Genomic DNA, 70,866 nt, shown 5'->3' with positions numbered 1-70,866 from the left:
GGTGTACATGGTGGACAACCCCAAGCCATGCTGCTGTGGCTGCACGATCATCTAACAGGTGCCACTGTCCCCAGAGCCCGCCAAGGGGTCAACGGAGCTGTCTCGAGTCCACTCATGGCTGACCGTACCGTGTCATTACCCTTGGAGGTCCTTCCCGAAAAACGGGCTCATCATTTATCAAGATGCAACTCTTTACAGGGCTGGGTCCATCGAATCCATCTTTCTTCTGCCAGAATCCACTGGCACACATCCCTTTAGAACAGGCGAGAAACCATTTCAGTGGCAGGCCTGCCCTTTGTGTCTGAGCTCAGGCCTGGGGCTTGTGGGTGCTTCCATGTTGTGCGCCCTGCTGAGCTGTGACATCTTGCCGTGCGCCTCTCCTGTGGGGCAATGTGGAAATGCGGAAGATGGCCACAGATGGGCTGTCACACAGTAGTGTGGCTCCTCTCCCCTCCCACCACGGCCAGCTTTGCGCTGATGGAGAATGTGCCTTTCACACAAGCCTCACACGTTATCCCTTCACGCAGTGCGAATTCTCCTTTGATGTTGTCCCATTCTTTGGCTTCCCCAGTGCCTTGTTTGAAATGCCCTCCGACCTCCCTCTTCTTTTAATTCATGCGTGTACCTGCTGTGGGTTCAGTACAGCTTCTCTTGGGGTCACGGTTGAGCATTTACAGATTAAATCTTTGTACTGACCTCCAAAATGAGTTTTATTTTTTCCTAATTTCTCCTTTCTCTGGCAAAATTGTAAGGAAGCAGGCTCTCTCTGAAGCTTATTCTAGAAGGAGTTGTGTGTGTGAAGGTTGACGGCCAGTGGCCTGGGGGCATGGTTGGTTTGTGAACTCACAGGGAAATTCTAGCTAGAGGGAAGAGGTAACACAGGGGTGGCTGAGCCGCAGAGAGAGAGCCGCAGAGAGCATGCAGAGAGCACCCAGTGCCGGTGCCCAGCTCAGGTGGTTTTGGGCAAAATCCCAGGTGATCTGAGTCCTTCTGACAGTTGATAACTATCATAGGGTTTCTCTGTTGGGTCAGGATTGATGGCCTTTCCTGTAGCCAGGATCTGACTTTATTTTCTGCTGTTAGGTCTTCTTGCCTCTGGGCTGATGTGGCCATTGGCGTTTAGCCATAGGCTCACTGAAGTCTCTGGGGCAGAGAGAAGAGCATAAAACAGTCCCACCCCTAACTAGATTGTCTGCAAGGACTAAGTCCCCCAGCCTGGTTCAGCTATGCTTTAGAACAACATCACATCTAGTGCCTTCCTCCCCCTCTCCCTCCCTTCCTCTGTCCCCCACCCCACTCTCTTTCTTTTTATATGAGAGTACCATCCTGTTGGCTGGGGTCCCGATGAATTAAAGGGAGAAGGAAGCCTGCCAGCATGGACATGCTGCTCTCTGCTTCCTGGCTGCCATGAGGTAAGCAGCCCCAATCTGCCTTGAGTCTCTTGCTCTGATGTTCAGGCTCCCCTTGGGGCCTAGCCATGGACCCTGCCACTTATGGCCTGAACTTTCAGGAGCTGTGAGCCCAACCATTCCTCCTCACTCCTGTAAGTGGTTCTGCAGGCATTTGTCCTGGGAAGGAGAAGTCTGATGGACATAGGAAGAAAGGTTTAGTTGGATTCACAAGGTCCCAGAGTCCATGGTCAGCTGGCTGCTTTGTTCAGATCTGAGGTGAAATGGGGCAGACCAGCTCACCTCATAGTGGACACATGGTAGAGGTAAGACAGAAAGCAGCCAGGACAAGATAGACTCTTCAGAGCAGAGACCTAGGTGCTTTTATTTTTAGCAGTCCTAGGGCTTGAACTCAGGGCCTTATGCTTGCTACACCGGTGGTTTACAACTTCTCCCCTCCTTTCAGATAGAATTAAACTCTATTTAACATTTTCTCATTGTGTATTTTTTTCAGAATGGCATTTGTATAGAATTATAGAAAACTTAGCTGAGGGGTTTGCTGAGTAGTGACTGTTTTCCCCCTTCTCCCATTTCTCTTCTACTTCTTCCTCTCCCCTCCTCCTTCTTCCTCTCCCCTCCTCCTTCTTCCTCCTCCTCCTCTTCCTCCTCCTCCTCCTCCTCCTCCTCCTCCTCCTCCTCCTCCTCTTCCTCCTCTTTCTTCTCCTTTGTAGTGATGGAGTTGAACTTAGCCTGGCACTTGCCAGACAGGTGTGCTAATACTTGAGCCATTCTTCCAGTCCTTTGGCTTTAGTTGTTTGTCATATAGAGCCTTGTATTTATGCCTGGGCTGTCCTGAATCTCCCCACTGTTTATGCTGTCCATGGAGCTGGCATGACAGCTACACATCACCATACTCAGCAGAGGGGTTGAGATGGGATCTTTCAACCTTTTTGCCTGGTAGAACTGTGATTCTCCCAAGTTATGTCTCTGAAGTAGCTGGGATTAAGGGCATGAACCACTGTGGTGGCAGCTGACAGTTTTTCTGCCCTTTCTCTGTATCAGAAGGACTCCAGGGCATGTAGATTTGGGTCCCTTTCCCTCTCTTAGTTTCTACACAGAGTGTGCCTACTTATTTCTATCCTTGAGCCAGTGGCATTTCTTGGCATTTCCCTGCCAGCTGGGGGAGTTGAAATTTCCAGTTCAAACCAAGATGTAGTTTGGGAAGGAGGGTGTGTATGCGTGAATCCTGGAGGCCAAATGTAGTTGTTGGGTTTTCTGTGAGAGTTGCTGTGCTATGATCAGAAAGTGAGACAGAGCCAGGTACTAGTGACTCATGCCTGTCTGTAGTCTTAGCTACCAGGAAGCTGAGATCTGAGGATCATAGTTCAAAGCCAGCCCAGCAATTAACCACCAAAAAAAAAATCTAGAAGTGAAATGCTGGCTCAAAGTGGTAGAGCACTAGCCTTGAGCAAAAGAGCTTGGGGACAGTGCCTGAGCCCACAGTTCAAGCCTCATGACAAAACAGACAAATGAAACATGTAAGACAGAATCCTCAGGGCCTGGGACACGGGATGGGGCCTTTTATGGAGGATGCAGTATGGAGTCAGTCCGTGTGGCTCTGTGGGGACTTGCGCTGCAGTGAATGTTCAGGGCAAGCTGTGCCATCTCAGATGTCAGCTGCTGGTCACAGAGGGCTCAGGGAGGCCGTGTATGGGGAGATCCGAGCCTGGGTATTGAGGTGGGAAGGGTGTTTCTGCACAGGCTGCGAGGCTGCATCACCCAGGCGTGGGTTGTTGTACCTAGAGAGCCTTAGAATGTAGAGTCTGAGTCTCTGCCTCTAGGGTTTTGCAGTGATGGTGCCTGAGATGCTGTAGTGTTTGCGGGCATCCTCAGAGGACGGGTATGCACCATCGGAGCAGGAAATTACAATCAAGAGTTGGGCTATGGAATCTGTAGTCTCAGCTGGTATTCATTAGCTTTGTGTTATTACAGCATAACACCCAGGGTAATGGACTTTATGAAGAGACGAGGCTTATTTAGCTAGTAGCTTGGAGGTTCAAAGTCCGACCCTGGGCAAATGGGGGTGGGGGAAGTGTCACATTGGTTTGACAGTTCATAAGGACAATAGGTAGCACTAGCTTTAAATTAGACAGAGAGACAGAGACAAACAGAGACATAGAGACACACAGGCAGGGAGAGACACGCACAGAGTGAGAGAGACTCCCTCAATCTTTAAGGACAGGTAGACTTCTTCCCACTGGGCCCCACTCTGCAAATGTTTCTTCATCTCTCTGTAGTGCCACCCTGCGAAGCCCATCTTCCTCGATGGGCCTTCGGTGGACAGTAGCCCAGCCTGGAGTCTCATGTGTAACGGGTGTCCTACCAGCCTCAGTTCCTTTGTCTGGGAGATGGGCACCATTTCTACCCCCTCACAGGGCTGTGCACACATGATCACCAGACCTTCAGCTGGGAAGTCTGTTTGCCAACCAAAGCAATAGTGGCCAACCAAACTCCCGTTCTGGTTGGGAGTAGGCAAAGGTAACTGGTGGTTTCCAGGACTCCCTGTACTACTGCTTCAGTCCAGCAGGAGGCGGCAGAAGCTCGCACATGTGTCCAGCCAGAAGTTGGTCCTTCTTACTGAATAGCCTTGACTTTATTCATCCTTCCTCAGGACCTGGAACTGTTTCCTAAGAATCAGGCCCTAATTCTTCACAGCCACTGTATGCAGCAAGGATTGGTTTTGTTTCCATTTTACAGATGAGGAGATCGAGGCCCACCAGGGTCAATCACTTGTCAGGAGTCACAGGGCAAACGCATCTGGCACCTTGGGTAGAAATGCCTGCCATGCGTGTGTGTGTGTTGAGAAATGGTGACTCTAGGGTCTCAGGGGATAAATGTGCAGGTCACTGACAGGCAGCATGGAGCCCTGGGGCTTGCAGAGCAGGTCTCACATGGGACAGGGGTGTGTGCAGGGCCAGGCAGCTGAGGCATGGATGTGGGCCCATCTGATTGGACAGGAGTTCAGAGTCTGCCGTGCTCTGCCGTGGCCCTGCCTTGTCCACTGGGGCAGGTGGGCAGAGCCCAGGTAACCTTCTTCAGCCACTATCTTAGCATTGGAAGGGAACCCTCAAATCATACCTATGGCTTCCTGCTGATGTCCCTGACCAGAGCAAGGAGAGCTCTGTGTGGGTCTTTGGATAAGAACCACAATCCCTAGTTTTGTTCATCCATCTCCATGAGCTTAGTGCATCTGAAAACTGGGGATGTTTGCAGGCTGTGAGGACTGGAGGCATGAGAGTACTTGGAGGAGGGCTTACATGTACTGAGCATTCAGCACTCAGGACTACACACCCAGCGTCGCCTCGTGTTTTTGTCTTGGTGATTCACCGTGAGACTGATATGCTTAAACAAGATGACGCCTGCCATGGAGTAGCTGTTCACCAGCAGATTTCTCTTTTGTTTTATTTTGTGTTTAATAGAATTCTTTCTCCCTCATTTCTATTACCACCCTAGCTCTGAGGGAAAGTCTAGATTCCTTTTCTCATTTGAAAAATATTGAAACAGATGTTGAAAAAAAATGCCCAACAACTCTAAAATGCCTTCTTTTAGGTTTCCTAAAGAGTAAGCATAAAGACCATGATTGAAGTTTAAAATGTTTGGCTTCAAAACCCCACATCCTTCCTCCTAGCTACTATGAATTCCTTCTCAGGGAGAGGGCATGGAAGCTTTCTTCTAACTGCACTGTTATGTAAGAACACAGCCTCTTAAACCTCACCAGCAGCTGGTGAGGGTGCAGGAAGGTGGCTGACTTCTTCACTGCTGAAGTCTCCACTGGCTCATCCCCAGATTCTGGTCATGCTGGCACCCCAAATCTCCCAGTACTGTGAGAAAGCAATTTCCATAGAAACTCTCCATCTATGCTCTTTTGTTCCGGCTGCCAAAATGCCTTCTGAAGCTTGGCTATATTTTCCTTTTTCTCTGCTCATCTGACCAGCCCTCGGAGGCCTGTGTCAAAATGACAAAGCTGAGGTTCAGGGGTATAATTTCCTGCTCAAGTCACACAGTGACTGGGCCAGAGCTGGGTCCGCTAGCCCCTCTATTCTCCACTATGGGGTCGGAGAGCCCCATCGCAGGCCTCCTGGAGGCTTGGGGTGCCTTCCTTCCTTTCCTGGCCACCCTGAAGCTCCAAGAGTGCAAGAGATCCAGCCTCTGACGGTGGCCTTTGTTCCTTCCTGCTTGGTGTCTCCACTTGAGCCACTGTGCCTGGAGTCCAGCACTGACTTTTCACTGCTGGCGCTGGCCTGGGACCTCTTGCAAAACCCGGCCTGCCACATAGTCTCTGGTTTTCCAGAGTCCCATTTCTTCCTCATTTTCAGACCTGTTGGGTATAGTCATCTGTGTGCTAAGCAAGGGGTCCTTCCCACCACACCCGCCTGGGAGGTGTGCAGACATGCTGCTGATGCCACCAGCAGGATGAGGAGCCATGCCTTTTAGTCATGAGGTCTTTCATCTTCAGATCATAAGTAGCATGAATCGAGACACCCAGGTTGGCTGCAGGGCTGGTAAACCTAGGCTCAGTTCTGGTCTTCCCAGTGTTTCTTTTTATTTTATTGTCAGGGTAATGTATAGAGGGGTTACAGTTACATTAGTCAGGGAGTGGGTGTATTGATACCCCTTCTCAAGGTTTTGTCCCCCTTTTCCTCCCCTACCCCCTCCCAATCATCTTATTTACACCATTTACCTTCCCTATTTCAAATAAACAAATATCATATATGCAATAGACCAGGTAACAAAGTCAGATATAGTAACCACTTGAGCTTAACCACAAGGGGAAACAAAGAGAAAAGAAATAACATAATGGGCCGGGAGTTTGGCCTAGTGGTTAAAGTGCTTGCCTAGCATGCATGAAGACCAGGGTTCGATTCCTTGGTACCACATACATAGAAAAAAGTCAGAAGTGGTGCTGGGGCTCAAGTGGTAGAGCTCTAGCCTTGAGAAAGTCCAAGGACAGTGCTCAGGCCCTGAGCTCAAGCCCAGGACTGGCAAAAAAAAAAAAGAAATAACATAGTATATTAAGAACAATATTCACAAAGATAAACCTCTTATTTCCATATTTTATATGACCTCATATCCTATACAGTCTCATCCTATATGACCATATGTACATAGCTTTTGAGCTATTGTGATCCTCTGCTAGGAGAGTCCTAGATGTGTACTAATTATTACAAATCAGGGAAATCATGGAGCCTATGCTCCTTTGGGTCTGGCTTACTTCACTTAATAGGACTTTTTCCAAGTTTTTCCATTTCCTTATGAATGGGGTGATGTCATTCTTTCTGATGGCAGCACAGAATTCCATGGTGTATAAATACCACATCTTCTTGATCCATTCACCTACTGAGGCCTTCGCTGCAAACAACTCTTCTCTCCACCTTCTGCTGGAAACAACTTTTCTCTCCACTTTCTGCTGGGAACGAGTTGTCTAATCTATAGGGGACCTTTCGGTACCCCTGTAACCAAGCGCATGCAGCTCACAACACAGACTTGGGAGGCCCCACATCTAGGTTGGCTTAGGTCCGCCTGGAATGAATGTTGTGACCTTGCTATAGAATGAGCTGACTATCCAGATTGGGATCTGTGGACATTTCTGGGCTAAGGAACCCTACCAGCCAGTTCCCTTGGGGGAAATGCAGCTGCCACTTCTAGAAGGGGAGGGAGAAATAACGAACCACCAGGGCGGTAATCAAGCAGAGCTGGACCTGGGTTGTCCCCGCCGCTGACCACTGGCTGAGAGGCAGTGAGTAGGGATCTATCTGCTCAAGGTCACACCGAATGTGGTGGGAAACCAAGGTGGGGTGTGGGCTGCAGACTTGGGTTACACCAATCAGGGCCCAGCTTTTTTTCCCATAGGGCCCCCAGCCCCCTCTCACTGCACTCAGTCGTGGACAGGTGGCCTCGTGTCTGTGGTTGGCGGTGGGCATGAGGGAATCCAACTCTGGCTGGGGACAAATTGGATCCAATTATAGAAACATGAAAATCCTCCTGGCTCACAGCATCTGTTTTTCTTTTTTTCCTTCTTTTTTTCCTTCTCTCAGCTTGGCTCTGAGAATGTTTTCTCAGAGAAAGATCCATGCAGTGGCTCTCCTCCAGCCACATCAGGCCTCCCCAGTTTCGCCCCAGCGCCTGTCTCTGTAGATGCAGCAATTGGCCAGTGAAGGGATGGAATCTGTACCGACAGACACAGGCTTATCCAGATCAGTCAGGGAGAATGATTATTATTATTTTAGCAGTGCTCCCCAAACAGGGTTTTGCAGCTAATAAGGGTTTTGAGCTGTGCAGCACGAAAGACAGAACTGTGAAAAGAGCCGAGAAAGCTGTTTGCCAGATTGTCTCTTGGGAAGAGTGCTGCCTGGTTAGGAAGAAATGCTGGGATGGCCCTGAGGAAGCGGGGTGGGTGTGGGGGGCAGGATGCTCTCTAGACAGCTTGGCATAATTAAGGAAGGGGAGGGAGCTGCTGTGGACTTTTGTGGAGTGAAGGCCTCCATGGCAGAAGGGCAGCAGGGAGGGAAATAAATGGCTTTGCAGAGAATGCTCCAATGTCAGCAGGGAAATTAATGGGCGGGGGGCAGAATCTAGAATCCTGGCCATGCAAGCTTCAGATCCCCAAGTGTGTGTGTGTGTGTGTGTGTGTGTGTGTGTGTGTGTGTGTGTGTGTGTGTGTGTTGATCTGTTCCACTCACAATTTCAGATCTGCTCTTTGGTCTATACTTTTGGCCATCTTCACATACTTTCTGGCTTCCTTTGGCTTTGACCAATCAGAAGTTTCCTTTAGTTCTGACCAGAGAAGCTTCCTTTGGCTTTGGCCAATGAGAGGCTTCAGTTGGGTTTGGCTGACCTGGTCCTGGGTGTGGCCAATGGAGAGGGCTAGACACTGCCATGTGCGTGCTCCTGTTCCCAAATTTCTACGGTGAAATCCTCAATCCTGGTGGTTTGGCATTAGCAAATGGAGACTTTAGGAAATAATTTGGTTAGGGGGGTGGGGACTAGTGCCCTAGATGGAGTTTGGTAAGGCCTCTTTTCAAGGCCTTGACTCTACCCCCAACATCCTGTTTCCGTTGATCTTAAAGATGAGTGGAGTCTTTAATCTGGGTATAAGTAATATGGGAGACTTCCTGTGGTTTACGTGTGTCTGTCGGCGGTGTCCATTTTATCATGACCTGGAAAGGGGCACGGGGTGATTAAGTGAGCCCATGTAAAAAAGAAACAAAATTCCCATAGGGTCAGATGCTAGAGGAGCCTGCTGTACCAATTCCAGCACGTGTGGTTGTCTCCTCTCTCCACCCTGACTTGCTCCCTCATGCTTTCTCTTGTTCTGGGACAGCTGCAAGCATGGCCTCGCAAATGTTAGGAGGTTTGTATTAATCCGGTCTGTTTCTTCACCATGTGCACAGTAGCTGAGCTGTGCATACCTAACATTGTCCCGTGGGTATAGGGGCACACTGGCACCCTTCACACAGCAAGTGATGGGATGACTAGAAAGGTGGACCCATCAATCAAGCCAGCAGCAATAGAGGCTGTTGCTAGAGACACCCCACACCTGAGATCTCATGTCTCTCTTGTTAAAATAAAAGTAAAAGGAAAAAGAACACGAGCCGGCTTTAGAGGCACTAGGCATTGAAGATATACTGACAGCAAGGCTATGTCTTGTTGACAGAACTGTCCACTTGGAGGAGAATGATGCTGGAATACAGAAAATGTAGCTAATTCTGGTTCCTATAGGACTGAAGGCCAGGCCCCAAATGGCCCATGGTTCCCTCAGGGTGCGGTGGGAAGTCCTGCCTCAGTGACAGGCTGTCATGTCACCTGCCACGTGTCTCTGATCCAGGATCTGTGGAAATGGACATTAACAGGTGGAGGCAGGTAAAAATTAGCTCCTCGCTCATCCGCTTGGCGTCTCTGGGTGGCTTTGCAGGCAGCCACAGCAAACAGGGCCGCTATTTTGGGATGCGTCTGAGCAGCTGGGCGGGGGCAGAGCCGGACTTCGCTCAGGAGCGGCTTGAATCTCACCCAGGCAGATGTGCTGGGGGCATTTCTGTGGCCCAGGTGCAGTGGCCCAGCCTGGGGGGCCACCATGCAGGAAGTGAGGGCAGCGGGAGCCCCTCTATCTCTAGGAGAGGGACCCCTTCCCTGGGAAGGAGGCAGAACCAGCCCACTGCTCTGGAAGGTTCCTGGGAAGACAGCTTGCCTGTGAACTGGTGAACACATCCTTCCCCTCCCCGGAAGACTCAGCACCATGACTGGAGTGCAGGATCCCATAGCTGGCCTCGGTTGAACCTCTCTGTCCTTCAGAAGTTCTCTTCCGAGGTTTGACATCGCAGCCAGGCTCAACATATCGCTTAGATATCCATTTCTCCCCAATCTTCAATCATCAACCATTGTAAAGGCATGCTAGAATAGAGCCCAGGGCCATGACCATGCAACCCCGGACCCCCATTCCCCCCCACCCCCTGGTTCAACCAAGACTAAGAGCGTGAGAGGTGGTATTTGCTTGGTATCTGTGATCACCAGTTGTGTTAAAGTGGGTTGGTTTGTCCAGGGATTCACAAGTTCATTCATTCGTCTCCTATGCCTTCATCTTTACTGCTGTGTCCCTTCATTTGTAGAAACCCCCAACAGGGGACTTTTGGAGTGAGGTGTTAGGAACCCTTGAGCTCTAGGTGCTATGTGCTCAGTGTACCCTGTTCAGGTGCTCAGAGACTGTGTGTTGCCTTTGTCTTTAGGGGAATTTCTGTTCTGCGCAAATTGGGATCCACAGAGGGGAAACTGGGGTTCACGGGTCTCCTGGGTGCTTCTCCACCCATGGGGCTGCTGTGTTCAAGAGCGTTGACATGGGGTAGGAGGAGACCTGGGTGTTAGCCTCAGTTTTTCACTGTTCTGTGAACCTGACCAAGTCACTTAACCTCTACGGTCTCCAGAGTCCTCCCAACAAAACATGTCTACCTTCATTCACCATTGCCTGCCTGTCCTACCTCCTCTCCTCCCCTGCCCCCCTGCCCTCCCCTGCCCTCCCCTGCTCTGCCCTCCCCTCCCTCCCCTTCTCCTCCCCTTCCTGCTCCTCCTCTTCCTGCTCCTCCCCTTTCCTCTCCTTCCTTCCTCCCTCCCTCCCTCCCTCCCCTCTGGCATTGGGTTTGAATTCAAGGCCTTGAGATCTCCCTTTCCACCCATGACTCCACCTCTGGAGTCATGCCTACACTTTTTTTTTTTGCTAGTTTATTAAAAGGAAGAGGCTCATGGATTTCTCTGCCTGGGCTGGTTTTGGCCCCAGTCTTCAGATCTAAGTCTTTCCATGGCTAGGATTACAGGCATTATCTTGGTGCTTATTATTAATGTTCTTTCTCTCCATTTGAGGAGAGGCCACTGCCTCACTTACGGCAAACACCTGTTGCTGGACAGAAAGTCCTTGTGTGGGAGGCCCCACAGTTAGACCTTGCCCAGTCCAGCCTGCCACCTCCTCCTCAGGGTTGGGCATAGTCTCAGACTTTGAGTGTGAAGCAGCTCCAGCCACTTTAGGGGAGGGAGAGGTGGGCAGGGAGGGTGGAGGCCACGGTGCCATGCCCTTGACCAGTGTCTCCTTTCTGGGTGCCAGCCTAGATCTCAGCTCTATTTTGGTCACTGGTTGGCATGAATGGCTTTGCAAAGGCCCAGGCCCTCAGGGACAAAAGTTCAGAATCTGCTGGAAGAATAGTAATCTGAGGAACCTTGGCTTCGATGTTCTCTGGGACGGGCCCAGCACAGATACCATGGACTCGATTACTCTCTGGGCTGTGTAGGGCCCTTGTCCCTGGGCTCCAGCTGTAAGAGGCCCACAGTCTAATTTAGGAAAAGGAACCAGGGAGTGGGAGCTACTGAGCACTCTGAGCTTCTGTCTCTAGCCAGAGAATTAGATCAAAAGGTACCTTGAAACCCCTCCATCCTGTGTAGACCCCTGCTTCCTGAGCTCCCCTGGATTTACTGTGCGGTTCCCCAGAGCTGGTCATCTGCTCTGTGGGCTTAAAGACGGTGTCCACTCTCTTGGGAGGACCACACTTTATAGACAATGACAGCTTCCTCCGTTGATTTCCACACGTGCAAGAGTGAAGCTGGACTGTCACGATGGATGACTTTCAGGTTACCTTGAGACTCAAGTGTCTGTTGAATGGGGGACAGAATCTTTCGGGGACCAATCAAGCACCTGGCAGGGTGTGGAGGGCGGGCAGTGGGCTGTGAGCTGGGGTTAACTGGGAGCTGCAGAGTATTGTAGTGGGAGTGCAGGCTCCAACACCAGGCTTTCTAGGCTCCAGCAGTGACAGCTCCTTCCTCTAGCTGAGTAGCCTCCAGCTTCTTCGCTTCCCTGGGCCTCAGTCCTCCACATCTATGAAAGGGTGTGTGCATGCGTGCCATTATAGACAGAAGGTATAGGTGGGACCCATGGCTCAGGTCTCCCGGCTGCTGTCCAGGGCTGGAGGCAGAGAAGAGCCATGGTGGGGTGGTGTGGGGGAAGAGTCCTGTCCCTCCCACTTGACCACTTGGCTGGAGCGCTGTGATCTCCATGCTGGCCCTGCCCCACCACTCTCCTGGGTCCCTGTCTAACCATCGATTCTCTTCTCTTGCTCCCGCGTGCATGCCAGATGGTATTTCCTCCCCACCCCAGCGTAGCCTTCCTGCCCCGCACTGCTGGCACAGGCCACTCAGCCACCTTGAAGTAAGTCAGCAGATTTCATCTATTTACAGACCTGTGGGGCGCCATGCTGGCTGGCCACGGGAGACTTTCTTTTCCTGCTTCCCTGAAAAGAAATTATTCTCATAAGCACCAAGCAAAGCCAGTCTGATTGCAGAAGACGTTAGGAGGCTGAGAGATACAAAAGAACGCACAGAGTGAAATACTTGGGTTCTTCTTTATTCAATTCTGTTTCATTTCAGTCTGGAATGTACATGTATGTACAATTTACATTATCTGTGTGCATGCAAATATAATGAATCTGTGTGTGTGTGCGCGCGATGAAGAGTTTAACCTCCCACAAAGGGAAGTTTTGTCTTTGCTCTTGACTCTTGGACATATTCTCAGCCTGGTTTGTTGGTTTAACAATGTGAATTTGGATGAGTCTAGACACATCAGAAACACCGGCAGAGTGATTTAGAGTGTTTTTGGGTCCTCCTGTCTCAGTGGCTTAGAGACTAGATCAGTTATGTGGGTAAACCATCTTATCTGTCCATGTGTCCTCCATCTGTCCATCCATCCATCCTTCCTTCTTGTGCACAGAACAGGAGCCCAGTAAACAGTGTGAACAGTGAGCCTCAGGTGAATGCCCTGTGGGCGGCACCCTGCATATTTTCATGTAAGGTTGAGAGGTGAGTAAAATCCATGAGTTTTTACAGAGAGAATGAGAGGAGTGTGGGAGCATGTCATTTGAGATTTTTACCTTCTGTCTAATACATTTCTTCCCCTGGATTTACACACACACACACACACACACACACACACACAGACTCACACACTCATTTGGTGTGGTTCTTGGGGCTTGAACTCAGCCAGCCTGGGTGCTGTCCCTGAGTTTTTGTACTCAAGGATAGCATTCCACCACAGCTCCACTTCTGGCAGTCTCACAGACTTTCCTGCCTGGCTGGTGTTAAACTGCAATCCTCAGATGTTGGTCTCTGGAATATCTAGAACTCTAAGCATGAACCACTGGTGCCCAGTTCCTGGCTGATTTTCATATCCCTCCATTATCCGTAATAGTCTGGGCTGCGAGCAGCAGAGCCTTCAGCGTGTTCAGGTGTAGCAGTGAACCCCTGACTGTGGTCTTCAGAAGTAAAGGCAGATGTGGGGCTTCACCCTTGGACTTGAGATGACTGGAATGTGTATGCTTGGTTACACATTTAAACCGTGGAACCTGGAGCTGTGCCCATGGTTCTGGAGCTGTGCTCATGGTTCTGGACCTCAACTGGCTCGTTAGCGAAATGGATAATGAGCACAGTGCCTGCCTCTAGAGGAGCGGAGAACGAGTGTTTGTAGTCCCTAAGGCAGGGCCTGCTTGGTCTCAGGGTCACAAAACTGAAGACAGGGACCTGAAACACAGCTACCCATGAGGAGATGGTTCCTTGTTGTAGAGTTGACAGATTAGAAGCTTAGAGCCAGGGTGTGATCCACCAACACTGAAATCTGGCAACAAGAGTCCTCGGCTAGGGCACTGGGGCAGAGTTCCCTCAGGAATGGGGGGTGGGTGAGGAGCCAGGGGCTTGGTAGACAGTGACTATAACAGTCTGTGAGGGTACAGGAAAGTGGGCACAGGGAAGAAGGGGCCGGTCCCTGGAGGCTGGTATGGCCCAGCCTTCTCGACTGTCAGTGGAATAATGACATTTCGATGTTTACTTGTGCTTCAGTAAGTTTTCCTTGCTGGCCACTAATGAAGATGTTGCAACTGTATTGCGGGGAGCACTGTGCCTTGAGCCCACAGTCGGCTTTGAGAAGCTAGCTGTTCTCTGCAAGGCATAACAGTGGTACTTTCATGGTCATTCACTGGAGCAGAGCTTGAACGTCCAGCATATGGTTCTTGTGTTCAGTGCAGAACACTGTCCCAGCCCCTGGATGAGGCCCTGTGGTCTGCCCTTACCTGGGGCAAGCTCCCCTTCTCCCTGTCTCTGAACTCAGGAATAACTAAAACCCAATTTCTCAGAGCTGGATGGCAGAGAACTGAATTCTTTGTAGGATGATGCCTAAATAGCATGCTTAGACCCTTTTCAGAGCTGGACCCCTGCCCAGCCAAGGTTGGCCCATTTTGTCCTCTGTGTGGTTGATCCTTAAAGCTGACGTAGGAACTGATGAGTTCTGGGTACAAAACACTGCAGCATCTTGTTGGTTGGTTTAGAAAAACAGACTTGGACTGGAAACTGTGGCTCATGCTTATAATCTCAGCTACTTGGGAGGAAGAGATTAGGAGAATCACAGTTCATGGCAAACTCTGGCATAAAAAGTCAAGAGAGAAATCATCTGCATCCTAAGCTGGGCTTAGTGGCATGTGGCTGCCATCCCAGATATAGAAGAATCCTTAGGTGAAAGGATCCAGGTCAAGGTGACCCTTGGGCAAAACTAAAACCCTACATGAAAGGGAAAAACCAAAAAACCAAAATGAAAGGACATGGGCTTCGTGGTCAAGTGTTTGCCTAGCATGCATAAGGCTCTGGGTTTGATTCCTTGGTACCACATACACAGAAAAAGCCAGAAGTGGTGCTGTGGCTCAAATGGTAGAGCGCTAGCCTTGAGTACAGAGAGGCTCAAGGGCAGTGCCACAACCTGAATTCAAGCCCCAGGACTGGCAAAAAAAAAAAGAAGAAGAAAAAGAAAAAACCCAAGCAGACAAAAACCTAAAGCACACAAAGAAGCTGGGGGCTGTGGCTCAAGTTGTAGAACATGGCAACGCCCAACACTCAGGCCACAGGAGGTGTCAAGTGGATGAATGGATGAAGGAAGGACTGATAGAACCAATGAGGGATTGTTTGGGAGGCAAACCATGGCGTGTGCCATACGTGCAGTGGGGTCCAGGGCCACATGAATGCCATGGCTGGTGGAGAACTGAAAGATCATCTAGAGGAATCATTGAGAACTTCCTGGAGGAGGGAGGCACAGGTAGCAGCAGGAAGAAAGCTCCGTGTTTGCAATCATGCCTCTCAGAGGCCTGCAATCCCCCTCTCCCCTGCAGACAGGGACCACACAGGCGCAGGCCTGAGCAGACAAACATCTTTCTAGTTGGCTTGGGGCTGGAGCTGGGGCAGCAGTCTGGTCCAGCTCTGACATGGCTGGGCCTGAGGACGCCTGCCTGTCCTTGCGAGTTCCTCCTCTGCCTTATCAGCTGGAGACGAAGGCTCATGGCACCCCTGACAACACAGCCCCAGCCGTTCCCTTGTAGGGCAGAGACCTCGGATGTCTGCAAACAACATTTCATCATTCCTGTATTGGATGATGAGCCAGAACCAGGGCCAGCAGCCTGCAGAATCTAACAGATTGGGATCATTGGTCGTTTGTGTCATTCTCCTATTTTAAAACTTTCTGTATTTGAATGCATGGAAGCCCATCCTTTCTGTGTACTCAACTTTCCCCACAAAGCAGTCCATCCCACCTCCAGTGTCTTTCACAGCTCAAAACAACTCAAGGCCTCCAGAAACCTCCAGAAATTCCCAGCATGGAATTCCCTTCTACTGAGGTGCTTTAAAAACATCAATCTTATCTGATGAGTAATTAAAAAAAATCATCAAGACAAATGAGCTTTTGAGTGGCCAGGTGATTACTGTAGGCTGAGCTGCGAGACCTGGCTTCCATCTGGGCAGTGACCTCGCCCAGCTTCCGTCTGCGAGCCTCCTCCTCCTGTTCTGAGCCATAGGAATCACACTTGGTGCCTTTGACTTGGTTTATTTGATACTGGGGCCTTGGATTCAGGGCCTCATACTTTGTTGGTTTGCTGGTTTTCAGGTCTTTGGGTAGAAGGATGAGTATGTGGGTGGATGGATGGATGGATGAAGAAGTAAAATAGGTAGGTAGATAGATGTGTGGATGGGCTGATACATGGGCAGATGGGTGTACAGGTGGTGGATAGACTGGTGGGTGGGTGGATGAATGAATGGATGGGTGAGTAGACAGGTGAGGATGGGTGAGTGGATGGATCAGCAGATAGATGAAAGGGTGGGTAGATATGTGGATGGAGGGGTGGATGGATGAACAGATAGTTGGATGAACAAATAGATGCGTGACTATGCCACTGGAGCTTGATTCAATGAGCAGCATCTTAGAAGGCATGCAGAGTTGACCTTCAGACAGGGATAAGGTGACCCAGGGTGAGCAGACGTACAGGGTAACGATGAAGGAACTTCTTCCTGACCAGGAGAAGCAGGAAAATGGAAGTCTAGGGACTGACTTATTTTTGCTCATTTCCAAGGTTGGGAAGCAAAATAAGATGTATTGCAGAACCATTCATGCCAGAGCCACAGATCTTAGCTTGCCAGGCACTGGGGAATTCTAGAGGCTGAGCAAGGGCTTGAACCACAGTAAAATCTTATCTCTGAGAAGTGAGGGTGATAGGGAAACTGAGGCAGGCTGGGAGGGAGGAGCCAGAGGGATTACATCAATCTTGTAAAACACACAGATGGATGGGAGACGGTGGTTATGGGTCAGTGAAAACAAAATTTGGCAGAGCAACGCAATACAAGAAAGTTGGCAGGAAACGAGAAGCTGAAGAATGCCTACAGTGACCAGACTGTGTGAGCAGAGGCCACGGACCTCTGTCGTCCCAGCAGAGAATGACACAGTTCTTAGAAATTATGGGAAGGAAATGAATTTGAGGGCTGAGAATACTCAGACCATAAAAGGGAGATACGATCTGGCCAAAAGACTTATTTGGCTCACTCCACTGCGCGTTCAGTTGGCAACACGCAACATCTGAGCGATTTCCTGTAAAAGTGCTGCATTTGCTGCAGGTCTGTGCATCCAGGCTTGCAGGTACCGTGTGACACCTGTTGGTTGAACATCCCTGGCCTTATGCCCCCTTCCTCCCACCTGCCTTGACTCCCAGCTGAATTGGGTCATTGGCTAAAGCATCTTCAAGGCCAAGAAGCTTATGGTTTGGGGTGTAGTGAGGCAAGTTTGTCAGAGACTCAGGTCACCTGCAGGTAGGGGTGGATGGTTCTGCACTGGGTGGAAGTCTGGTTAAGGCTTGTTAGCATTTACACATTTCCTTGCCTGTACCAGCCTTTCAGGTCATGTGGTACAATCACTGCCACAAAAATCCGAGCTGTGGTATAAATCGTTCCATCAAGTTGTCTGTGGAATCCACATAACTTTTATTGATAACATTGCTCATGCCACAAAGTTGTTTATTAGAACTCAAACTCCACTGGAAGAAGAGGCAAGGAGTGGGGGTTGAGTCCCCTCCACTGCCCTCCATCCTGGGGGAGCCCCCCCCCCCCTCAAGTGCACATCTCACAGCTGGCTATGTGACTGGCTGACTCACGAGTGCATTCTGGGAAATTCCTCCCAGCACTTTCCTGCAGGATGACACGGGCACCTTCCGTTGATTGTGGCTGGGAAATCACGGTGTGTAATCAGTCCTAAGCCTTACAGGGACATCTCTGAAACTACAGCCTCCCAAGGACCCATCGTCCCTCAACCTACAACGAATCTATTCTCCCAAGCATTGCTGTGTATGCTGCTTGCTGTGTGTTATCTCGGCCCCTTGCATGGACTCGGCGTCATGGAGGCTCCAGGAGGCTGTGGCGGGGGTGGGCAGCCTTTAGGAGCGTCTGGACTTGCTGCAGGTAGGACACAGAAGCTGACCCTTGGTGACAATGTAGGCCCTGCCACTCAGCAGCTGCTCACAGCCCTCGCAGACAAAGTGTTTCCGGTGCCAGGCCAGGTCCTCCACACGCTGGAAGTCCTCTGAGAAGATGATCTGAGCAGGGGACAGAGGAGATGGTCACTCGGCTTGTTTCTCAGTCAGGGAGTCTTGTAGGACAGGCTCACCTTATCGCATCACTTGCTTTTGACCATTGCAGGTTGGCTCAGCAGGGAGAGCGGAACCTGGGGCTGGCTGTGGATTTGTCGAGTGTCCTGGCTGGATCATAGCCACCTGTCTCACTGGGTAGAATTTACTCTTGCATCTGTGAAACCTAGAGGTCAGTTGTGTGCTGAAAGGGGGGGGTCACACACCCGGTGTGACACCAGAGCACAGTTTAATGACCCAGCCTCCATGGGGGTCTCTAATGAGGACCATGGGATTTTCTGTGCCCTGGGTTATGGCACAGCAGGATTCCTGTGCTGGCAGTGGGGGCCGACGCATGACCATGGACCCTTCAGAGCCGACTTTGTCCCCAGTGTCCCATGCACACAGTGTCAGTGTGCAATATAAATGGCACATCGCACGTTTGTGGAGCCAGCACCTAACCCGGCGTGAGCCCTCTGTAACTGGAGACCACAGGGCCGGCACAGAGCGGCTCTGACACGGCTACCCCTGTTGTCTTTCCTGGAGCTTTGCTGTGTAACCCACACTGTCCTGTCCCTTGTGCTCTCCCTACCTCAGCCTTCTCAAAGCTGGCATCACAGGCATGTGCCACCACGCCAGACTCTTTTCCTTCTTAAAATTACTTAATGGCATGGTTGTGGGATAAGAGGACTGCGGGGCTGGCTGCAGAGACAGGAGTAGGGGTGGCAGGAGGCAGATGCAGGCGGCCATTGTTGGGGGGCTTCATGAAATGCCCCTCATAAAGAGAACCTCTACAGCCCTTCCCAGCCCAGCGGCTTTGTTCCACGAGGTGCCCTGACCTGTTCTCTAGGACATTCCATCCTAGTGGCCTCCTGCCTCCAGGACACACACAGACACATGGTTAGGGACATTGCTGCCTGACTCCTGCCACAGCCCACAATGCCAATGCTTCCTGTGCCCAGAGCCAGACACCATGGCCTGCCGTGTCGGACCCAGCCCAAGAACCCACGGGCCGCCACCTCACTGTGCCAACGCCAACGAGCAAGTGGAGACACAGAACCCTAGGCCTGGGGCCTCACCTCGTCACAGCCGGAGCAGCGGGGCCGCAGGCTCTCGCAGTAGTGGCGGCCACACCAGGGCGCCCCATCCTTCCAGAAGTAGATGAGGTCCACCAGAGGCTCGGAGCACTTGACACAGGAGAAGCAGGTGGGGTGCCACTGCCTGCTATAACCCGCCCTGTCCGCGTAGACCACGGGGCTGTCGGCAGGGGCCACGCCGTGGCAGAGCTCGCAGACCTGGGAGGGTCGGAGAGTGTGAAGGAGTCAGGAGGGCATTGGGATGTGGGTTCGAAGCCCACCCTCAGCTTCTCTGCTTCCTGTGTGACTTTGGGCAGGTTAACAGACCTCTCTGTTCCTCAGTTCTGTGTGCAGAGGGAACTACTTAGATTGTCTGCATCACCTGGATTCTCACATTGGTTGGCTCTGTAACTTCAGAAACTTTATTTTTTTTTTTCCCGCCAATCCTGGGGTTTGAAGTCAGGCCCTGAGCACTGTCCTTGGGTTTTCTCAAGCCTAGAGCTCTACCACTTGAGCCACAGCACCACTTCTGGCTTTTTTCTATGTATGTGGTACTGAGGAATCGAACTCAGGTCTTCATGCATGCTAGGCGAGGAGTCGACCACTAGGCCAAACTCCCTGCCTAACCTCAGAAATCTCCGAGGCCAAGTGCCCGGGACTCACACTTGTAATCCTAACTACTCAGGAGGCTGAGATCTGAGGATCATGATTCGAAGCCAGCCTGGGCAAGAATATCCAGGTTCTTATCTCCAGTTAACCACTGGAATTGTCTCTATGCTTCCTGGCTGCCATGAGTCAGGCATTTGGCTCCAGTATCCCACACCGTGGTCTGCTGCTCAGCTCAGGCCTTGCGGGCAAGCATCCAAAGACCCACAAACTGTGTGTCTAACAAACCTTTTCTCTTCATAATAAGTTGGCCTCTCTCAAGTAGTTGTTGTAGTATCAGAAAGCTAGCTAACACAGGGAGAGGGGAATATGTACAAAACGTGGTGACAGGAAAAGAAAGCCAAGACACAGGCTGCCCCTACCATGGCAGGTTTGGTGTCCACTGCTGTGTGACTTTACTCAAGTTAACCTCTCTGCCTCATCAAACAGGAATATCACATAGGCCTGGAGTGCAGAATAAAGGATGCAGGCTAGAGGGCAAAGGCTCAGAGAATTGTTGCTTTCCCCAAGACATGCCCAAGGCAGGTCTGGACCACCAGACTGTTCCCTGCTGTCTCAGCATGAGGTTTCCCAAGCCACCAGCATTACGTCTGCCCAGATCACTTCTCTCCGTCTAAGGCCGGGGAGTCAGCTGAGTGCACTCGTCCACTCATTGTCTCCCATTCTTACAGGCTCAGTCACACGCCATCTCTAGCATAGAGCATCTTCTGTGTCCTTTCTGGTTCCAAGAGCCTGCATCTCAGGCCTGAGCCCACTTGGCGGGCTTAGAGAGACATCCATTCTTTAGAATGTCTGATGCTGTAGATCTGGGTTGGGCCTCAAGAATTTGCAAGGAATAGGTCTCAGACTTTGAGATCCATGGCTCTAGATTGCTGGAAGACAATCTGATTCTCGAGCCCAGTGGAAAAGTCTTCTTACCGCAGTTCCACAGAGGCCAGTTTGAATTCTTGGAAAGCATGAACTCTGTTTTTGAGATAGCTCAAAAAACAGGGACTTGAGGTAAAAGGCAGAGAGAAGAGAATTTATTCTTCACCTCCTGGGTGGTTCTTGTTCAAGCTCCCAAGTATGTAAAAATCAGAGCTGGCCCCAAAGCGAGTTTCCAACATTTCCTAGATAAGCTTGTGTGCATTCTGTCTCCTGTGGACAGATAAAGTGGGGCCAATCCCCCCGGTTGGTGAAAGAGACGTGTCTCCCTGTGCCAGGGGAGGGTGTTACCCTATTTCTTTGTTCCCAAGACAAGATTCTGTTAGAAGAGTCAAAATGAAAAATGTTTCACATAGCCCATGCATGGAGGAACTAGTTAGATTCTGCTGCCTTCAAAGTGGAGCCCTGCAGGGATCTGGGTTCACGAGAAGCTCAAAGTGTGCTGTCAGATTCTTGGACACTCCTCCAGTGAACTCAGGGCTTAATTCCTTCTCTTTACTATCACCCAGGCGTAGTGACTTGACTTTATATCACAGAACACGATTGGAGCAAAGACTTGTGAGGGGGCCATGAAGGCAACGTGACGTCCCTCCATCTGTAATGGGGCGATGTCTTGATCAGCTCATCAGAAGTTGAAAATGTCACAAGTCAGTAATCCGCCAGCCGGTTGATGGTGGCTCACGCCTGTACCTAGCAGCTCTGGAAACTGAGATCTGAGGTTTGTGGTTCAAAGCCAACCTGGGCAAGAAAGTCTGTGAGACTCTTTTATCTCCAATAAACCACTAGAAAACTAGAAGTGGGGTTGTGGCTCATGGGGAAGAAAACTAGGTCTGAGCACAAAAGCTCAGGGACAGCGCCCAGTTCAAGCTCTACTACCACTGTGAAGAAAAACAAAAAAACCCCCCAATGCATGGGCCACATGTAACCCAGCTAGCAGTGTGGCGGACTGTGGGGTCTCAGGACCTGGCTGGGAGCTGCATTCCCGCTTCAACACCGAACTCTCCTATGGCTAGGCCAGGAAACCAGGATTTACCTTCTGTCTCCACCGACATCACATCATTTTCATGTTGTGGATGGAGCTCTCTCCATATGCCCACGTGCTGATTCCTGAGTGGACACACTGGCTTGGGTGTGGTGACACATGCCTGCCATCCCAGCTATGTGGGCAGCAAGGATTATAGCTCAAGGCCAAGGAAACAAACGCGAGACCCTATGAAAAATAACTGGAGCGAAGGCAAGGCTCAAGGCTTGGTTCACTTGGTAGAGGACCTGCCTGCCTAGCAAGAGTGAGGCCCTGAGTCCAAGTTCTTGTCCTACCACCACAAAATCACAACAACAAAAGACATGGGTGTCTTTGGGTCTTGGAATGAAACGACAGGCTCATTGGGTAACAGGAAGTTCAAACGTGGAAGTATGGAATTATAAAGGACGCTGGAAGGGATGCAAGTAAACACTGTGTTTCAGGCATCATCAGGGTTAGGGCAGTGCAGCCTAATGAAGACAGAGCCCTGATGGAGGAGCTGCAGCCTGGGGAAAGCCTCTGGTCTCTCGAGAACCCCAGCCTGGACCTGCCACAGGCCCTATCCTTATCACATTGTTTTCCTCTGGAAGGCTCTTATCCAGAGGCTACCCAGTCTAAACCCAGAGTGCCTGGTGGAACTCTCACCACCCCACCCCAGTAAATATTAACACAAGGCCTCGAATTCAGGCACTGGGCTCTTTCCAAGACAAACACTCAACAATTTATTTATAAACAGCAGCTCCCCATTTCCTCTTATGGTGATGATTCCCCATCTTTGCTTTACAGCCTCCTGCATCCCAGAGGCTTCTTTTTTTCTTTTCTCTTTTTTTTTTGTTCTGGCCTAGTTCTTGCTACTCCTGTGTTTCTGAGGTTTCTTGTGATAGAGAAGGAGCAGGCTGCGCAGTGGTTAGGGTCACGTGCCATGGGTGTCATTTGCACAATGGCTCCACCACTGGGGAAACCTCTGAGCTAATCATCTGTCCTTTATGCACACACAAAAATACTTTGCCAACCCCTCTTTCAGTCAATGGAATATCATGCCGGAAAGACAATGTATGTGAAGGTTTCACGATAGCACGGGAAAGTATTTGGAGTAGAAAAAGTGGGCTAAAGGGATTTTCTTTGGAACAAGAAATGGTCTTGAATGTCATTAAAATGTCTCCACCCCGAAGGAGGGAGATGGATGCAGAGCTGGTTGCCACGGTGACTTTGAGGCTGCTTCCGGCCGGGAAGGGGCAAAGCGAGGGGACCAGAGCAGCTGAGAAGCCCCAGGTGTGTCTCTGTGCCCCTTACCCTCTTGTCCTCCAGCTCAGAAAGGGTTGGCAAGTTCACATCCCCAAGTGGGGCCAGCAGGAAAGCCAGCCTGCCTGCCTGCCTGCCCAGCCCACAAGCCAAACATCTGCTTGGACAGAGACTTGGACGTCCCTTGCCCACAAATATGTGCCTTCTGGGGCTGGAGTTGGGTTGAGCCGCCGGCGGCTGTAAGTTTCCATCCCAGAGGCAGCCCTGTGGCTGAGGGTGGGGCCCAGGCCTCCTGAGCCCTCCCCTGCATTTTTGTGGGGAGATGGGGAAAGGTTAGCCAGGCTTGGCTCAGGGGGTCCCGGTGGTACACGGGGGCCCTGGGAGAACATCCTCACCCCTTGCTATCCTCAGGATCCCCTCTCCTGGGCTAGGCACTGTCTGAGGGAGATTTCTTGGTTGAGGAAGTGAGGGGGGTAGGACGGGGCATGGTGGGGGTTGTCTCTGCACCCAGGCTCGTCATCCCTTTCTCCAGTTACAAGTGCAGGTCTGAGGAAGGGCGGAAATGCCTGGGTGAGATGACCACGCCCAGGAATTCTGTGGACTTCATTTCCAAGCAGGCATCCAGCAAGCTCACAGTCAGAATAGCATGCTCACTGTCTACAGCGTGCCCCTGCCTCCCATCGAGGCGGGAGGTGCGAGAGGGGCCTTCACCTGACTGGTATGACATGGTCCAGGTGGCTGGGGGAGCTGTGCCCCCAGCTCTGAGGGTTGGCAATGGGGGATGGTATGGGTCACCCATCTACTGTGAGTGCCACCTTTGGGGTCACTCACCCCACCAAAGGCCAGCAGTCACGTACATCCGTATAGCCTGTGTGGCTGGACTTGCTGGCGTGCACCTTTAACACAGCCTCTGGCTTCTTTTCAGATAGTGGAGTCTATTTCTTCCACGCCTCCGAGAGGCCATTTGTCTTTCCAAGCACTGGCTGTGGGTGGGCGCCTGATCCCAGGCCACCTCTGTCCCACTTCTCAGGGCAGAAGCTATACTTGGGAACTCAATGCGGATAAGTCACAGAGACTTCAAGAGGATAGAATTCTCTAGTATTTATGTTTACAGCACAGACAACTATGTAAGGGCAGGGCTGGGGTGAGATAGGCTGATGGAGACCAGCTTAGGAAATGTGGTATAACTAGGTCTGATTTTTTAAGTCATTAGCGCGCGCGCATGCACACACACACACACACACACACACTCACACACACACACACACACACAGAGTACTGGGGTTGTAAACTCAGTAGGCCCTTTGCCACTCTGGCTACAGCTTCAGCTCTCATTCTGCTTGCCCTGGGGTCGAGAATTGGTGACCATCGGCCCAACAGCGTGCCAGTCCCAGCTTGTCCTTTTGTGTCATTGGGACCATTTAAGAGATGCCAACCCAAAAGATCCCCTCAAACACTGTCCTTCCCCATACCCCACTGCCAGAGCTCTTCCACGAGGCTTCCAAGGACACTTTGTGACTCCTTGGACAGAAAGCCGCCCCATGACCCTTGGGGTCAAGAAGCCCATTTTTGCGCATGCTCATTCTGGCAGGGGGCATACACAAATTTCCCCCAAAAAACCTGGAGGCCAGGATGGCTCCCAATGAGTCTTCCCAGGCCAGCCTCCCTTCCTCACTGCAGCCTGGGGCAAGCCCCCGGGCACAGCCTGAATGCCCTGTGAGCTGGGTGGTTTGCTGGTCTGCCACCTCCCCTGGACCTGAGCCCTTTACTCTGTTTTCCCTTCAGCAGGGCCTGAGTGAGGAAACGAGTGGTAAGTTCCTGAGTGGGCAGCCAGCCCAAGGCGGGGGTGGGGGACATTCACCAGACGTGTGGGGACCACTCACGTATTCCACGTCCTTGGATGGGTCGCCCAGGCTGCCGTTGCTGGTGGGGGCGGTGGCGTCGGCGCCCTCCGGCTTGTCCTGCGCCTTCCCCTCTTCCTTGGGCATGCCGCCCTGCCCTGGAAGGGCCACCTCACCCACCCCGAGGGCCTCGCTCTTGTACTGCTTCACAAACTCTTCCATGGCCTTCAGCTCATTCTCCATAAGTCCCCGGCAGCGAGCGGGGTCCTGGTCATAGATGGGGAGCTGGTGCATGAGCTGGCGTCGGCGATATAGGGCGCCCTCGGTGCCTGTCACCGGCTGCTTCTCCTTGGGGATGAGCTCCATATACTGCAGGCCCTAGGGAGGAGAAGGGGCAGCGTCAGGTGGAGGAACTCTGATCAGAGAATCAGCAACAGATGTGGCTTAAATGCTAATGAGCATCTCTCATTGCTACCAGCAACAGAAACATACATGGCCTTTAAAACTGAATGTAGGTTCTTTTTCATATCCCCTAAGTATTATCTAACTAGTCTATATGACACACTCCTGTACACGGAAGGTATAAATAGGAGGATCACAGTCCAAGCTGTTCAAGGCCCTACATGAAGAACCATTAAGGCAGACAAGGTTGGGGTGTGTGGCTCAAATGGTACAGTACCTGCCTAACAAGTGCAATGTACTGAGTTCAAACCCCAGGACTGCCAGAGGGGGAAAACAAGTCTAAAATAATACCTGTCCATTGTCCAGTAAGAAAATGCATGCACCGTTTAGCTTGAGTGTGGAACTTGTGTGTGCCTTTAGCAGTGGGCCCAGGCTGGAGTCAGTTTACTATTCCTGCACACACAGGGTGGCAGCCCTTCTCCCTGTGTGAGCTTCACAGGGCTATAAAATACTCAGCCTCGTTAGTCCATGGGATGGCTTGACAACAACTTTGTTTTTATCCCTCCATACTCTGATTAGAGGTTTGTTTGATGCCGTTTTCTTTATGAGCCTGAGAATCTGTGCAGGAAGCTAGCTGCAACTTAACTTACCTTTTTAATGAAACATCGGTGAGAAAAAAAGTATGCAGATAGAGGTCAGGAGTTTGACCTAGAGGTAGAGTGCTTGCCTAGCATGCATGAAGACCCAGGTTCGATTCCTTGATACCACATACATAGAAAAGCTAAAAGTGGTGCTTGAGGCTCAAGTGGTAGAGCTCTAGCCTTGAGAAAGCCCAAGGACAGTGCTCAAGCCCTGAGTTCAAGCCCAGGACTGGCAAAAAAAAAAAAAGGGTGCAAATAAATCAGAGGGGACTCTCAGCACCCACCCGAAAGGAGAGCCTGGCAAGGCTGGTAAATGAGTCTTGTATTCCTCAAGGCATCTTTGGGGGTGTCTGTTAGGCCAGTGTTCTACTGCAGAGCCACACCTGCTCGTCGGGTTGGGTGCAGGCTGGCTGGGCTTCCCGTTCTTGACAAGAATGGTATAATTGAAGTCCGTGATCATTTTAGATTGGCTGGCTTTGAAACAAGCATCTTTGTTCCTTCAAAATAGAATATTTTACTTCATTTACCTCCTGGGCAATGCTTCTAATTAGGGGCGAAAATAGTCAATCTAGTTTAAAATTGCTTTTTCTTAGAAAAGTGTAATTAGCTTGCTACAGGCATAAGGCATTTCACAGTTTATTGCCTTTAAAATAGGCAAAGGCCCTTTCTAAGAGTAGAGCTGGCAGGGTCTCAAGTCAATAACATTTTCATGTGGTGGAAATGACCTGTAATTAAATATTAATATACTCTCAGATATTGTCTGACTTTTGCCCTCTTTTTTTCTTTTGTGAGTACAAATCTTCCCCTTGGTGGGCCTCAAAGCTAGGAAGATTTGAGGCAAACAAAGGTCTAAGCCCGAGTAAGAGAAATGGCGAGGAGAATTTATTTATCCTGGATGCCAGTCGCTGCCTGACCTTGACTCTGACCTTGACCCTCCCGACAAGGTCACTTGGTGTCCATTGTCCAGGTGGCTGTGTCATGCTCCTCTACTGGGAACCTATTTGCCCATCTCTCATCCTTCAGGGCGGGACTCCTTTGAAATGGTGGCAATCTACGTGGTAATTCCTACTGAAACTCAAAATGAGCAGTCCCAGGTGTCTAGTTTTAGGGATTAGAGACGTTACAGTTTGTATGCTGACTGGCCCCCGAAGCTCATGCATGGAAGGCCTGGTTCTTAGACTGGTGCCTCCAGCAGGCCATGGGGCCTTTAAGAGGTGGGGCCTAAGGAGAGGAAGTTAGGTATTTGGGAGAATCAGGAGTTCCTGGCCACCCCCACATTCTCTTTGGCTTCCAGGCCAGGATGAATGCTATTGCTCTGCCGTATGCTCCCATCATGCCTTTCACCAGATGCCACTAAGCAACAAGGGACTACTTTCCCTTCACGAGGAGTCTATGGTGATCTCACTCGATCCTCTCACACCAACTCCGACTGACAGCCAGCAAGGGAGTCAAAGGACATGGTGGAATCACAGAGGAACGAGGATGGCTCCCAGATGCCACCCACCTGGCACAACGTCTGGGGAAGGCCTTCCTTCCTGGCTGTGCCTTAGCAGGCTGGTAGCTACCTCCGTGGTGGGCAGTGTGAAACTGCAGGTGGGTTCTGGCCTAGTTATGTCCTATCACTCAGTCCAAAGAACCTAGTTTCAAACTTTCAGGTACAGAAGAGTCGAGTCATGTGGCCTGTGGGCCATGCCAGGACTGTGATGAGGGCAAGGTACGCTTGAGGCCAACTACCATTCCAGGTTCTCCTGTGACACTCAAGGCTCAGGCCACATGGAGGGCAGCGCTAACAGTGGGCTGTGACCAAAGACTACCGAGGGAACGGCTAGCCCAGCATTCTGCAGAGGTTGCTTATCATAGAGCCATGGTTGGCAAAGACACCCACATATCCCTGCAGCCTGACCTGCTCCAGCTGTCCAAGGAAGGGTTTTGGAGAAATGGCTACAGAAGCTTTCCTGGCAGAGTAGTCCTCGAGCCTGGCACGTACCACATTCCCTCAGAGCATGTCCAGGCTGGTTCAGCTCGGGGAGAAAAGTTTTCACACCAGGACTTCTGACGAGGCTGATAAGATCACCTCCGACTTCAGAGACTACAGCATGCTGGGTGTAGCCTGCATTTGGGGTACCTGATGTGTTCCAGGTTTTCTCCCCAGGGCTGTACAGGAGGTGGGCCTTGAGGTGCCCCATGGAAACAGGGGACACAGAAAAATCTCACAGCTAGTGTGGGTCGGACAGCTTTGAACTCAGCAGCTTTTTACTGACGTACACCATCACATCCCCCATGAGAACTCAGGTTCTGGAAAACATCTCTACTGCTAGCTTTCAGAGACTCCTCACTCCATCCCAGCCACCCTGGGCTCAGCTTCCTAAATGAATGCTGTACTGTGTATCCTGGATTTCTCCCCACCCAAGCCCACAGTGGTCACTGAGCACACAGTGTCTTCTACAGCGCTGGCCTGCCCCTGTCTGTGGCTACCGATGGGATCCTGGCATCCTGGCAGGGGCCTGGAAAAAGGGAGGTTTCCTGTCATGGATCTGACGCTGGCTGGTGGTTCTCCCTCTGCACTGCCACAGACAGACAGTGGGTGTGGCTTCCCCAGGTGTGTGAGTCTCCCCTTTACTAGCTGGTCTGGGACTCTGCCATTGCTCCCATTCACTGGTCAACTCTGTTAGGTGCCAGGATCCTTGGCAACACTAATGATCAGACTAGGGAGGGAAATGCCAGGCACAGAGGGCTGGGTCTGGGTGGCTGTCCTGGACTACTCTAACTTAGCAAGCTAGCTGGTCCTGCTCCCCCAGCCAGCAGCAAGATACATTTTCCCAGATTGGCTGGGAGGACTGGGAGGAGAGAGGAGGCAGGGTGACACCAGGACTACCCTAATCCCTCACAGTGTCTCTTTGCTCCCCTGTCAAATGGCCTGGGGTGTGCTTGGTGCAGGGGAGTGGAGAGGGACTCATGAGGCAAGCACCAAAGCATTTGCTGGAGGCTGGCTCTTAACATCTCCTTCCTGCCTCTCCCCAAGTTCTGCCTGGATATCCAAGACCTGAACAATGCCCCCCCATGCCCCGCCCTGCCCCCCAAACCTCTCCTTCCCATCTGCCAGCCCTGGAATCCTGCTCAGGAAGAATCTAGATATGTGCAGGCAGAGAGGCCCAAGTTCAGAGTCTGACTTTGCATTTAAACCACTGGTGGGGCATTCGGCTAGTTCCCTCCTCTCTGTGAGCCTCAGGGACCCTCTCTGTAGATGAGTCTCATAACTACATCCCCACCAGGGCTGGGGACCAGAAAAGGCTGTGCTTGCTGGGCACTTGGCACAGTGGCTGACATGTGGTGAGAACCGGATAAGGAGGCACAATTTGGCTGATCCTTACCAGCTTGAGAGACTTAAGGCTTTCTCTGGCCTTCCTGCCATCTGGGAGACGGACAGACAAGACTCTGTCCCATGTCCAAACTACAATCAGGCCTGACCACATGCTAATTAACACAACATTGGGCTAGCAAGCAGGACGGGAGAGCCAGCCAGTCTCAGAAGTGTGACTGGGCAGGCGGGCCGGCTGCAAGGCGGACAGAGGAGTTCTTTGTGGCCACGTGGTTTTATGAGGCAGCATTAATCACCGCGCCGCAATGCGATGCCTTCCCCCGATTAGAGCCGCCCAAGTGCTGGGTTCTCGCCGGTCAATTCCCCAGCCATTCCCAATGCTGGCAGTCCATTCTTTATGACCCGTGTGCTTTCTTTGCACTGACGCTATGCAGAGCCCTCCGTGGCTGGTCCAGACTGGGTGCTGGGAGCCAGCCGGGCTCAAGACCACCTGCTCTGTGTCCATATGGCCACTGTGCTGTGGCCTGGGTTGACTTCAGCATTGCAAACCAGCACAGGGAACTCGATCATCTTTGCCTCCCAATACACAAGGCAGCTCCCTCTCACAGGGTGGCTGGACCCACAGAAGCTGCCCTGTTCCTTTGTGCTCTGCAGCCCAAACTACAGGCTCACTTCTGTAATCCTAGCTATTCTGCAGGGTGACAGCTGAGGACTGTGGTTCAAAGCCAGCCTTGGCAGGAAAGTCTATGAGACTACCCACCCCCCCAAATAGAAAACAAAGTGGGAGCTATGGATCAAGTAGTAGAGCAAAAAGAAGCCCAGGGATCCCTCCCTGGCACTGAGTTCAAGTCCCAGAACTGGCAGACACACAAAAATGCTTTGTGCTTTTCATAGCACAGTTGAATCAAAACAATGCTTTGCCTCAGTTCGCTTTGGCTAGGAGCCCATTCCCCGCCTCGAATGACATCACGGAGCTGCTCTTGCCCGCCTCTCTGCTGTGGGGGTAGGTAGGTGGGTTTGGCTTTACCACCTTCTCCTGGTTAGAAGACAGCTTACCCCACGGGAAAAATGAAAATCTTACAAATGGGGATCTTGCTTGGAGCGTTTAGAGCAATCAGTAAACGGTGCCCTAGTCAAGAGTGAGAGGCCGACAGGGAACAGCAAGTGTCCCTGTGTTCTAGCTGGGAGGGACAGAGTTCGTTCCCAGCACCCATGACCTCTGAATTGGAGTTCATAGGAATCCCTCTATGCCCTTGTTAGGTGCCCAGCCAGTCTTCACTCCGGGTTTCCACGGGGCAGGAGCGGAGCCCACAGGACTGGCTGTCGTTTTTTTGTGACTCTGAGCTCTCTCCCCCTGATCACTGAAACTCAGGCATCTGTGACTCAACTGACCCCTGGAGGGCAGGAAAACAACCACTGGGCTGGAAGGAGCCCTCTTACCAGTTTCTGGGTGACACCGGGGGGCGCCCACTCGTAAGTGATGGTGTCAAAGGTGGGGTCTTTGCCAGTGGCAATGGGGTTGGTCATGATCATGCGGTTCCTCTTGTAGATCCGGATGCCGTCCCCGCCTTTCACCCGCGCCGTGAGCATGGAGTACTTCGAGTCCATCAGCAAGCGGCCGATTTTCCGGTCATCTTCTAGGTCAGAGCTCAAGCAGTGGTCCTCTTGGCTGCATTTGCATGATTTGCATATTTTCCTGGAGAGAAAGGGGCGGGGAGGAGGGGAGGAGGGGGGGGCACTAAGGTCAACTTCCTGGAAGGAGAGGCAGAGTCTACCCAAGAGCATCCTTCAGGTAAGTAAGGATGAAGTTTGAGTTTACTAACATGTAGAGAGCAAGGAGGCCTCCGAACCATCTGCTTTTCTTATGCCCTGTCGCTCCTTGCCCATCTTTCTGTCAGTCTGTCTTTTGGTAGGGAATGTAGGATATGGATGTTTGCAGTCCATATTGTCAGTTTAAAAAGAAAAATAAATAAAAATGGAGCTGGCTGCCAGTGGCTCACACCTGTCACCTGAGGTACTTAGGAGACTGAGATCTGAGGATTGTGGTTCAAAGCCAGCCTGATGAAGGAAAGTCTGCAAGGCTCTTTTATCTAACTAATGACTAAAAAAAACCAGAAGTGGAGATGTAGCTCAAATGGTAGAGCACTAGCTTTGAGCAAAAAAAGCTTAGAGATGATGCCCAGGCTCTGAGTTCAAGCCCCAGGACCAACACCCACACCCACACCCACACCCCCACACCCCCACACCCCCCCCCCCACGGCACATTCTGCCTCCTGGCGATAAACATGGCAGCAGTCATTACAGATGCTCTAAAGAGAGTTTGTGGGTTGAGGTCGGTATCTGGCCTGCAGTCTACCTTTTATAAATAAAGTTTGATTGGGACCTAGCTCTCCACACATGCTCATTTGCACATTGCCTGGAGTTGCTCTGGGGCTAGAATGACATTTGAATACTTACAACAGAGATCATTTGGTCCACAAAGCTTAAGATATTTACTGTCTAGACCTTCAAAAAGTACTTGCTGATACCTGTTCCAAGAGTTCTTAGAATTATCTCCCAAGATTGGTGGGCTTCTACGCTTCTTTGGAACTATTTTGTATGCAACTGATTTAAAACCCAGAGGGCATTTCTTTAAGAAATGTGCAGACAGGTACTGAGAGAAGTCCATGAGCTGGAAAGATTCATGTTCTCTGGTTGGTTTTGTGTGGAGCCTAAGCAAAGGAAATGGCTCTTGGAAGCTTGATGCTGCTCTCTGACAACTGAAAGCACACATATTTGATCGCTTTGTGTCCTGATGCACAGGCTCAGAAAGCCAGAGAGTTCCAGTGTGCGTGCAAGCATTCATTCTTCCTTGGGTGGCGGTGGCAGGTGGCATGCTATGTTGTGCTGTGTCTCAGGGGCTCCAGGGCAGGTGACTTCAGAGCTTGTGCTGTGAGCAACAGGGCAGTGGGGAAGGCCTCAGCAGAAAGAATGTTGCCCTTTTCCAGTCTATGCCTGGAAGACGAATGCACTTCCTTGTCTATCACATTCACTGCTTTGGGGGCCAGCTGAGGAGTCTCTTGCTGCTGTGCCTCATAACTTTGCCACCAAGGCCATGTCTGTCTCCTGGGGTACAGCCAAGTTGGGGGAGGGTTCTTTGAGGGAAAAAGGTGACCCTGGCATCAAGTAGGTGGAAGCCAGGGATGTCCCGCTGCAAAGTTTGTTCATGCCTCAAATGTCAGTCGTGCCAAGATTGGGGGCCCTCATCTGATGGAAGAAAGATGGCCCTGGCTGAGGGAGGGAAAAATCAGACAGAAAATGTAAGGCAAAGCTGGTTGGGGTTGGACCATAATAGAATGGTATGTCATCCGGGGTGCTTCTGCTGGGTCCGACCAGGTGAGCAGGTGCTACAGTAAAAGGGTACAGTCTCCTTGGTCCTGAGTTTGGAAAATGGTGGGTTTAAGAAGTGTCTGCTTCTCTCTTCAGGGCACAGCTGCTCCTGTCTTTAGCATCCTAGCACGCACCAGCATATCAAGCATACTGAGATGCTTGGAGTCCAAGTTCACATTCAGTCAGTAGGCTACAACACGAGAAGGGTTAAGTCAAGGGTTCATTTCAGCCCCACAGGAGAAATAACCTGAAGCTTGCTGCAGGGCAGAAATGGAAAGTCTTTTCTTCTGGGTCTCATGAGAAGGAGTTGCTTGGTGTGCAGACCTGAGGCATTTTGTAAATGATTCTGGAGCTAGGAATGCAAGAGAGGGGACAGTGGCACTGGAGCGGGGACAGGGGGTCGAGGGAGGGAAGGATACAAGAGGGCTCCGATTCTCAAGGAGCCAGGTCATCAGGTCCTCCAGGTCCTGCGTGACCCTCTGACCTCTCCATCCCTGCTGCACAGGGAGCTGGATGAGGAAACTACCCTTTTCAGTCTGGGTTAATCTTAGGACACTTATGTGGCTGCTGGAAATGCAACATGTTTCAAATGAAGAATGTTGAGGAGCGGCTGAAGAGATGCTCTTTGGCACAGCTTCTGTGTCATTTCCTTTCACCTGCACTGTGCATGTTGCCAGGCCTGCCTGCAGCTGGGATTTTGTCAGCCCAGGAGGACTCCCCGACACCCCTCCCGTCCTACCCTGACTCCTTCCAGGCACCCAGGGTGTGGGGGACACAGGTGCCTCCTGAGAGAGCTTCAGGGGCATGGCCGCTTTTGCTATCTTTGCCAGTGACCTGGGAGGGCATCCTTCCCTGAATGCATTAGAAGTCAGGGAGCTTTCCTTCCTTCTCACCCAGGCTGCCTGCTCTTTGAAAAACCTGTCAAGCATGTGACCTGAAAACTAGAGCACGGGAATATCTCACTGTATTTCTTCCTTAAGGGACGTTGGTGTTTTAGCATGGGCTGAATTGAAGTTCCCATTAGAGTGGTTTCAGCACTTAGATTGCAGGACATACAAGTTGTAACTAACCTTCCTTCCCTCCCTCCATCCCTCCCTTCTTCCCTTTCTTCCTGTTGGAGGTACTGGGGCTTGAACAGAGGGATTTACACATGCCAGGCAAGTGTTTAACCTCTTGAGGCATGTCCTTAGCCCTTGTCACTGGAGTTTGTTCTGAGGAAAAGGGGAAGCATCAGTTAAGAGCCTTTGCTTCCTGCCACCAGGACTTCACCCAGAGACATGGTAGCTGGTTCAGAGAGCTGAAGGAGGGTCAGCAGTGTGGTGGATAGGAAGAGCTGATGTGGCAGACCAGTGGACCTCCTCTGTGGCTAAAACAGAAATGTAAGGACTTCTTCCTCTTGGGATGGTGTGGCTGTGGGAGGGTCTTCTGAAGGAAGTAGAAGCCTGGGCAGGCGCCCTGGAAAATCCCTCTAGAAGCCTGTGGGCTCCTCTGCAGTACAGGGCTGTCGGGAGCCAAGCGTGGAGAGTGTGGAGTGCTTTCCGCTGCCTGAGCTCCCAGCCCACTCTGCTGCTGGCTGGCTAAGACCATTGGGTTGGGTTTCATGCAGACCCGAGTGCAGATCCTTCCATTTAGTATTGTAGCCTTATTCCTCACTCTCAGTGTCCTGATACACAAGACGGAGTGCAGAGCGTTTACTATTTCCTTACACAAGACTCCATTCAACTCATTAATAAGCAGTTCCTTTGGTAACTGCCAGCATTTCTGAGAAAACAGAGAGCCCAAGGCAACGGGGTGGTACTGACAAGGAAAGCTCTGCAGAGCTCGGCTCCCTCTTCCAGGGTGGCAGGCACAGTCCCTCAGGCTATGCCCATCTCCAGGGGTGCCACACACTTGCTGCTGACCTCAGCACAGCCCCGGGGGTGGCCTGCAACATTATCAGGCTCTTTAATGAAACGGAGAAGACATGGAGAAGCTGTGCAGTTCCCTCTGATCCTCCGACACAGACAGGAATCCCAGGTGCTGTGCTAGGACTTCTGTCCCAGAGCCACTCTGATCAAAATCCACCCGTGACCGGCAGAAGAGCAACTCCGTCCATCAAACCCAGGAGAATGGCCCTGTCCCCAGAGTGCCCATCCCCTCATAAGGCTCTGCTGGAGGCCTGGTGGCCTCCACCTTAAAATGGCTTATGAAGTGCTAAAGTGCTCTTTCCATCTTTGTTCCCCACAGACTTTTATCTTATTCCAGACTTGAGGCAGGCAGGGGAGCCTTCCCTTCGCAGCCCGCTGGCCAAGAGAACAAACCGGCTCCCCAGCAAGACAGCCAAGAAATCAAGGCAGGAAGAGTTTTTCCCTCTCCCCTTCCACGCCCTCCCCACCCCAAGTCTATTACCTCCATGAATGTGGCTCGAAGCCCGAACACGTCCCCTTGCATCTCAAGCAAGCCACACTTTGTGATGATTGCTGCTGGCCCAGAGACATCTAGAGAAAAAGGCAGAAAAAGAGGGTGTTTTCCTTCCAAATATCTTGGATCAGAGGTAGGTGACTTCTGAAAGACTTGGCAGCCTGGCAGAGGGACTGTGTGGGGTACACAGAGCAGAGAAGATCACCGGGGAGTGGTGACAAGTGCCCCCAGACCTGTCCCAAAGATGGCAGCTGTTCCCCGGCCCTCCCCACCCCCAATCCACTCGTCTCCAGAATGGAATCTTCCAGTCCCAATCTCTCCTCTCCCTCATTTACTTGATGTATTGGCAGGGTGGGATTGAACCAAAACTCAGGGCACAAACAAATATGCATACTGTCAAGCATTTAATGGCCAGAGTATTATAAACTTCAATATTTTACTAATTCCTTTGAAATCTCCTTTGGAAGGAGAACAATGTATAAGGCGAGTTTTTATAAAAATTATTAGTATTCATTACAAGCCAAAGGCAACAGAAGTGCTTTGGGCTGGCTTGGCTGTTATATCTGGCTCCACAGGGCCTTCAGATGGGGTCTTCACCCCAGCAGCAGCCCTGGGAGCTGGCCAAAAATGCAGACCCTCCAGCCTTACCCAACCCATTAGCTTCAGAAACTGAATTCCCGGTGGATGCATATCCCCTCCCATGGTGTGTGTGTGTGTGTGTGTGTGTGTGTGTGTGTGTGTGTGTGTGTGTGTGTTGGTGGAGATAAATTGAGGCATGGGGTGTATGCCTGTGTATCTTGTTTTGATTAGAGACAGGGCTCCATCAGATGATATCATAAATTGGAATGTTCCTTATTCTGAAGACTTGATCATTTATTTTGCCTCTATTATGTACTAGCATGGGAGCTCTTGCCAAAGACTCAGGTGCCCCTAAGGGATGCACAGTTTTGAGGGATGCACTTACTACCAAGCTTTAGCAGTGGAAGGATGAGGGAAGGGAAGCTTCTGGCCCTTGACTTTGGAGCCTGAGATACCTGGGTTGCATACAGAGTATTGGTTTCATGACCTTGAACAGGCAGAGACATTTTATATAAAGCTCCAGAGCATACTGGACACAGCACTGGCTGTAATTTTCCCTGTAGACTGTAGAGTCCTAGAAGAAGGTGTTCACGAGCCTATACTGGCCATGCTCTGTTCCAAAGGACACTCATTGTGAGGTGAGGGCCCACAGTGGTTCACAAGTGGTGGCCCTAGACAGGGCCACAGGGTCAAGTAAAAATGGTGGGTACCCGACTCTCAAAAGTACCAGCTTGTTACAGAGTTTCATCATGGTCTTTCCACACATGGGTACAATGTACTTTGATCATATTCGACTTCTCCATTGCTCCTTTTTTGTGCCTTTGATGAAGTCCCCCACCACCCCTGCAGTTAGAATTTGGGGCTTTGAGTTTCTTAAACAAGTGGTCTACTGGAACCAGAGCCTCAGCCCTTTCTCCTTTGGTTAGTTTCTGGTAGGGTCTTGTGTTTCCTTGCCTGGCTGACCACAGTTTGCAGCCTCTCTACCTAGGCCTTCCAAGCAGGGGTTACAGGTATGAGCCATTATGGTTGGCCTTTTTTTTTTGACTCACTCTTTAAGCAGAGATGCTTCTAAACACAAAAGCCTATAGTCCAATAAGACAAGTGGTGATGTAGGAAACTGGGTCTGCCTGGGTCAATGCCTGACTCCCACAAGTGCAGGCAGCTGTTAGTGTAGCCTCCATCCTGCTAGTGGGACAGTCTCCATGGCAACAGGATTTGATGGGAGGAAAAGTAAATGGTCTTGTAGGGAACAAATAGATTTGGGCCATCAGGCTATACTGGCAACCCGTGTCCTGCTGAGGGTTTTCATGTATCATTGTGTACCATTCATCCTGAAGCCAGCGGGACCCAGCTATCTGTTCCACAGAGAAAAAGATGATCTTGTTTATTGATGAGGAGCAAAAAAAAAAAAAAGAAGGAAAATCAGAAATGTATTTCCAAGCAGGACCCTTTGTTTATAAGCAGCAAATTTCTCTACTGTGGATGCGGTGTCTCTCCACAGATGGCCCCGTGTCTCCCAGGGTTACCCAGGAGCTGAGCACAGAAGAGCTCAAGTAGAACTGTCAATCTAAAAAAGAAAGCTCCTTGGCACGCAGTGTTTATGCTGTTCTAGAACTGAGAAGAGGGATTTCCTTAGGCTCAGATGTGTTTCCTGCCTTCTGGATGCCTCAGCACTAAACTGTAGACAGAGGATGTCTGTAAGTTCTCAGCAAATACGACACTCCGTTTCTTAATACAAGAAACTTGAGCATCTGTGGATTTTGCTATTCCATGCAGTCCTGAAGCCATTTCTATAAAGTCCCAAGGGATAGTCTGAGCTCATAAACGGGTCCCAGCAACCCTTCGTGGTAGGGGGCTGCAGTGGTCCTCATGGGTGGGCCCCCAGCCCTAGGGGTAGTAGCAACAACGGCATCCAGGAGCTTGTGACCACTGCAGGGGTCAGGTTATCCCCACCCCCCAGAGCACACTAGGTTGGGATGGGCTCGCACGATTCCTGCTCAAAACCTCCAGGTGAGTTTTCAGTGCAGCTACAGTCTAAGAAGTAGCAATCCATTGCAAGTAGCAGATGTGAGTGAAAAGGTACCAAATTTGAGTTACATGATATAAATGACTTGGGGGACATTTGGTAAACCATTTTGCTTACCCAGTTTACAACCCTGTATTGAATACTTATACACTTTAAGTAGTTTTACTATAAGAAAAAGGTGACTATGGCAGCTGTGTTCGTAAGTGTGGCTAGTTCAAAATGTTTACCAATAGTAAAACATCAACTAGTACCTCTTAAGGGCACATATATATATACACATATATATTAACTTATTTATTGTCAATTACACCTCAGAGAGGCTGAAAAAATTCCCCTTTTCACACTTGACATATGGATGGTAATTTCCTACAAGGAGACTTTCTCATCGTGTCAAATTGGACTTTGGACTTTGGCTGTCCTTCTGTCTTGGTTCTGTCTGGCCTGGCACAAGTCCCACAGGGCAAGCCAGGCGTGTTTCCTCCACAGTCTGCTGGACACAAGGGAAACGCCAGCCCTTCCTCTTCCTGAGAATATGCTGGCTGCTTTGCCTGCACGAAGGTGGCCCCACAACTCCCCGCCCCAGGCCACAGAGGAGTCCCCGAGAGCCTGCCGGAGGCCATCAACCTGGTCATGGGAGACCCGATGGCTACCTATCCCGTGTAAGCCAACGCCTTTCATTTAATTTATTAGTGACTTTTTCCCCCCTTAAGCAGCATGGCCTTTCTGAGGCTTCATTAGAGAAGCTCTTCTCACTTTTCCAATTAAGGACTCTTGGTGTTACCAGGGTCTGGACTCCCACATTTTTGAAGCTCCCCAACAGTGGAAAGAGAATGATGAGTCCAAAAGGGTCCCAATCTCGACAAAGTAATGAAATCAAAACACTTGCCAATGCAGCAAGAAGCCATAACCTGGAGCCTACACTTGTGGCTTCCCTTTATACCCCCTGCCTCTTCACCCTCCAGGGTGGGTCCTGTGTGCCAGCTGTGCACAGGCCAGGGGCCCCCAAAGCCCAGGGCTGTTTGGGAAGGCTAGCACAGACCTTTCCTCTCTAACACTGGAGCGTGACCTTTTGCATCCTGCCCCACAGTACGTATTTTCCTTCAAATTTCCTGTAAAACGAGTGCCCCACCTCTTTGTCCCTTTCTCTTGAAGCAGCAGTGTTGCTCTCTACCTTCTGGTTTCTTCCTCCCTCATCTCTCTAAGCTCTGGCTAGACCCTAAGCCAGGGCGTTAAGCTGTGGCTAAGAGGGTCCTTCTTCCCCAGATGTGAGAGCAAAGAAGAGGACGTATAAGTCCAATTATGGAAGAGTCCATGCTTTACTCCATCTTCCCCAGAAAAAGACAGCATCACAGACAACAGAGGGTTAATCTGACTTTGGAACAGAATAGAAAAGTAGAAGGGAAACAAGGAAAGCAAGATGGAAGGCTCCCCTCTTTCAATTTCTGCCTCTGCCTTCCCCTCTCCATGGCTGCCGGCCAAGCTTTACCAACTTGGGACTGGTTCTAGAAAACTGTAATGCCCATGCACCGGGCCAGTTTTGGAGTCAGTGTGTCAGTGCCTGGGTGGCGTCTGCGGGCTCCATGGTGATTGATGGTGATGGAGGTGGTTCTAAAATGGGGGCTCATCATCATGTTTATTAAAAGAGCTCTTCCTGATTATAAACTCCTTAATACATCTCGGGTATTATTTATTATATATTACATCTATACAGGTATAGACATACATATTTTATATATTGCATGTTTGATCATAGGTATGTATGCATAGGAAAGCATAGTATCTAAAGGGTAGTACAATCCACAGTTTCAGGCTACCCTGTGCTGTGGGTGTGGACCAGTGCACGGAAACCACAGTTCACTGGGTTATCTGGTCTGTGTCTACTAGTAATGTCTGACTGGTACATTGTACCCATGGATGGCGAGGTTATCTGCTCTGTGTCTACTAGTAATGTCTGTCTCTGCCCACATTTTCCTTTGGTGTAGCCACCATGTTGCGTGTTGGTTCACTAAGATAGGGGGCTGGGTTATTTTTCATTTCTTTTTATCTGTCTTTTTGATAATTTCTTCTTTTTTTATTTTTGGACTTTTAGCTCTTTACAAAAGAAACTATGGGAAAGATTCTAGAAATCCTGTGAAGTAATCTACACAGCCAGGTCTCTTTCCCAGTTGGCACAGGCAAGAGCCCTTGAACACGCCTAACGGGGCCTCTCTAGTATCTTCCACAGGGGGTGAGATGGGGTTATTTTTGCAGAGCAAGGCAGAGAGTCCCAGAGTCACTGCTGGAAACTGGATCTCCAGGGCAGCACCAAGGAATCTTGGGAGTGGGCACTCTGCGTCCTGCCGTGGACTTCTTAGACATTCTACTGGTGAGACACAAATGATGAGCCTGGAGGATGGGAATCAGTCTTGCTGGCAGCCAGCGGCCAGCTGGTAGCTGATGTTCACGTATAGAGGTATTCAAAGCTGGCCTGCAAACCTCGCGTCTAGCTGACCTCACCAGAGCCATGTGATAAGATTTTTAAGATGATGAAATTCCTGTCTTCCTTTAACACCAGCTGCCTTTGAAATAACTGTCTAGTTACAGAGGCTACTGTACAAAACAAATTACACCAGGGAAGACCCACAAAACCATCACAGAGGTGGGGGGCAAAACCAATCTCACTTGCTTTTCTCAAGAGTTGTCCAGGCTTCTAGAACAGTCAACCCACTGTATGTACAGTCAGCAGCTTACTGTATGACTAAGTCAATGAGAAGAAGGCTTTTTTCTATCTCTTTCCACCGATGGACTTTCTAATGCTTTTTTGAGACCACTGAGATTGCTGAAGGACAACACCATTTTGATTGGCTATGGAAAAAAGATTCCTCTAGAACCAGAGCTGGCCTGCCATATACTGTTTCCAGAGGCTCTGACACCGTCTTTTACTTGGGTGTCTCTTTTTCTTCCTTGGATTTGTCCTTGCCAGCTCTTTGGGGGACACAGTAAAGCCACTGGCTTTACCATAAGTCCTAAGTTATTCAACCTTCCTGGGAATCTTATTCAGAGATTCATCAAGTGGCTTGGGGGAGACAAGAGTGAGGGAAAAATAAAAGTCCCTCCATGTATCATCTACCCTCCTTCACCCCCCTTTCCTAAACGAGTGCAAGCTGTGGGTGTCATCAGCCTTGAGGTTTTCAGATTATGTATGAAAATAAAAAATCGAATTGCTTTCTGGTTCCTACATTTCAAGTCCCCATAGAATTCTTAATTCTTTTCTTACAAGTGTGCAACTGTATCCTCCAGGCTAGCCCGACTTAGTAATACCTCCCAGTTTCCTGGGATGTTTCTGGTCCTAGCAGCTTGCTATCTTAAGTATGTGACCCTGTAAGAAGGTAACTTGGTGTATGTCTAAATTCTAAATTTGCATTATTCTCTGTCTTTCCAGGGATGACATGTCTTTATTGGAGCTAATTTTGGAATTGAGGCAAGCCAACTAAGTTAGACAATTTTTAATCCTGCCTCTCAGAATCTTAATCTCTTAAACGGAAAAGTGCTGTATCAATGCGTGGCACTACTATTAAAAGTCTGAAGCCTTTGCTCGTGCAGATGCTTCTGCGTGGTCCCTCAGATCTAAATAAATAGTAGGTTAGCTCATTATGAATGGAAGCACGCGCGCGCACGCTCACCCACACATGCACACATGCACACGCACACACACACACACACACACACACACACGTGCATGCACACTTTCCTCAGCAAACCTCAGTGCCTCAATGGTAAAACAGCATTGTGTTTATTTAACAAGATAATTTTTTAATCTGGCTCAATACTGGCATCCTTCTTATTAATGACTTCTATTTTGTAATATGTTAAAAAAACTAACATTAAATATACATTTAGTCTAGAATATTTAATTTTTCCCTGGATTCTCCCCACCATCAGCATAATGAGCTGGGTTCTGTAGGTAAGAAAATCACAGATCCCTTAGAGCTAAGAGGACCTTAAAACATTTTGGGGCCAATTCTTTCCAAGCTCAGTCTTACGTACCAGAAATGAGCAGATGTCATTTGCTTTGCCCATGGTTCACTGTCCAGCTTTGACTTTAAAAACCCAGCTGACACAATTCAGATGTCAAGCCAGAACTACCGAAGTCATTGCTTCCCATAACAGTATGTACTGAGGAACTCTAGAATATTCCTTTAACCATATGCCTGCCCCAGGAAAGGTGGCCTGGACCTGTGTGCCTTGAAGCCACCCTGGGAACTCTCTTTACTTGGGCATTATTTTCCTTCTTTCATCTAAGCAACTTCTATTCATCCTCCACCCACTCCTTGCATCTTTCTGTAGGTGATCATCATGATGTAGTTATTTAGTCCTATACACAGCTCTTTCTGGTCACTACTTCTGCTAGACTGTAAGCACTGTGAGGTCTGGGTCCCCCTGGGTCTAGTTCATTGCTGTTTCCATTCTCTAGAAGCATGACTTCTGCAGAGCAACTCCTCAGTGTGGTTTCTTTAGTAACACCTTTGTATTTGCCTTCTAGCTCTCTGTGTTCCTTGGCATAAGAAAAGCTAATACACTGGGCCTCCCCTTTCCACCCTTATTAATGGCTTTCCTCTTGGTCTATGGTTTGAGTTCTGCTCCTCTCTTCTCTCCTCTTGGAAATCCAAACAGTTTCAACCCTTCCCTGTAGCTCCTGTCTTTCTTTCCACATGCACCTTCAGCTCCGGCAGTTTCTTTGTGCATGCCATTTGTCTTCTCTGCACCCGTCCGCCTCCCTTTTTAGCCCTCCTGGATTGATGGCCTCCCTTCCTTTCCAGTCACCAGTGTCTGATGGCTGCATCCCCTCAGCCAGTGAAGGCTGCGGGATTGGAGGCCATGGGCTTTCTCTCCCAGCGGGGTCCATGCCTTGCTTGTGCCATCTCTTGCATGGTTGCGCTTCGATGGTGAGAGATGGTCCATGAAAATGAAATGACATTCCTTCCCTCCCTGGAGAGTGGTTCACTAGAGAGGAAAAATCAGACTTTTCCAGAGAAGCTCCAGAGCAGTCTTCTCCAGGAAATAGCCTCTACACCAGCGCGGGGAAATTGTGAAAGTCATTAAACTTTGCAGACGTCCCACGTCATTTCCAAAGTCTTGGCTCACGGTTACTTCTACCCGTGGAATCACTGACTGACAGAGTGCTGGGGATACATTGTGGCTGTTGGAGTGTGTGGGTTTGAGCTTGTCCCTCCTATCTATGTGACCTCAGAGGAAGCTGTGTGTGTGTGTGTGTGTGTGTGTGTGTGTGTGTGTGTGTGTGTGTGTGTGTCACTATGTCACTCAGGCTTCACTGGAACCCATTGTTACTACCCAGGCTGACCATGAGGTTGGGGTCATCTACCCTCAGGCTGGGGTTATAAGTATAACCAGCACACGTGGCTTAGTAACAACAGCTTTTTCAAAACTTAGCCCACTCACCCTTTGACCAACATGAAGCTGGATGGGGTTTGAGAAATTAAAGACATTCGAGTACCATGTTCTCCTTGATACCACTTTAAAGATGAAAGACCTGGAAAGCAGAGGTCAGTTCTGACCAGTGTGGTACAGCCTCATTCACACGTGTCAACTTCTTGCTTTATGGTGTTATGACTTGTGACTATAGCACCCACACTTCTGGAACACTGAAATCATACTGAGACTAGAAGGAAGAGCTGTAGGCTGAATTTCTCATACTTGATTCATCTCATCAAGAACTGACCTCACTATAGCACTGTGGAGTTTACTTCACTTGTGTGGATGTCAGTTTGTTCACCTGTACAATGGGGGCTCTTGAAAAACTAGGAAAAGTGTCTGGTTCATGGCCCATGCTAGATAAGAGCAGTTATCACGCCTGCTCTAAGCACAGGGCTTTTACTCCCTCGCATCCAGGGCAGGGCATGGAGGAAGTTTCTGTGTTTTGGCCTTCAGTAGTAGGTGCTGGTTAATAATAAACTAAGGGGAAATGTGAGCAGCAGTTCTCTTCCAGCCAAGAGAAGAGGGGCATGGATAGAACTCAGTGGTAAAGCATTTGTCTAGCAGGTGAGGGTTTTGGATTCAATTCCCAGCACCACAAGGAAGAAAAAAGACAGAATTAAAGCAATTGATTGGGGCATTTTGATTTTTAAAAAAATATTTAAGAATACAAACTAACAAAGCAATTTTACCCAGAAAAACTTTTGAGAGTCATGTCCACTCTTTCAAAAGGGTATTCACAATCAGCCTACAGTCTAGATAGAGCTTGGCTAAAATCACAGAGCACCGAGAGGTGTTGATGTTAAGTGTTTTAAAAAGGGAGAGAGTGCCAACTCTCAGACTTCAGGATAAGGGAGAAATAGGATGGTCCAGGCCTTTCTCAGAATCTCTCCCACTTCAAAGAGTATGTACTTGGCAGTGATTCTGACACTTTCTTCGGTTTGGTCAACGTGGCGGAGGAAAAGCAAAACTCTTAAAATCCACAAAGATGGAACGTTTCCACTGGCCCTATTTTGGCATAAATATTCATCAAAGACTAGAAACTTAAAGTAGATATGGGTCTGGCTACAAGTGGTTTGGACTGGGTTTTGGCTATCCTCTAGCTCTTGTCTCTCGGGGGAGAGGGGCAACTCTTCTGAGATAGGACTGCTGTTACTGCCAAGTGCCTCCCCAGTCCATGAAAATCACTGGACTTGGTTCTCAGGAGACCTCCAGCCAGCCAGAAAGGAGAGGGCCTCGAGGCTCACAGGAAGGCTCCAGTTGGTTGTTTGAAAGAAGGAAATGAATCAAGACTTGGCTCCTGCACCATCCTGTGGCCAGTCCTTTTGTGGATAAATTTGGAGAGAGCTAATAAAACGTGGGGTGTGTACGTGCGAACTTCAGGGTCTGCTCTGGCATGCTGCCTTCCCCAACACCTTTGGTTTTCATTTCCTTTCCATCTTAAGACCCCATCCAGAGTCCCACCCCGCTGTGACCTCTCCCCCACTGCCCCGCACTGCTCTAGCCCCCTTAATTGTTCCATCCAGCTCCATCTCTCCCTCCACAGCCCCTCCTGTTTTCTTAGTCCTGCTTGTTTGTTCCACCTGTCAAAAGGTCTTAGAGTCAGCAATAGATGTGGAGACCCTACTGAGGGACACCCCTACTCTAGCTCACATTATTATTATTATTATTATTATTATTATTATTATTATTTTCCATACCCATATTGTATTTTCTTTTTTATCTTTTTTTTTCTATCCTTATTGCTCTCATCTCGGTGTTCCGATCTTTCCTGTTTCCTGATTTCCTTCCTTACCCTCTCCTCTGCACTGACAGTTTTTAGTTCTGGGCTATTGGGGAGCACAGAAAGAGGAATCAGATCTGTCATGTCTGCCGAGAGAATTTCGGCACCCACAGATACTGTGGTACAGAGTTGAGCAGGTAAGACACTGGGGCTCTTAGCACACGCCTCACACAATCAGTAGGAGAGATGTCTGCTGGGAGATTGGAGGTTCTCTGGATCCAGTTGATGGTCTCAGGCTCAGGGAGGAGGCCATGGGGAGGGGGAGAAATTGGGCCATTGAGAATGCATGTGTGTGTGGGCGCATGTGTACATGTGCATCTTGACAGCAGCAAGTGTGAAAGGGGATGTAGTGCTTTAAATTTGCCAGATCTCTTATCTCGTGCTGTGATTTCCCACTTTAAATGGCTCCTTCCAAGAAACAGGATGGTTTGGTGATACAGAGATGGGCCAGGATGGAAGGGGAGAGAGATATTTGGTCTAGATGTAGGAACTGGCACAAGTACCCACATTGGTTCTCGCAAGTGTAAAGGATGTCTTGGGCCATCTCACTTAGCTGAAGGCTGTCACTAAGTCACTGGTAGATGGAAAGTCACACAAGAAATGGCTACCAGGACCTTATTCTGACTAGTACACAGAGCGTGGTATAAACTGCTCATTGTTGTGTCTTCCTTCTCCTCCTCCTTCTCTTCCTGCTCCTCTTCCTTCCTTCCTCCTCCTCCTCCTCCTCATTATTATTATTCTGCCTTGTTAGTATTATTATTTTTTTTGCCAGTCTTGGGCTTGAGCTCAGGGCCTGAGCACTGTCCTTGGACTTTCTCAAGGCTAGAGCTCTACCACTTGAGCCTCAGCACCACTTCCAGCTTTTTTTTTTCTATGTATGTGGTATTGAGGAATCGAACCTGGGTCTTTGGGCATGCAAGGCAAGCCTTCTACCACTAGGCCAAACTCCCAGCACCTATTAGTATTAGTTTTAGTAGTAGTAGTCTAAGTATTCAGGTTTGAACTCAGAGCTTTACATTTACCAGGCAGGCCTTTTGCCACTTGAGCCATATGTTTAGCCTCCTTTTGTTTCTATTTTTTTTAAGGGTCTTTATTTTGCCTGGGCCATTTTGGATTGTAATCCTCCTATTTATGCTTCTGATCTAGCTGAGATGACAGGTATATGCCACTATGCCTAGCTTCTGATTGGCTCTGATTTGGGGTGGGGGTGGTTTTCATTCACTTTTGCCCCAGCTGGCCTCAAGCCATGATCATCCTGATCTCAGCTACTTAGCCTCCCCTAGTAGCTAGGATTATAGGCATGAGCCACCATATGAGCCTCTGTTGTATTTTTAAACCTACCAAACAAGCAAAGAGAAGTAGAGGGAGTTTGAGAGAGATTCTAGCCCTAAACAAGGGAGAGCTTCTAAGAATTATATGTGTTAATAATCTTCTATTTCGAATGTTCTATGTGAACTAATAGTGAATAGTGAATGCTTGTGGAGTTCCTATCGCATGTAGCTGCCTGGTTAACCTCACTCTTATGGTTCTGGGTGTGGTGATTTGACAAAAATGCTGTTAAAGTCTTCCTGAATGCAAAACCCTATAGTACCTTGGGCTCTAATTCCAGTTCATCTCAAACTATCTTTGTGATCTCGAGCAGGTCACCTAGCTCCTTACTGGATCTGTTTGTCTGTTAAGCAAGAAAGTCCTTTTTCATCTCTTAAAAATTAATTTTAATTGCTGAAACACCCTATAGAAGCATTATTATCCAAATGATTTCCCCTGTGAAGGTTCTCACCTAGGCTAGGCCCTCATACAGAGACAGGGTTGACAACTGGACTCATAAGCGGTCTGATTAACTCTTTCCACTGGTTTGTCAGGGTCTGTTTGAAGAGGAAGATGGACTGGAGGAAGCAGAATTTGCACCCCAACCCTGCCCTTTCTTCAGGTCCTCACAAACACACATTTGGCAGGGAATCACCGAACACACCATCCATATTTAATGTACCACAGGCTGAAATCAGGTAGCAGCGTCCTTGGGCATGTCAACATCCAGATACAGACTTCCTTTCCATGCCTCACCTGCTCTGAAATCTGGTGGGAAGGAACCCATGTGTCCAGATCAAGTCAGAATTCCAAACTAAGACCTGCGTGAAGAGTCAGGGTCTTATTTCCAAGGTTCCCTTATCTCAGAAGACTGCCTCTCAGCACCAAAGTGCAGAAAAGCAATCCTGTCTGGGATTTCACCTCTCTAATTACCATTGAAATAGCATCAGAGCATCCAGATGAAACTCAGGTGACCACACACCCTGAGACGTTCCAGATAGTGTTTCCATTTCTGCTTACAACAGTGCTGTGAGAGAGGGTGCATGCAATTCTTTCCACGTATATTGTCTATTCTCCATTCTCTCTCTCTCTTTGTTGTCTCTCCTCTCATATCAGGAATCTAGATCTTGTTCATACAGGCTATGTGGGGACAAGCTTGCTTGAATTGTTTCACAGGGCTCGGGATAGTCTTGGGCCACTGCTATAACAAGTTCTCTGGGTGTGGTGGGCTCTGCTATCCCGTCACTTCAGAGGCATTTGGCTAAGGAAAAAGAACAAGTCCTCACATAAGGAAATAAAGGATGAGCCTATCTATGTCAATGGAGGGTTTCATTGGAATGTATTTCTCCACTGTTTAGACAGCTCATGTTTCCTGGTTGGATGGCAGCTATGATGGAGAATATGAGTATCAGATTTGGAAGGCATAAAACTGGACTGTAACCTGTTCCTCAGATGCTCATCTATCCTTGTCTTTCAACATGCAGCTCAAATTGCCTCCTTGGGAAGCCTTCCCTGACCTCTGTAGGTGAGATTAAGTACTTCCTCTTCTGATGGCTCTGGGTTTCACATTCCTGCCTCTCCTTTGCCTCTGTAGGCTCTGCCATGAGTCTCTGATGATTCCACTGGGTAGTTTCTTTGCTGATCAGATTTGGGGATTCCTTCCCCTTTATGTCGCCATTTCCTGGGTTAGGAAATAATGATGGAATACCTGCTTGGACCAAATGAATTCTTAAAGTTGGTTGAATTGTAGGTGGATACAAAGTTCTATCAAAATACTGTTTTGTTTTCTGTAAGATTCCACTCTCATGAGCTCTTTTAAGGTGGAAGTCAACTATGTTTAACATGTACATTCTTTAAATGTTAAATACTGGCCTGAGAACTGAGCAGATCAGCCAAACCACTACAGTGGTTGTTAGATCTGCTGTGTTGAGGAAATTGAGGCTCAGTGCTGCTAGATTAATTCAAGGTGATGGATGATAAATGGAACAGTTTGGATTTGAACCCAGTTTATATACTCCAAGAGTTTCAGGTCTCCCATCTGCCAGTGATGTGTGTGTGTGTGTGTGTGTGTGTGTGTGTGTGTGTGTGTGTGTGTGGTATTAAAGCTTAATCTTAATGGGAAGGTCTTAATACTTTGGGGCTCTTTGGGGAGTGACAAGTCTTCTGTGAATAATGCTTTAAATACACAAGACTAAATCACAAAGGAAACCAATGTCACTGAAATGATGTTAGCATATTAATTCTGATCTGTGATTTAGTCATCTGTTGCCTTTTTAGAAGTTAGTAACTGAGGAACAAAAAAAGTGAGTCTCATTGTTGTAGTTCAGAACAGGGAGGAGTGTAATTGTGTCAGATCTGTCTAGCCTTATATTAGGACAAGAGAATGCTGATTTCCACTCTGATCAGAGTCACAGGGGCTGACAAATGCCTCAGCCCTTTGCTCCTATCTATAATACAAAGAAATATCACATTTTAGCCAGAGATTGGGGACATAAAGTTCCTTGACACCCTCAACTTTCTCCACAGTTCCCTGTTTAAAAAACATGACCCCTATTTACTAACAACTTATTAAAAAACAATAAACCTCCCTCCTATACTTCCTCTAAAATAAGGAGCCCCCCTCCCAGTGCTGACTTCTGCTCTGATCCTTTCACAAGGATCCTGGTTGGCCTGGCACTGGTGGGTAGGGAGTGCAGGGACGTCCCGGTGCGTGCGTGTGTGGCTCTCCTCCAGGAGGAGGGCAAAGCTGGGATGCCACGGCTCTCCAGCAAGCAGATCACTTGAGCCAGTCACCTCAGTGATCAGACTACACATCAGTACCTGGAAACAAACCCTACTTAGTCATGCAGCCCAAATAGACGCTGTCTTCTTAAGGGCAGGTTTCTTATGACCATAGCCAGCCAAAGCCCTTTCCCAGGGTTCCTGCCCTTAGGTGTCCCTGACATTAACACCAAAGAAAACATAGCCCAGGGCATTTGACTACCTTGGAGGCAGGAGTTGAGCTCAGACAGCGGGTCTTCTGCATCTTCTCTGCTCCAGGGCAGAAGCTGGGTGAGAGTTTCTTTTTACTCAAAGGCCATGCATCAAACCTGATAGCTGGTGATGAACCCACTGTCACACTGAGAGCAGATTCCTGGGTTTGGGATGTAGCTCTGAGGATGTCCTATCCTTGAAGATGCAAGAGGGTGGGTGGGGAAGGCGGATCAGGGCATGTATGGGTGGTGAAGGAAAGGGAGGGCAGGGAACACGAGATCTGGAATGTAGCTATGATTTGGCCATCCTCTTGCATTGAGAGATGAATGCCACCAGTTTTAAGTTTGTGTAGCAAGGGATAAGGCCTTCTTATTTGTTTTCTTGTAGGTCATCACAGTGGTGGGTATAGAATAGATGTTAAATAAGTATTTGCTGCAAGGGAAAAGAAAGTAAGTGACCTATCTTATGAGCAAGACTGCTTAGGGAAAAAGATCACACAGCCTGGTCTGTGGCTGCTGCAGGATAAGGTGAACCACAAGACATTTGAGGTGAATTGCTGACATGCTTATGGTTTTGTATTCTGATGCGGCCCAAGTGTATTTATGGCTAGGCCTAGTCTAGCTACAAAGAGAAGGCCCTGAAAGCTGATATCTTAGAAGCCACATGTGATGTAGGCAAACTGACCGTGGCTGTCCAACATTCCAGTCTGTGATGACTTAGGAGATTTTTGCTTTGTTGTGATGGGAGAGGATACCAGTAAGAGCAGGGAGAAATATTCATTGCATGTCTTATCTCCTTAAATGATCATCTAAATATAGAACTACTGTTAACTTTTTTCTTTCCTCTCAAATGAAGGACAAGAGGTCCAGAGAGAGGTCAGCTTGGCCGAGACTGTGGTTCTGAACTGGGAGTCACATCAAGATCTCCAAGTTATGTGAACATTTTGCTCCCCCAAATGGTCTCAGAGCCTTGTGACCTAAGTTCATAGCCAGGATAATCAACCCCACCTTCTGAAGTTTGAGGGTAGGAGGCTGATACAGAATCGGGACATAGACTGGACACCCTTTCACCCTTCATTCATAAGAGATGCTGGGGGTCAGGACATCATGGTTCTGGTACCTCATTAGGCCACATGGAAATTTCAGCTATGTCTTTTCTCTTCCATGTCCCATTATGACAGTGGGTTGAACATGCAAATCATTAGTCTGCTTAGCTCTTTTGTATCATGATTCATTTGCATTTGTCTCCAAAGATAATTTTTTTACAAAGGATCTAATGTTTTAAAATAAGAAGAAGAGAGATAAAAAAATAATGAATCTATAAACAAATCATGTGGCTTTGGAACAGCCGCTCAGAGCTGAACACCAGTACGCCTTTGTCCTTCAAAAGAGAGACTTGCCAAATGGAGCCTTTGGTGTTTTTTTTTCCCTCTTTAGCAATCTTATTTCCTTTTAAAGTCGGTTCTGGTGGGGGCCTGAGCTGTGGTTTGCTGCCTGATTCATATATTACTGCATGGACCATGAGTCAGGCTGACCAGGCATGTTGAGATACACATTCCCAGGCCAAGCTTATCTCCACGTTAGAATTTCCTGGAATCTTAGAGTCTAAAATCCTCAAGATTTGTTTTTAAAGTATTGGGCCAACATGTATGATTCTTCAAAGTCTTTCTACCTGCTTCTTGTCTACAGTGTTCATCAGCCTTCCAGAAAAGTAGAAGAATCTAGAAAGTCAGTTTTATACCTGGGAAATGGCTTTCACTTGGTATCAATATTCTCATGATGGTGACCAAGAGCTATCAGAGACCTGCAGATGCCTGGTAGGATTTGCCAAATGCCGAGTGACTCCATTCACATTAACACTGAGTTGGGTGAGATCATGAGTCCAAGGGAGAGCTCGCTCTGTGTGTGAAGCTTCCGATTTTAACCAGCAGCCCTCCCTCTTGCAGGTCTTGTGAGGAACAAGCTTATGTTTTGTCATCAGAGAGGCCTGGGTTTGACTTCTTAGGCAAATCAGGTTTTAAACATGGAGCCTTCTTTCATTTGTGTGTAAAAAGCACACTCCTATTTTTGCATGGTATTCTTATTATTTGAGCCATTTCCCCAAGCCCTTTAGTTATGTTTCAAGTAGGGTCTGGTGCTTTTGCCTCAAGCATCTTAAAGTCAAGATCCTCCTCCTCGGGGCAGAGATGGAGCCCTGGCTGCAAAGTGATCTTTAGATTTAAGCGAGGTCATGTACGGAAGATACTAGTCATTCTTGGTAGCTTAAGAATTAAGCCTTTCCTTTCTCTCTTTGGCTTTTCTCCAAACTTGTCCGTCCTCATTGAGAGCAAAGAAGCCTGTTGGGGGCGGGGAGGGGGGCAAATTTCCAAAGAATAAACACATCTTTTCGGGGATAAAAATGTGAGAAGGGTATCCACTTTTCCTATAAAAGAGTAGGTGTGAAGCCAGGGAGCTGAGAGTTTTGCAAAGCTTTTCAATCTCATTGTTATTTCTGTGTTTGTGAAAACATCAACTGTTTTGGTTAGGTAACAAGGGCAATGTTCAGCTACGAACAGAGGCTAGATGATGCTTCACGTCTTGTTTAACTCCTTCTGTAAAAGTTCCCTGCAAAACATTTTTCTGGAGCCTCTGTGGATCTGTGCTGTTGACTCTGGTGAGTCTAAGAATGGTCAGGTTGCCACACATGTTCCCTGGTTCCTTTGATCAGTTAACGTGGACACCAGTTACTTCCTTGTTGGAAGGCCTTGGCCTAGTCTACCCTTGGCTGGGAAACCCAGTGATGACCACTGTCAAGCTTTCCCAGCCTCCCACCACTGTGGGTTGTAGATACATTGGTAAAGTTAGCCCCTGTTATCCCCCTGGTGGCTGACATGTGTGCTCACAAGGACAATAATCTGCTGTTTACAAATACTAGATTCAATATCTGCTTCTGGAGGTCTTTTAAGGGAGACTTAGATAATATTCTTCCCCTCCTTCCCTCCCTCCCTCCTTCCTTCGCTCCCTCCCTCTCTCCCCCTCTTTCTGCGACCAAGTTGCTCATACACCTATGGGCACGTCTCCCTCCAATGTGTTGACTATTAAGGTCTTTATGTGATAGCCTAATATGTTTTCAAGACTGAAGGAGCCAATGATGATTCTTGAGGAGCCATGTTTATGTTGGACTGGCCTACCAGTGTGATGTGCCAGCAAATTTTGCACACTGAAGGAATTGGAGGTGAAAGCAGAAAGGGCTGAGGAAAGGGAGAAGGACCAAGGAAGCCAGGAGGAATGCAATGTTGAGAAGCATGTAGAGAGGGATGCTAGTTCAACCCAGCAATGCACTGAGAAGTCTTGTCTCTTAATGTTCCATAGGTTTTGTTTTAGGGATAAGGAAAAATAGAACTCTCTGGAGCCAGTCTGTTGGCAAATGCACAATTAAGAAGAGAGCTTGTTCTAGATCTCTTTGTCCTAGCCCCTTCCAAATTTCTACAAGTGATTCCTTGCCATTAAAGAGTTTTTTTGCCAGTCCTGGGCTTGAGCTCAGGGCCTGAGCACTGTCCTTGGACTTTCTCAAGGCTAGAGCTCTACCACTTGAGCCTCAGCACCACTTCTGGCTTATTTTCTATGTATGTGGTACCAAGGAATTGAACCTGGGCCTTCGTGCATGCTAGGCAAGCACTTTAACCACTAGGCCAAACTCCCAGCCCACATTAAAGAGTTCTTATAGAGACCAGCAGGCTTAGGCCTACACATTCAGAAATGTCTAGACAGGACAGTGCTCAGGCCCTGAGCTCAAGGCCCAGGACTGGCAAAAAAAATTATATCCTTCAGATGGGCACTGGTTGTGGCTCATGCTTGAAATCTTAACTTCTTAGGGGACCGAGTTGTGAGGATTATGGTTCGAAGTCATTCTGGGTAAGAAAGTCCATGAGACTCTTGTTTCCAATTTAACCACCAAAAAGTCAGAAGTGTAGCTGTATAGCTCAAGTGGTAGAGTGTTAGCCTTGAGCAAAAAAAGCTCAGGGGAAGCTCCATGGCTCTGAGTTCAAAACACCAGGAATGGGACACATACACGCCCGCATGCACACACACACACACACACACACACACACACACACACACACACACACACACACACACACACGTCCTTTTTCCATCAAAAGACCCCTTTCAACATCCATTTATCCATCAGACTGTATTATGACCATCAAGATTACTAATAGCTAATTTTACTAGAGTGTTCTCATGTGGAACGTTTTATAGACATCATCTCACTTCATTAACCCCTAGATGTTGCTCTTGTTTCTTCAACTGCTGGACAAGGCAAGGATACACATTCAGAAGCTGAATGCCTTTCCCAAGAGCAAATGGTGGCAGCTCAGATTTGAACTCAGCTCTGAGGGCAAAATCTGTACCAAGAACTAGTTTTTTTTTTTAACACTTGTGGGGTTTGAACTCAGGGCTTGGGCACTGTCCTTGGACACTTTTTGCTCAAGGCTAGAGCTCTGCTACATGATCCAAAGTGCCACTTCTAGCCTTTTCTGGGTATATGGTACCAATGGATTGAACCCAGGGCTCTGTGCATGCGAGGTGAGCACTCTACCACTAGACCATGTTCCCAGCCCAGGGAACTAGATTTCTCAATAAACAGTAGAAGAACAAATTCATAAGGGTGGTTGATTCCACTCAGAAAAATGGCATTTGGCTTTCAAAGTCTTGTGTTACCATGGAATGTTGGCAAATCCTCCATGCTCAGGGAATTCTCTGTGCTAGGGAAGCTTCTCTTTCCTAGTAGCTTAGCCAGTGATGGCACTAGAGAGGCTAGAGAAGGGGTGTGGGGTTGGGAGAGCTGGGGGTGGGACATGGAAGGGACTACACTGATCAAGATGCATTGTATGCGTAAGCTGACATGTTCAATTGGAACCCCCTTGTACAACTACTTAAAGAAAGGGGGAGGAGGGAGAATTTGGCTCGATGTAAGTGAGAAGTTCAGAAATGTCCCCCAGCTCTGTCTCTGTTTATTAGTGACCCCACACTCAGTCCCCCATGATCGGTCACATGGTCCTTAAGCCTAATCCATCTAACCCTGTGGGGGTGGGGCAGTAGTGACAACTGGGTGTGTCATTTTAAGGCATTTCTCATTTTGTAAATTGGCCCCTTGCAACTTAAAGAGTGCATGGAATTGTTTCAGAATGGCTAAGTGTGATTATGCAGCCTGAAGCCAAATGTTATAAAAACCCCACTGTTGCAGATTTCAAAAATAAATATGCAATAAAATCTTTTCAGCATGCTGTGGATGCGACACAGTACTTAATCACTGGCTGAAATGTTCCCTTCCCTCTCTTCAGCTATTGAGGTTGAAGACCCCTATCGTGTAGCCATCTTCTCCCTGACTGCTGAAATCCCAAGAGGGAAAAAGTATCCATCCTTTCATCTCTACCCATTACATTCTTTCTGTAAGCCTGTAATTGGATCTAAATGGAAAATAAACCCTTTGCAGACCAAGGAAGTTGGCACTGGAGGGTGACAAGAAGGAGAACATGTTCCACCTCTAATCTGTATAATCACACTCTGCTATGCAAAGGAAAAATAAAAGCAAGACATCTTCCAAGTGTGGTTTGGACCTTTGGTGAGAAGACCCTACATCATATGCTAGCTACCCAACTACCTCCCACTAAAAATACCAGGATTTGTTTTCCTAGCTGAAGGACAGCAAACCTTGTCCCCTTTGCCCTGAACTCCTCTAGCCCAGATTGCCTCAGAGGAGACAGTTCCACTGCCCCACCACAGTGCTACAGGTTAGATCATCACCATGATTTCATTGTGCCATTCTCTGTGTGCTGAGCTGGCTAGAGAGTATGCTATTCATTCATCATTGTGTGTGTGTGTGTGTGTGTGTGTGTGTGTGTGTGTGTGTGTGTGTGTATGTCTGGGGGGGGAGGGTGGCATGAGACAGAGATGAGCAAGAAAAGGTTTGCCCTCAAGTACTTGAGAAAAACACAGAGAACAATAACCCAAGTGCATGTGTAACTCACTACCAGGCAGAAATGAGAATAGGTCGCTTTCAGAAGTCCTTTGTGCTGTGGGGATTCCACAGGAGACAGGACTCAGTTCTGCAAATAGTCTGGCTTGTGATGGGCTATAGTACCTTCCAGAGAAATGCCCAGATTAAATCTGACTTGGTGGGCGCTTGGCAGGTTTCCAGTGGGCTCTGTGTACGGGTCTGGAGCAGGTTTTCTAGAGAGGGCACAACTGTCAAATGGTGCCAAGCCTCTTATTCTCATTTCACTTCACAGGTTGATGGCAGTGTCTAAACTGGACGTGGCCCTGTACTACCAAATCCTCTGAACTCTGAGATGAAGAATTACTGCTTTGGAAAGTTAATCCACGGTCACTATCAGTCTCAAGACTTTGGTGATGAGGGTGGAGATCTATCATCTCTGCATTAGGAACAGTGAAACAGACTGCAAAAAATCAACTCAATCTCTGATGTGTAGCTGAAAACAGTATCAGGGCCAGGACTGGAACAGCCACAACCGTTCCGTATACTCTCTCTCGTCCACTGGAAGCAGCTATCATTAAGCCCGTGCCTTGTTGTCTACACTTGCAAAACCTCGCTGCCTCTTTCTCCTTTTACACCTCCAGTCTCTGTCCTAGTACCCAGTGCCTTCAGGTAGGCCACCAGCAGGGCTGGAGCTACAGGCACAGCTGCAGGCGCCTCCTGCAGCAGTTTCCCCATGACCTTCTGGGCTCCTAGCCAGTCCTCTTTGAAAGGGAAATGTGCAGACCCTGGGGACAGAAATCAGCCCCCTTATGCTAAACCAGCTGCCACTGCCAACAGCCCTGAACAGAGAAACTCGTGTGTGTGTGTGTGTGTGTGTGTGTGTGTGTGTGTGAGCCACAACACACTAGAAGACTCTGAGAGTAAACAGTACACACCCCCAACCTTTAACCAGTCTGGAGGGGAGGGGGGGGGCTGGAAGCTAGGTCTGTCTGTCTCTGTCTGTCTGTCTGTCTGTCTGTCTCTTACACACACACACACCCCTCATACAGCCACTAAGGAAGAAGGGCTCCTGCAATGCTACCTGAATTCAGATTAAACCAGTCTGGAGGGGACAGGGGGCTGGAAGCTAGGTCTGTCTGTCTGTCTGTCTGTCTGTCTCACCCCCCCCTCCACCCCCCATACAGCCACTAAGGAAGAAGGACTCCTGCAATGCTACCTAAATTCAGATTAAACCAGCATCACCCAAGAACCACGTCTTTGCCAGCCCTCGGGCGGCCGGGGTCTGGGGAGTGGGTTTGTCCAGCGGGCCTCCCCGGGGTCCGCCCCGCCTCCTGCGGGGATGCCCGACCCCCGTCCCCGTCCCCGTCCCCGTCCCCGCAGGTGACCTTCCCCGGCTCGCTCTGCTGGCAAGAACCGGGTAAACACAGACAGATCTCCGCTGCTCACCTTTTGCACCCTCGGGTTGAGGTCCTTCGCCACCTTTGCCATCTTGGGGGAGGCCGAGCCTGGCGGGGGCCGGGGGACCCGCGTGGAATGGCCGGGTCGGTGCGGCCCGGCGGGCAGCTCTGGACTCGGCGGGGCGCAGCCGCGCCGCTTTAATTGGAGAGCGGGACTCCCTGGAAAACCCCCGCCAGCCAATCAGCGCGGGCGCACGCGTCGGGCCGGCCAATCGCGGAGCGGGCCGCTCCCTCCGCCCCGCCCACCCCCCCGGGAGGCCTCTGCCCTGACGTCAGCGCCGCCCTGGGCTCCCGGGCTCCCGCCTGTCCCCCACGCCCTTCTCCTTTAAAGGACGGGGTCCGCGGGGTGGGGCGGGCGATCGGGGGCCCTCCCCGCCATCCCGTCAGGTCAGAGGGGATTGCCATCCCTCGGGGACCGGGCAGAGGTATTTTTAGAGCGCGGAGTCCAGAAATAACCGCTGAGCCCAGGACCCCTTCCCCGCCCTCTGGCTGGGTGGCCCCGGGTATGGAGGGGTGGACGGGGGCCCGGAGTTTACAGCAGCCCCTGACCCACTTGGCCTGACTGTCCTCAAACCTGGGAGATTCCAGGGAATCGTGATCTTTTCTTTTTTTTTTTTTAACATATACATTTTTTATTTTATTTGCTTCATAAGAAAAACAATTTGTTCACATTTCTTATTTTAATATAGGCACGATATCTACCATAAGCAGACAAATATTTTGATTAAATACTGTAAATGCCTGAGGAGATCTTTTTTTTTTTTTTTAATTTTTCCCCAAGTAAACTTAGGTCTCCTCATAAATAGTTTGAATGCAAATCGCCCCCTATTCCTGGAGGACAGGCTCTTTATTTTGTAAGGGATCCTCTGAGCGCTTTCACATGGTCTACCTCCTGTGTCATTGAGATGTAACCAGACCATACTTGAACTTCCTAATGAGGTGTTAGTTAACCAGAAGGAAAAAAAAAAAATCATGTGAGCTCATCTGGGGAGAAAGGAAGCATGAGTATAAACCATGAAGTAGGAAATTAGTAATTTCTTAGGTAGGTTGAGTCATGCTGGTCTGGACAAGCTAGCTTGGATGTGATAGAATGAAATATTCCTGTAACAGTGAATACAAAGACTCATGAGGCAGAGCTTGCTACCTCATGTTGCGGGTATAGAAATTCATGCCACTCTACCGAGCCACTTTTGTAGGTACTCAAGAGCTTTGTGTTCATGCTAGGACAGAAGATTTACACCCAGCCCATTTGTCCCAGGGAGAAGTCCACTGTGTCTGAGGAATTCCCATGTTGAAAGTGTACCCCCTCCAGAAACCAGAACCCCACACATACTCAGGAGAGCTCTTAAAGGTGCTGGTAGCTCATGCCTATCTACTCAGGAGAGTGAGAGCTGAGAATCACAGTGTGAAGCCAACCTGGGTAGGAAAGTCTGTGAGGCTTTCATCTCCAATTAACCACCAAAAAGTCAGAAGTGGAGCTGTGGCTAACGTGGTCAAGAGTCAGCCTTAAGTGAAAGACAAAAAAAAACCCTCAAGAGACAATGCCCAGGCCTGGAGTTCAAGCCCCAGTACTGACACACAAAAGACAAGAGTGGGCTCAAAGTGCATCGTGTGTGATTGAGTAGGGAGGGGGTCATGGTCACATCATGGCAGGTTTTCCTCTTACTGGAGGCATTCTTAGCCTTAAAGAGTCCCACAGTTTAGTTCTGGGTGAGGCATTTCTGTCTCCTGTAATCTCAAACCATGACCAGGGGTGGCCTCAAACTGCGATCCCCTTTCCACAGCCCGGGAAAGGGCCTTCTTTCCATGTTACCTTTTCCAGGATGACGGGCAGGCGGTCCATTCCATCATTCACCCAGGGAGGTCTGCTCTGACTGAAGTCTGTCTTGCTCTCTCCCAGCTTTAGGTCCACTGCTGACCCTGCAGCAGAGAGGCTCAGAACAGATTGGTTGGATGAACAGAAGCTGGGATCTAACTTTGAATGAACAATTAGCAGCCAGGAGAGAGATGGCACCAGGGTTTGCTGGTCTGGCATGCCCTGACTTCCACAGTGGGAAGCTTGTCAACCCGCTGTGTAAATAAACAGTGGCCAACAGAAGTCTGGCCCAGGAGAGGGCCTGTCCTCATGAATAGCCTTTTCAGTAGCAAATCTACAAACAACAATGCCGAAGTGGGATGTCTAGCCAGAAACCTTTATGTTTGTGAGAGCTGGGAATAGAAGCCAGGCAGAGAACAAGGGCCCGTTTTATCCCTCAATCGTCAGGCAGCCTCTTTTCTGTGAAGTCACTTCCTACTGCCCACTTAACAGTCCTTCTTGCCTTATCTTGAGAAATCTTTGGTTTATGAAATAATGATAATACTATTAACTTGGAAAAGGACCTGCTGTAGACCAGGGGTCCTGGGCTTTGCCTAGAGTGGCTGTCATCCTGGCTGAGCGAGCTATCCCTGAACCCACATATTCTCAAGTTCCTGCAGTCACAGACTTGTCTGGGCAGCAGAACAAACTCTTACAGCTTGCTACTGTTCAGGAAGTGGGGGGAATATCATTGTACCTCAGTTTCCAGCTTTGAGGCCCTCTTGATCTCGATCACCTCCTCCTCCTCCTCCTCCTCCTCCTCCTCCTCCTCCTCCTCATTTTGTCACTTGTAGGGTTTGAACTCTGGGCCTCGGTGTTGTCCTTGAGCTCTTCAGCTCAAGGCTAGCTCTCTGCCATTTTGAGCTATAGCACCACTTCCATTTTTGTGGTGGTTAATTGGAGATAAGAGTCTCACAGGCTTTCCTGGAGGGGCTGGCATTGCACTGTGATCCTCAGATCTTAGCTTCCTAAGGAGCTAGGATTACAGGTGTGAGCCACCATTGCCTGGCTGTTGGCTTTTAATCTTGTAATGGAAGAAAATGGAGTGTCTTCAGTAAATTCAAACAGCAGGGTGGTCCAAATTTCTCCAAGATTCATGGAGATTGATGGTGCTTGGGTTTAATGGATGCATTCATTCTGTTATCAAGGAATTTCAGGACACCTGTCTTCAGACAAATCCTGTTCTGGGCACTTGGGGATGAAGAGAGGATAGAGGAGGATCCCTTCCCTAATAACTCATAACTGGTTGGCAAAGCTCTGTAGACTGTTGCTCTCAGAGCAAACAGAAATGTAAGGGCTTTCCCCACACTCCTGGAGCTAGAAGTGACAAGACTGAAACTCAGATCCTGAGTATTTCACTAACTCCAGACTCTGTCCTGCCAACTGCCCCACATTGCATCCCATAATGATCCCAGAGGATTCCCAGGGAAAAAGAGTCAGACCTGGCATTGCCAGCAATACGACACCTGCAATCCCATGCTGTTCTAACCGTGCATTATTGAATGAATGAAATAAGCAATCAGTGCTTGGGGGAGAAGGGCTGTTCCCTCACATGGTTGCAGGGCAGGGTGGGGGGTATTCGAATAGGAGACTTGGTACTTACATAAGGGTTGGAGGTCTTGGGGCTCTGTGAGCCATGTTAAAGGCTTTCAATTCTTTTCTGAGCTCGAAGGGAAGTTATACATACATCAACCAGGAACAGGTTGGGTAACGCATATGTCATGCTAAACATTTTAGAAAGCCAAGCAGAGCAACTCTAACAGATTTTATGTACCCCAATATCACCCAAATATTGCCATTTCTGGCTGTGATTGATATGAGTTGTTGACATGTTTTATATTCTTTTTTTTATTTTTTGGTGCTATATCTTTGAAATCTTACACTCCCAGTACAACTCCATGAGGCTGAGCCGCTCCACCAATACCAGTAGCCGAATGTGGCTCCTGGAATGAATTGGTTTACTACATATTTCAAATATTAAAACTAGGAAGGACTCAACAAAGCTAAAAAAGAGGCCAAGCATATCTGAATCCAGATCATTTGGTTTCACACTCCATACTTGCATAAATCCCCAATAACTATGGCTCACAGCAATACTTTTATTGTTACAATATAGCAATCACAGCCCAAGTTGTTTCAATGTGCAAACATGACAGATGGCTCCTATTTGGCTGTGGATTTTTCTTTTATACATATTGTATTTGTTAAAAACACTTAACACTTGAGTGTTATAGATAAAAATAATCCAGGGACTGTTTTGCCTATTTTAATTAACTGAAGATATACATAGACATGGATGACATAATATAATTAATATAATTTAATCTGTATTAACTTAGAACCTCTTCTGTACTATATCTATGTGAATTGTTGACAACTTACATACTTTTTTGGGTTTCTTTCCTGCCATTTTATGGAAACTTTAATTTTAGAATAACTAATTTTTTCCAGATTTTTGGAGGGCCTCCTAGATCCAGAAAGGCTTTTTCTATAAGGCCGAAACATCTGGAAACACACACACACACACACACACACACACACACACACACACACACACACACACCCCAGAGTTATTGGACCCCAGCAGTGTGCTGCTTTCCAGAGAAAGACACAAGAAGAATCTGCGTGTTGTAAAAGAACAATAAACTGAGATCTGGAGACTTGCACCTCTATCTCAGTTCTGCTAAAATATAAACTTGCAGCCAAGTTTGTTAAAATCCACCAGAAGCCAGACAGCAAAGATGTATTAAGTGTCACCTGTCCACTGGGCCCTCACTGATAGGCCAGGGGAGTGAAAGAGTTTACGATTTTGGTGTAGAAAAACCTATGTGCACTTTGGCTCCATTGCAAGGGAGAGCTGAATGATTTGGGCAAGACATTATAGAATCTCTAAAAGCAGGACAGTAATCTTTATCAAGTGCCTCCACTTACTCCTCTGAATCTGTACCAGGAAGATCTCTGTGTGTGTGAGGGGGGAGTTGTTGGGGAAGGAGGTTCAGTCATGGGTCTTGGTTGCTGTCCCTGAGCTCTTCTACCCAAGGCCAGCACTCCACTTTGAGCCACAGCTCCACTTCTGGCTTTCTAGTGGCTCATTGATGAGTCTCATCAACTTTCTGGCCCAGGCTTGGTTTGAACTGTGATTCTCAGACCTCAGCCTCTTGACTAGCTATGGTTGCAGCAGTGAGCCACTGACGCTGACAGGGGCCAGAATTCTAAGCTGGCCCATGACATCCTAGAAGGCCTTTGCAAGATTCAGCCCTTCTGAGCACAGATGACACCTATTAAGTGCTTCTAGCCCAGGGAGCATAGCAAAGGTAGGGGAGATTACAGATGTAAGGTTTCTATTAAACTAAGCAAAGGGAAAGCTTTCAGGTGGGCCAATGGTTCATACTAGTAATTGTAGGAGGCTGAGATCTGAGGATCAAGGTTCAAAGCTCTCCTGAGCAGGAAAGTCTGTGGGTATATTAGCTCCAATGAACCACCCAAAAGCTTGGGTGGTAGAGTGCTAACTTTGAACACAAAAGCTCAGGGATAGTGCCTAGACCCTAAGTTCAAGTGCTACAACTGGAAAACCCCCCGCAAAACAAAAGGCAACCGCTTTGTTGAGTGCACCTGCCCTGCCCACGGGAGCTTGTTAAAAGGATCTGACATTTGGAGCTAAATCTCCTCCTAGGATGGAAACAGCCGCCCTTAGTCCCACAACTCACAGGAAAGGGGGCATGCTCACAGCCACATGAGGTTGAAGAGGAATTTCTGAGATCTCACACCTGACACCAGGCCAGAGCTGAAGGTCCAGGTAAGCCACGTCTGACCATACCCGCCCCCCCCCAACCTGGGGAAACCAAAGACAGCCATTGACTTAACATTGTTGACCTTACATGATACAATCGGTAGACGTGAAACTCGAATTTTTGGATTTAGATCTTGTCAGGTTAGGAACAGGTTCTCTGACACTTCCTTGTGAACCAGAGCAGCAGCTGGGCTGGGGCTCCGCTGAGCTCTGCCATTGTGGAAATGAGCTACTAATAATCATGATGTTGGGACCATGGATTTAACCCTGTCTTTGGCTCATGATTTGTTTTTCATCACCAGCTGAGAAAAGAGAATTAGAATGTGAAATTTGTTCTAACATCTTGCCCTGTATAGAAAACCCATATGACCTCACCCCCATCATTGTCTGATAGGTTTCAAACAACGAATTCTCTACCACTTATTGAGAGGAAGAAATATAGTTTGATTTAAACAAATACCAATGGGACCTTACCAGGATCTGTGGGGTAAAACTTCATGTGACATGTTCTCAATGTGTTCCTGAGTAAAATGGGTTTGGCCCCATTTTACTGAACTTGAGAGACCTTAAATGAGTCCTTAAAGACCACAGCTTCAATTTGACTGTCTATGCGTCTGACTCCCTAGTCAAAGCAGAATAAAAGCTATACAGCCATGACCAAAACCCCAGCAGCCATTTTTAAGACATGTATGTGTGCGTGCATACGTATGTGCCAAGCTACCCTGTTCTGTAGAGCCTGAATGCTTGACATGGGAATACAAATTACCTCATCTCTCTCCTTAACACCTGTGGGCTAATTGTATGTGACCTTCTTGCAACCTAATTATGGGGACTGTTTAGAATAACATCTCATCTCAGCATAATGTTCTCCAGACCAGATAATGGGAGAAAAATCTAGCCTATGGAATGAGCCAGGGGCTCTCTAATTAGTGAGAGGGAGAGGGAAATATTGTAGCACTCATGACTCCCAAGACAACTGAGGAGATGGAGAGTAGATAAAAAACCAGCACAGCTAAATCCTTCATTAGCATCATTTCCCATTATCACATTTTCCACCCTGTATGCCATGTTGGCGCTGTAATTTTCCAGAGCCTTCTGAGAATGTGCTACCTGGTAATGTCTTTCCTCCCTCACCCTGGGGTACTGAAATCATGCTGTTCCCTGAAAGTCCTGTGGAGGCAGGAATGACATATGTGGACTTTGTTAGGCAAAAAAATATGGGAGGTCTCATTTTGGAATTGGGGTCCTCGATGATTGGGCACCATTTCTGTGTCTTGAGGCCATCATGAGACTCAGCTCTGAAGGAGAGTGGCAATGGTTAGCTCAATTCACTTCCTCTGGTTTTTGCCTGCCCTCCGACTTGTTAGCTCTGCTCCTCTGATGGATCCTCGAATTTGATCCATCACAAGTATGCAGGTGGATACTTATACAGCTGGAGGCATGGGCCCAGCATCCCTGGGTTCACAGCACACTGTTGAGAAAAGGGTTTTTAGCTCAGCAAATCTAAGTAGGATCCCTGGTTCTTGTGCTTCTCAGCCAATGCGGCCATGGGCTAGATCCTCTGAGCTATGAAACAGGATGACCAGCCAATCCCCAGAGGAGGCGTCCAGCTGAGATGAGGGCATGCTTGATGTATTCCAACAACCACAGTTTCCTTCCTGTCTCAACCCCCTACCCTTCCATCTCTACCCAGTTCTTCCTGGTTGGTTATGAGTAGGTTTGAAACGGCAGTGCCCCCATGTTGCCATCTTTTATCTCACGAAGGCCACTGTCACCTGGGGCAGGTTCTGCAAAGCTTCTGAATGCCCCCCTGGGGACAGGTGACGGCCAGGTGCAGGTGATGGCAAACTCCAAGGTGGTTAGTGGACATCTGCCCAAAGCAAAGAGTAGGGCTTAACTTCGAGGACTGAACCTCAAAGTCACTACCCCTGTGACACCCCAACAAGGCATACATCCTTTGCTTGGATACTTTTTATAAAAAAAAAACTGATATTCATTTTTAATGACAATAGATATTAAATGTTAGGGACTATGTCAGCAGCTAGAATCTATACATACTGTAAATGGAATTAGCTTGGATACTTTTTATCTCAAAGAGCTCCTCTCTCCCGATAGTACCAGATATCTGGGGGCTCTCTCAGTCAGAAGGTTCTCCTTTCCCTTAGGCTGACATTTGCCTTCCTAGAGCTCTCCATTATCTGTGGTTTTTGTAACTTATTTGAAGGACTCTCTGTGTCTCACTTGATCGTATATTCAAGATGCCTCTTCCCCTTCTAGTTTGAGGTGCTGTGAGAGCCTGCCTAAGTTATACCCCACCTGTGAGATCCACTTCATTGGCTATCTATCTTGGTTGGCTATGGTACAACCTGTAGGAAGAATGGTGCACCTGTTTTGCCCTGATTGGTCAGCTGTTGTGAATCTCAGTTCGCCTATCCATGAAATGGAAACTACATCCCCTAATTCTCAGCACTGGCATACAGCGCTCCCATGCAGATGTTTATAAAGCATGCCATCAAGTATGGTGGTCTGGGAAAAGTGGTCTGCTCACCCCTAGTACGTGATCACTATGTCTGTCTGTGCTTCAAAAATTGTCCCAGGGACCTGGAGGGTTTTTCTCAGGCTTGATTTAGGAGCTGTTTCTTACCACGGGGCAGAAAAATAACATTAAGTTCCGAGTTCCATGAACTGCAGGACAGTTACAGCTATATAGAAGAAAACCAAACAGTCAGCATTGCTGTTCAGTGATCATTTTCAGTATGTCGCTTCGAGGCAAGCTAGAATGTTTTTAAAGTATGTTATTGTTATTGTAAAGGTGATGTGCAGAGGGGTTATAGTTATATGACTCAGGTAATGAGTACAGTTCTCTTTAAACAGTGTCACCTCTTCCCTTTCTCTCTCCTGCCCCACCCATAAGTTGTATAGTTCATTTTCCACAATGTCCAGTGAGTACCACAGTTGCATTAGTTCATCCTTTGTCCCTCCATTTCTGTGCCCTTCTTTACCTTCCCCAAAAGAGATAAACGAACAAGACAAAAAGGAAAGAACACATAAACAGCGGGAAAACATCCTCTTGGTTCCATTTTGGCAAGCTGCAGTTCAAAAACATAACTCAGATTGTCTCTGGCTAACTATGTACATGATAAAGGCCCCTCTGGGGAGGGAGGGAATGCCCAGATGAATGTGGGCCAGGTTCCAGAGCCTCTGAAAGATGAGTGTGTCCCTGGCTAATGATTAAGCTATGAAGACACCAAATCCCCCTGATAAAGTCCAGCCATGCTTCACCTCTGACCAGCTTTTCTGGAAAGGCCGGGTGAGCTCACCCCAAAGAAAGGGGTGGGTGGGAGATTTCAGGCAAGATTCATAGTTATCAGAAATTAGGTAGTAAACGCTCTCAGTCAGCCCGTGGAAGTCTCCAGTTGTCACAGCCTAGGACACATAGCTTGTCTGTGATGTCATCTGACACGAATAGACACAGTGAAGCCAGAAGGCTGTGGAAGGGACAGAAGGTGGAAGGGTGAGTGTGTAGTGAGTGATGCTTTCCTATAGGGCCTCACCACCCATGCCATCACTGCTGAGAAGGAACCAGGACTCCTGCTCTTTACCTGGCTCAGAAAGTCATCTGTTTGCCCAAGGGCTTACTGTGTGCACGCCAAGGTCTAGTATTCAGTTATTCGCCGTGAACGCAAAGTACTTTCGTACATTCCAGCTAAATGAAATGATCAATTAATTTCTTAGTTCATGCAGTCACTCAGTCTTTTAGTTGATTGAGTCAGTCACTCAGTCTGTCATCCCAGTGGATTGAAAGAATAAACAGATGAGTTAAAGAATTACTCAACCATTTATATTTACCCGGGCTATAAGAATGCTTTGCATTTGTTGGACAGATCACAGTTGTGTGTCTCTTTCTGTACTCCACTGAGAGCTGGGCAGGCAGTGGTAACACACACACACACACACACACACACACACACACACTCCTGGGGAAACAGTGTCAAACAAGCATTGCAAGGAAAGGTAAAGAATGGGGTGCATAGTGACAGGAAAAGGATGAGCCTGAGGCAAAAGGAGTTGAGTTTGGCTGGAGCTTATAGTTTTCTGTTACCCCAAACTTCAGATTCCAGGAGCTTAACTTCTAGGATGTCTAAATAAATAACTCCAAACACTACTCCATTAGAAAGAATGAGAAGGAACATTTGTGGACCGCTTGCCATGTGGCCAGGCACCGGGCCAAGCCCTTTACAAAGATAGACACACTTAATCCTCCCAATATTTGGGTGAATGACGGCCTCTAAGTATCCCCATTTCCCAGTTGAGGAAGCCGGAGCTCACCGAGGGTGAGGAACTTTGCCTGTGATCATACAGAACAGAGTGGCCTTCGGAGAAGCAGAACCCTGGTCTGTCTGCCTCCAGAGCCCCTGGTAAAGACTATGACACTGTTCCAACACCCAGGAGCATGGAGTATTCACAGCATCACGCATCTTTGCACCTCCTGAATTGATCTCTCCAAAAGCCAAGAGACTTGACTTAGGCTCAGGACCTATGAGAGACAACAGTGACTGCTTGGGTTGACCCCTCAGAGGGCATCGCGGGGTGAGCTGGGTCTCCTGGAAAGCATGAGAAAACCTTTCCGGAAGTTTCTGGTCACCATCGGAAAACCTTGGGCAATTCCAACTTAGAAACAAATTAATCTCACGTTCCTGTGTGCATTTTGGATGCAGCCAGAGTAGTATAAACCAAATTAGAAAGCCTCGTGTCCACATGACATCTTTATTTGGTGGTCAAGCCATCCATTACACACACTCTTTCCTCTTCAGTGAACACACACACACACGTGAGTCAGTCAGCTTTATAAAAATAGGTCCTGTATTTCAAAAGAAAATAAATTGTTCTAAGAACATATGCGTCTATGTCCCCCTTGATTTCCTTATGCCCCCTCCTTCAAGTCAGTTGATATGTGCTGTCAAGACGTGAGGTCATTTTGAGCTAATTTGGACATTGTCATGCTTAGTTTAGAAATGATTCACCGGCAAATTGAGCAGTACGTCGGTTTGGCCAGAGATGGATGGGGACAGTCCCCAGAAGGTGCTGGTGATTCAGGCTTGCCTGTGACCTGCCTCCAGCACTGGAAGAGGACTGGGGTGACTGATGCAGCTAGAGTCTGGGTGGCATTCTCCCCCAAGTTGCTGGCCTTGGTGTCCCCTCTGTGGTCCAGGCCAGGCTTATAAAATTCCAGAGCACTGCCGATGTGGTGGCCGGCATTCCAGGGAAAGAGTGGACGGGCCCGATCCCCAGCCATGCACTCTGTGGGTCACTCCTGATGTGGGTCCTGAAGGACCTTCTCTACCTAACCTCTCAGTCATCATGGAGGCAAGGAGGCTTTTTTAGTTTGCCAGACTCAAGAATAGTGAGCCTCAGAGTCTACTGCCTGTGTCTCCTGGCACTGCATCCCAACTCCTCCTCCTCCTCCCCCTCCCCCTCCGCCTCCCCCTCTCTCTCCCTCTCCTCCTTCTTCTTCTTCTTCTTCTTCTCCTTCTTTCTTCTTCTTCTTCTTCTTGGGGGGGAAGGATGGGGGAATCATGGGGCTTGAACTCAGTCTGGGTATTGTCCGTGAGCTCTTCAGCTCAAGGCTACTGCCCTACCCTTGAGCCAAGCCCCACTTTCCGTTTTCTAGTGGTTAACTGGAAATAAGAGTCTCAGGTCCTTTTGTGCCTGGGCTGGCTTTGAACCTTGATCCTCAGATCTCAGCTTCCGAGTAGCTAGGATGACGGGCGTGAGCCACTGCGCCTGGCTCTGTCCTCTCTTTGTGCCAGCATTTGAACTGTTGGCATCATCGTGCAGCACTGCCATTCTGCCCCTGGCACTTCTCACCCAATCCCAACAACTCAGATTGCCAAGGCTGCCAGAGCCAGTGAGGTGCTCTGAGCACAGGGTCGTCTTCCCTGTCCTCTTGACCTGTCACCCGTGGTGTCGATCCTCTACCCAGGGAAATCCCATGAGAGAAACGGTCCATGTGTTCTTCTCCGTCCCCACAAGACTGACTTCTCTGAGGTACCGTCGTGTTGAATTCTGTCTAGGACTAGTCTAAGGGTACCTTCCATTTCTCTAGGTGGAAAAATGCTGAGCTCAGGCTGTGGAGGACCTGGTTGGGGGGGGGGTATTTGGAAGCTTGAAATTGTCTTCCAGGAGCAATGATAATAAGACCACCTGTAGCCCCAGGGGAGCGTGGCTGCAGCCCTGGGTACCATGCTGTGCTTCTGCTCACCCCTCAGACCTCAGAGAGTCTGGACCCCACTTTGAGAGGAGACCAGCCTCTCTTTGGTTCACCTTCCTCTAGAACTTTTCCTAATCACACTCTACTCCCAAACTCAAGCAATTACCAAAGGCTGTTTTTTTTTGGGTCAGTTGTGGGACTTGAACTCTAGGCCTGGATGCTGTCCCTGAGCTCTTCAGCAGCATGTTAGTTCAGTTTATAACTTATGTATTTACATGGGTCTCTCTCCCCAACCTTTTGCCCCTGTTCTCTCAAGTCTTTGGGATAGGACTGTGAGTCACTCATTACGAGGTAAATGGCTGTCCAAGTTTATATGGGACTAAAGGATTTTTCCCTGGGCTGTAGGATTGAAAATGCTAATATGTGGGGTGTAGAATTTAAAAATCCTACCCTAGAAAGTTCCACATAAACCACAATGGGTCAAATTGGTCTCTCCAGACCACCCACTCTTCTATTATACAGTGACTGCTATTGATTTGTATATCTGGGCATAAGTGTGGATTCTTCTCTTGGAGGTGATAAAAGAACTTCTGTTTATGTTTCTATCTTCATAGCTTTCTAGAAATTCCATTAGTGACTGACTTGCTTTCTGAGTTGGTATTTAGCTACTGGTCTCCTCTGTAGGACGAGGCCTGGTAAAAACCTAGTTCAAACTTTACTACAGTTGTGCAACATGGTGGCTTTCTGGTTAGCCTCCAAGGAACTAAGAACTGGGGATATTTTAATAGTATTTTGTAACCGAAAAAGAAAAGATTGGATGGAAGCATCTTCAGTCATTCAACTCTCTAAGAGAAACTGAACAGTAAAGTGAGTCTTTTCTCATAAGACTATTAATTTTTTTTGTTGCTGCTGCCTTGTTTTCTGAGCTATGAAACATAGGAATTAAATACTTCACTTATTCATTTGTTTGCTTTATTCAGGAAATGAGGCAAAAAAATAGTAGTATTCCAAGCAAAAGTAATTGTAAGGCTAGGCACAGTGGCTCACACTTGTAATTCCCAACTACTTAGGAGGCTGAGATCTGAGAATCGCTGTTCAAAGCCAGGAAAGTCCATGAGACTCTTATCTCCAATTAACTACGAGAAAACTGGAAGTGAAGCTGTGGCTCAAAGTAATAGAGCACCAGCCTTATCAAGAAAGCTTAGGGACAGCACCCAGGTCCTGAACTCAAGCCCCACACTGACAAAAAGGTAAAACAAAAAGCAATTGTAAGCATAAAGGCCCTGTCATAGGCACAAAATCATTTGAAAACTTGATAGCAGACCATAAGAAGAAAAAAGGGACAAAATGGGTTCTGAGAATCAGCCAGATTATACAGTATTTTATAGGCTACCCTAAACACTTCCAGTTTTATTAAGTTCAATGGAAAAGTAGTAAGAGAGACTGAGACAGACAGAAGATAAGAAGACCAATGTGACCAGAGACACAGAGATTAGAGTGATGCGGCCACAAGCCAACTAATGTTGACAGCTTCTAAAGCTAGGATAGGCAGGGGGTAATCTCCACCAGAATTTGTGGAAGGGTCACATTGATTTCAGTCCAGAAAGACTGATTTCAGACTTGCGGATTCCATCACTGAGCAACCATAAAGGTCTGTTGTGTTTGTAGTAATTATAGCTGCCAATTATAATTGGCATCGTTGCCAAAAGTGACGGATACAGGCTATTCTTAGCTTTAGGCTGGGGTACGCACGATCTGATTTGTGTCTTCAAGTGGCTGTAGACTCAAGGGAGCAAAGACTAAAACTAAGCAGTGCAAAAAGTTACTGGAGGTGTGGCTCAGTTGTAGAATACCTACCTCGTAAGGGTAAGGCCCTGAGTTTGAACTATAGATTAGAAGCTGACAGCTAGCATTTTCCTTGCCTTTTCAAAGGTGATTTTTTCCAGGAAGCATTGGAAGCCTATGAAAGATATCCTTTAAATGGCACAGCACTGGCTTTCTTAGGCTATCTCAAAGGTTACTCTGTGTGTACCAAGCTTTAGTATTTCTGATTAATTTGAGGATCTTAGAAATGATGTAGATTTGAGGAACACAGCTTCAGAAATTCAGATTCAACCGACTGGGGGGTCAGGACATCAAACTGATATCACCCGGGGCCACTCACCCCAACCCAGACGCTCTTGCCCTGGGTCCTGGTGGAACCCTGGAATCTGCATTTCCAAATGAGCTCCAGGTGATGCTCGTGTCTCCCCAACAACCATGCCTGGATAGCAAGGTTCCTGAGAGGTGGTGTCTAGGGCTGGGTCTTGTCAGTGACACTGTCTCCTCTGCGATGGGCCAGCCGTGGCCACGGTGCAGCTGAGACTGTTCCTCTGGACACCATAGTCACCCTGCATTCTCTGAGGCACAGCTCACTGTGGGGTCCATCAGTCCCCACAGAGGCTGGCTTCCCAGACTCACTTAAGAGGAAGCTGACCCCTTCCCATAGTGCCACTCTTAAGCGGGGCAACTTCCTCAGCTCAGTAGTATCTGTCTTGTTCTGGGCCCCACCATTCCAGGTCTGGCACACAGCCTGGCCCAGGCACCAACCTTATTCCCACTCTGTTCTGCTGCCTATCATTTTGCAGACCAGCTCC

At 48.7% G+C, this 70,866-nt stretch overlaps 2 protein-coding genes across 2 annotated transcripts in view; one reads left to right on the top strand and one right to left on the bottom strand.

The window, feature by feature from the left end:
* The window catches only part of Ssuh2 (ssu-2 homolog), a 14,433-nt gene extending 14,034 nt beyond the window's left edge, over positions 1-399 (top strand). Inside the window, exon 12 of the mRNA XM_090323847.1 lies at positions 1-399. This exon is cut by the window's left edge and continues 92 nt beyond it. Coding sequence (XP_090179973.1) covers positions 1-55 — 55 coding nt within the window. The 3' untranslated portion in view covers positions 56-399.
* A 16,844-nt stretch (positions 400-17,243) lies between these two features.
* Lmcd1 (LIM and cysteine rich domains 1) lies at positions 17,244-56,475 on the bottom strand. Its single transcript, XM_090323880.1, has 6 exons — positions 56,364-56,475; positions 34,783-34,871; positions 30,466-30,721; positions 24,706-25,041; positions 18,973-19,188; positions 17,244-17,863 (listed from the first exon to the last, which is right to left on the bottom strand). Exons 1-6 carry the CDS (start codon positions 56,403-56,405, stop codon positions 17,705-17,707), a joined length of 1,098 nt encoding a protein of 365 aa, XP_090180006.1. The 5' UTR covers positions 56,406-56,475; the 3' UTR covers positions 17,244-17,704.
* Between the last annotated feature and the right edge of the window lie 14,391 nt (positions 56,476-70,866).

The sequence above is a fragment of the Megascapheus bottae genome, chromosome 33 (assembly GCF_031878675.1).
Source record: "Megascapheus bottae isolate mThoBot1 chromosome 33, mThoBot2.hap1, whole genome shotgun sequence".
Lineage (NCBI taxonomy): Eukaryota > Metazoa > Chordata > Mammalia > Rodentia > Geomyidae > Megascapheus > Megascapheus bottae.
Note: the sequence above shows the minus strand (reverse complement) of the source record. Positions and strands in the feature narration are given on the sequence as shown.

Excerpts from the sequence above, each read along its gene's own strand:
- Lmcd1 (XM_090323880.1), bottom strand. The coding sequence starts at position 56,405 with ATGGCAAAGGTGGCGAAGGACCTCAACCCGAGGGTGCAAAAG. Across the intron at positions 30,722-34,782 it reads TTCGAGCCACATTCATGGAG|GAAAATATGCAAATCATGCA; the intron begins GTAATAGACTTG and ends CTTTCTCTCCAG. Across the intron at positions 25,042-30,465 it reads CCGGTGTCACCCAGAAACTG|GGCCTGCAGTATATGGAGCT; the intron begins GTAAGAGGGCTC and ends TCTCCTCCCTAG.